Source organism: Choloepus didactylus, assembly GCF_015220235.1.
Source record: "Choloepus didactylus isolate mChoDid1 chromosome 11 unlocalized genomic scaffold, mChoDid1.pri SUPER_11_unloc1, whole genome shotgun sequence".
NCBI lineage: Eukaryota > Metazoa > Chordata > Mammalia > Pilosa > Megalonychidae > Choloepus > Choloepus didactylus.
The window spans coordinates 2000649-2069459 of NW_023637577.1; the positions used below are offsets into that span (position 1 = coordinate 2000649).

The 68811-nt window shown below is 41.7% G+C and overlaps 1 protein-coding gene and 1 pseudogene across 3 annotated transcripts; both read left to right on the forward strand.

Moving 5' to 3' along the window:
• Nucleotides 1–12279: 12279 nt before the first annotated feature.
• Nucleotides 12280–13145, forward strand: LOC119524390 (annotated as a pseudogene).
• Nucleotides 13146–15209: 2064 nt separating this feature from the next.
• THOC3 (THO complex 3) lies at nt 15210–56959 on the forward strand. 3 transcript variants are annotated; one of them, XM_037823148.1, is made up of 7 exons: nt 15210–15504; nt 16154–16310; nt 17705–17909; nt 30065–30226; nt 30345–30445; nt 32257–32453; nt 55690–56959. In XM_037823148.1, exons 1-6 carry the CDS (start codon nt 15238–15240, stop codon nt 32418–32420), a joined length of 1056 nt encoding a protein of 351 aa, XP_037679076.1. In that variant the 5' UTR covers nt 15210–15237; the 3' UTR covers nt 32421–32453; nt 55690–56959. The 3 variants fall into 3 exon arrangements, with proteins under 3 accessions (XP_037679076.1, XP_037679077.1, XP_037679075.1); XM_037823149.1 differs by lacking the exon at nt 55690–56959 and adding an exon at nt 33042–34549; XM_037823147.1 differs by lacking the exon at nt 55690–56959 and having other exon boundaries at nt 32257–32999.
• The last annotated feature ends 11852 nt before the right edge of the window (nt 56960–68811 follow it).

Below are 68811 nucleotides of genomic sequence, written 5' to 3' on the forward strand. Positions count from 1 at the left end.
CAGATCCACCCTGGGTTACCTTCATCTTCCTAAACTTGTATGTTTGAGTGATGGGTTTTGGTCAATTTTTCCCCCAAAAGGTACTGAAAAGCAATATTAGATATACAAAATGATGTTAACATTACATGGAAGAATTTTCCAGCCATAGGCAAATCTCCAGCAACCAGGAATAACAAGACTTTAGATAGTAGATAGTAGTGACACAACTATAGTAGTTGTCATTTAGAAACAGAGCTTGATGTTTTGTGAAGAGACACCACCAAGTGCTTGAAGACCTCAAGGTAGCACCTCAACCCTGATGGGTAAAACTGTTCATACTGAGGACAGGGTCCTACATACTGTCATGAAACACAGCTTGAGGCTGCCTCAAGCTCACCTTCCTCAAAGAGGGCAATGCTATGCCTGACAATATCCATGCAGATATTGGCTTTGTGCTCAAAGTTAAACCCCATATACACTTCTGGGGGGGGGGCATGGTGCAGAAGGGCACCAGTGTCCTAGGCTGTCAGAAAGGGCTGGGGCTTGGGTCTGGTGTGATGGGGGAGAGGTGGGTGTCACGATTAGGAATGATTCACTCTCCCTGTGCCAGTTTGAATGTATTATGACCCCCAAACACCATTATCTTTGATGTAATCTTGTGTGGGCAGACCTATCAGTGTTAATTAGATTGTAATTCTTTGAGTGTTTCCATTGAATGTGCCCCACCCAACTGTGGGTGATGACTCTGATGAGATAATTTCCATGGAGGCATGGCCCCACCCATTCAGGGTGGGCCTTGATCAGTGGCACCATATAAATGGGCTGACAAACAGGGGGAACTCAGTGCAGCTGTGAGTGACAGTTTGAAGAGGAGCCACAGCCAAGAGGGAGTCTTTGAAGAATGCACAGGAGCTACAGATGAGAGACAGTTTGAGGAAGGCTGTTGAAAGCAGACTTTTGCTCCAGAGAAGATAAGAGAGGAAAAACACTCCAAGAGCAACTAAGAGTGACAGTTTTGAGGAACTGCAGCCTAGAGAGGAACGTCCTGGGAGAAAGCCATTTTGAAACCAGAACTTTGGAGCAGATGCCAGCCATGTGCCTTCCCAGCTAACAGAGGTTTTCCGGACACCATTGGCCATCCTCCAGTGAAGGTACCCTATTCCTGATGTGTTACTGTGAAAGAAGGGAGCCGACTCTGTCCCTCTGTTCCTGCATGAAGTTCTTTATTGGCTTTTTAGCACAGGATTATATAGCATAAGCATTCTTTGGGCTCCGTAATATTTTTTCCCAGGCAACCGCGTTTGTTCTAATATCACAAGACTAGCATGTTTACAATCTTTGGGTGCAAGCTTGAGGACAATAGTAATCTCAGGGAACAATCTCTTCTGAACCAGGTGGGAAAGCAGGGGCATGGAAGGAGCCCAGCATCATTCTCTAATTTAACTGCCTGCCGTAAGGTGCACAATGCCTTGGCACCTGCCCCCAGGCCCACAATGCCTTGGTACCTGTCTTCAGGCACACAATGCTTTGGCCTTCTAACCTGGTGCTTGCCTTCAGGCATCCAATGCTTAGGGAGTGGCCTCCCTGACTAACTTGCCAAGCCAGGGAAACTTCTGTGCCTCCACATGTTACACTGGACACTTTATGGTCTTAAGGCTATAACTATGTAACCAAATAAACCCCCTTTTATAAAAGCCAATCCTTCTCTGGTGTTTTGCATTCTGGCAGCATTAGCAAACTAGAACACTCCTTTTCAGTCTTTTTCCTTGTTTCCCACTCACTCTACTAATGTTGCCCTCTCTCTCCTGCATCCACAGACACATTGTGGCTTCATTGTGAACAGTCCCACCATTGATTTCTGGGTCATCCTTTTGCCCTTAAATGAAATATTTCACCAGAAGTTAAATATAAAACAGATATTTGTTCCCAGATATATTACTACCACAGACACTTAAATTCCTTGAAGCAGCAATTACCTACCCTCTTTCTGAGTCTTGTCCCAGCCATCTCATTGCATACCACTACACCAAGCCCACTCAGCTCTGTGGCCACTGGACATTCAGGAATTTTTCTAAAATTCAAAACTGTCACCATTTTCTTTTTTTTAGGGTGGAAGGTAGGGAGAGCTGGGCCAAGGCAGGAGTCAATATGCATGTCTCTAGCTTTGAATACAGTTCCATCCCAGTTCAGGAAGGTGACCTGAATTCTACTTGAATCTGTATAGAGATTTCATGCTCTAGCTCTTCCTTCCCTTCTCTTTGTCATTATCCTGTTTGGGGAGTGGGGAAGGACACTGCTTTACCACCCCCACCTCCACAGAACCACAGTGTCCAGCACTCAGTAGCCAAGGTCATTACATACACACATTCATGCACCTCTCACACAGAACTGTTTGTTCTTTTTCTGGTGTTGAGGCATGGAGGGAAGGTAGGTAACCCATGGGTATGTTTTATTTTGGCAGGGAGTTGAACAAGTCCCCTCACAGCCTCCTTGACAGCTCCCCCATCTGCACATACAGAATTGGAACTTCAGAGTTCTGTAATGCTCTAGAATATGGGAAAAGCTAGAAGAACAGGATGTTCTAGTTTGCTAATGCTGCCAGAATGCAAAACACCAGAAATGGATTGGCTTTTATAAAGAAGATTTATTTGGTTACACAGTTACAGTCTTAAGGTATAAAGTGTCCAAGATAACACATCACCAATCAGGTGCCTTCACTGGAGGATGGCCAATGGTGTCTGGAAAACCTCTGTTAGCTGGGAAGACACGTGGCTGGCATCTGTTCCAGAGTTCTGGTTTCAAAATGGCTTTCTCCTAGGACGTTCCTCCCTAGGCTTCAGCTCCTCAAAAATGTCATTCTTAGTTCCTCTTTGGGTGTTTGTCCTCTCTTAGCTTCTCTGGAGCAAAAGTCCGCTTTCAAAGCTGTCTCCAAAATGTCTCTGTAAGCTGAAGAATGCACAGGAGCTGAGAGAGGAGCTTCAAAGTGTCCCTCTTGGCTGTGGCAAGCTCGCTCCTTCTGTCTGAGCTTATATAGAGCTCCAGTAAACTAATCAAGGCCCAGGCTGAATGGGCGGGGCCACACCTCCATGGAAACTATCCAATCAGAGTCGTCATCCACAGTTGGGTGGGTCACATCTCCATGGAAACACTCAAAGAATTACAATCTAACACTGATAGGTCTGCCCACACAAGATTACATCAAAGATAATGGTGTTTGGGGGGACATGACTGGCACAGATAGACTGCTCTGCATTTTCACTGCCCATCTCCTCAGCCTGCACCAAGAAGGGAAGGGCCTCTTAACTACAGGTGTCAGCTAGTCCCACCAAGAGATTCAGGGACACAGATTTCTTCCAACCCTTCTAACTCAGTGTCCAGCTTTTGCGATATGGGAGGCTACTTGTGTCTTACCATTCCTGGAGGTTAAATGGGGAGATTTCTGGCTCTATTAGACCTGTATAATCTCACCCACCCAATATTTGTTTAGAGTGCAAATTCTGAGGGGGTAGGACTGCTTGAGCTGGATCCTGATGTGATTTTGTTACATTCGAAGGCCACTGGAGACTTTTATGAGTGTTTTTTGTTTTTCTAATGACAGAATTAAGAAAAGATAATGATCTTTATATTAGGACATATAAGCAGGTACAAATGAAGCTGGGATAGTGGTAAGTGTGCAATGCCACTGTCATCCTCCTTCTACAACCCGGGACACAGTTTAGAAGCTTAAGTAGGCACTCCATAGGCACTGAAGCTAATCCCTTCTTTCCTCTAAGTCCAACCCACTGAAAACCTCTAAGCCTTGACCCCAAACATGGTGGAGACAGAAAACACCACACTCCTATTAGAAGGAACAAATATATTTGGAAAGAAAATATGCTCTACAGAGAATGTGCTAGTATTTTTAATAATGTTGTTTTCTCTACAGGGAATGAAATTTTTCTTTGAGAGAAATTTTCCTCTTAGGAGATGGAGGAGAAATTCTGGCTGAATGGAAGACACATACCCACTAAGACAGAGCCCAGGATACTGCAAGCTCAGGCTGTGGGACCTGGTACCCTTGATTCTGGCTGGTGGGGCCTGACTGGGGACACAGACTCCCTGGGAGACATGGAAGGAGTCTCTGTTCTTTGAATTCTACAGTTTTTCCAAGATGTCTGTCCTTTGCTTTTGCTTAGACCACCTGCTTAGAAAATTCAGCCTGCAGAGCCTGCTTGAAGGCTACAGATTGTCATGTTGTCAGTTTGCTCAAGGTAGGAAGGAGCCCTGTAATCACAGCAATGTCCAGCTCTGGGCTCTGCCTGGGCCTGGAGTTCCTTTTTGTTCTGACTTTCCTTCCATGCATGAAGCGCATGCCTTAGCCCCATCTCCTTTATGGATTCAGGCCCTTGACAGTCATGTACTCCTGAGTTCCAGTATCCCCACAACCCATAAAGCCACTTGTGGTTTAAGCAGGTCCTGGCTCTCTGCAGAGGCTGACATTGATATGACTTTTTCAGGCAACCCTTGTTGACATTTGCCTTTTGCTTGAACTGAAACCACTGCAACAAATGACTTATCCTTTTTCTGAATTTACTTTTGTGAGGAGCCTGTCCCTTCTGTTGCAGGAACTGAGGTGTCTTGCTTCCAAAGGTCTCAGCTAATTCACCATCCTGAGCAGGGTGGCTCTACCCTCTGGCTTGGGAGTCCCCAGTCCTGCCACCTTTCCAGATACTCTACTGATCAGAGTTCCTTAGGGCTCTCTTTCTCTTCATTTGAGTCTACATTTGTGCCATGACTCTTACCTGGGTACTGAAGCTTAGGGACCCCATGTAACCCCAGGGTGATCTTCTACCTTCCATGTGAATATAAAAGATATGAGAAGTGGCCTTGTCTCCAATTGAACATTCTGGGGATGGGGCTGTGAGCTCTTAGCAGCCAAACTATTTGAGTAGGGCAGCATTCAGTGCAAAGCTATGAGTTTGGCCCTGTGGCTCAGCCTTCAATTTGAGCTGTCTCACCAGCAAGATGGTCTTTAAGGGATGTTTTTCCTAGATCTTGGGCTACCAGCATTCTTGGTGGTAAGAGCCATTCCTTGGTTACTAGAGCTCCAGCCTACATAGCTCTCCGTTTAACTTTTGGAAGCTTCTAGGTTCAATGGCTCAGAAGGTCTTTTTCTATTTTTATTTTTTAAGTTTTTGTTGCTTGAGGACCAGTTTCTCTTCAGCCATAGCTGTCTCTCTGGATGGTTTAGCTCTTGAAGGAATTCGTAGCATCACGTCCCACAACCTTATTCTCCAATGCCTGGAGTCTCCTGGGGCATGACTCCCACTCACATCCCTTGGCGTATTTCCTGCCACTACTCAATCTGTAGTCAGCTTCAGGTACTCTTTAGGCCCCAGTTCAGCCACACTATGTCAGGATTTTTTTTTCTTTTTTCTTCAGATTTTGTTTATGATTCAGGATACAAAGGGCTATAAGATTCATTTGCTCTCTTCCCCAGTATAAGAGGCCTCCCTGAGGCCATGACCAATGTCAGGGGAAAATATTTCCTTGCCTCTGGTTTTCTCACCCACAGTTCTGAAGAGTCAGACAGATAACTACACAGGATGGGCCCAGAATTTCTTTCTGATTGGCTTTTCCTGCTGACTTCCTGGTTTCCTCCAGAGAGCTTGGGAATCTTGGCTATGGTGTCTGCCCTTTGAAACATGAGTTGTGAGGAGGGGAAGTAGACTGGCAGAGGCTCCTGGATTGGACCTCTCTCAATTTACACAGTATCTGAGAACCTGGAGAAGTAGGCTCCACCTCTGTTGTGCATGAAACTGCAAAAAATGGTCTTCTAGCACCTGTCAAGTGACTGGATCAATGAAGGAAAGCACCGAAGAGGTATTCAAGTGATGCTTCTGAACTACTGAGGGTGCCAAAATTCTGGTTTCCTAATGGGTGTGGGCATCCCAGGTTGGGGCAGAATAAAGTTGGCAGGAGGCAAAGTATGATGCACACCCATGGGGATTCTACCCTGGTTGATCTTGCCTAGCTGTATTCTGGGCATTTTCTAATTGCTTCTGGTGTTGGTTCTCCTTTGGGTTTCTTGGTAAGTCATTCTCTGGATGACTCCCAAGTCTCTTTTTCCTTTTTCACTAGAGTCAGTTTCCAAACAGTTCATTGGATAGCTTTCTGAGTCCCTTGAGAGATTATCTTTTGGACTTTTCCCCAGGCTACACTCTGGTCCCTTCATTAGGTTCTTCCACAGCTGAACTCTGCACATGGAAGCTTCCTGGTGCCTCAATCCAATCTTCCTTAAATACTTGCTGCTTTAGCCCTTAAAAACAGAGGGCTGTGAGAGTCAATGAGACAGGATTCTAGGGAAGAACAGGTTTGGGACCTTGGGGTAGGGTAGATCCTGGTTCTGGGAAAGTGGTGGGGATTCTTTAGCTTACATTAGATTTCAGGGACAAGGGGCATTAGATGTTACATCGAATGAGATAGCAGGAGAACTTAATGAGGAACAACTACCAAAGAGCTGGACTATAGCCCCAAGGAACTCTTTCTGCCTAGTGAGAAGATTCCAGAAAAGCTGGCTTCATTTTTGCAGCGCTTGGTTCTCCAAGGCCTTGGGAAATGGGAGCCCGTGATGACTGCCTAGCTGCTCCGGTTTGCCTCCAGCACTTCAGAATATTGTGGGGCTATGGTGTTCTGCTCATTATCAAGTAATTATAAGGTATTCCCAGAATTCAGTTCAGTTCTTAATTTTGCAAACAACGCTCTTTATTTTCTTTCCCCTTCCAACTTTGGAAATTCACTCTCTTTATGTCTTGTATCTCCAGATGCTCCTAGACATAAAAGGTAAGGAAAATGATGCCACTGGTCTCCACGTGACTGGAGACTGGGTCTCCCAAGAAAGAGATCGACGTGAAGGAAGTTCCCCGCTGGAGAACACAGTGTGAGGAGGTGAGGAGGCACAAGCCTTTGGAAGATGCCTCCCACCAGGGGACAGCGAGATGGGCAGGGGTGGTCCATGCTGGAGATTGTTAGAACTGTAGAGACCAACTAATGGGCACTATCCAAATTTGAGCTCTCTGAGACAGTGGTCAATAGTTGGAAATCAGTTAAGATGTAGTCTGGCAGTGGTAGAGCAGAGAGCTTTGGAAGTATAGGATGACAGGTAAATGAAACAGTGGGATCCAAGGGGTGGGTCAGGTTTGATGAAAGACTGATATCCTTAGAGAGTGTAGGGTCAGCTGAGGCCTTCTTTTTCTTTACTCTCTAGACACTGAAAGACAAGAAATGAATGAGAGGTCGGGCTCAATTCTCACTCTCCCTTTTCTAGGAGGAGCAGGCATTCATTATTCATGAATAATGTCTTTCTATATTCATGGAGCCCTGTACTTTTTCCCTGTAAATTAATTTTAAAGTGGTTAAAAATATTTTCTATTACCCCTTCTTGAGAAAGCTCAAATAAAGAAGCACTTTTGGTATGTGATCCTCAAATGACCTTTCGGCCTGTCATTTTCTGCTCAAGGAGGACACAGAATCTCTGACTTACAGGTGCAATTTCCTCCAGCCAGTGGGATTCTGGTCCCTGAGGACAGAGCTGGGTTTGGGGCATCTGTTCCCAGGCTTCCATAGGGTCAGCTTTGCTCTCCATTTCAGCCCTGACACAAAAACTTGGCCCAGAGACCCTCTTACGGGAAGGTGACTGATTATCAGGCATTAGAGGACCCAGTTATGCTGTAGGTATCCTGCTTTCTCTTAATTATTCAATTCAAGACCTTGGAATCTAGGGATTTCCCCCTGGAGCCCTCTACAACAGCCCTCTAGATTTGACTGTGAGCTTTGGATAAAAGCCCTAGTCGCCACTCTAACCCCTGTCCTGCAGCCCTGTTCCCCTAATAGGATGATATTCTAATGTTTCCTGGGAGTTCCCATCTGTGGTATCTCTCTCTGCAAATGACTTAGTGAAGTGGGAAGAGAAACGGGCGAAACAAGAATCTATCTGCTCTGGAGGCTAGCTAGGTCTAGGAATCCCCAACCTGATTTCTGTCCCCATTTTCCACAAATACTGATAAAAATGGATTCCCCTGGAGGGGATGGAGAAAAAGCAGGAGGATCCCCACATCATAAAAGATCTAGAAAATGTCCCAAGGAGTTGAGTTTGAGTTCAGCCACGGGGCACTAAAATTCCTCCAAAAAAGAGATACTTCTTCATCTGAAGCACACGTACTTGCCTCAGGCAATTTGGCTGAGAATGTAGCTTTAAGCCTAGAGTTCCAGGCCTAAATCATAGAGCACTGGGACAGTCACAAAGGGCTCTTGAGGCTGGGAAAGGGGACACAAAGAGGAAGGAGAACCCTCAGCTTCTCTTCGCACCCTCCAGTCTAGCAGGACCCGCCCTCCTGCATCCCTTCACCTTTCTCTGGGTCTGTCTTTTTTCCAATTCCAACCTTTCAGTGTATCTTTACATACATTTTAGTATAATTCTCTCTATATACCCCATATACCCAGAGCTAGGTTCAGCTTTAGCTCCTAAAGTTTCAGCTTGATCTTTCCAATTCCATAGCCTTGAAAATCTGGAGTTTTCCCAGGAATTATTTTTGATTCCCAGGGCTGTACACTCTCAGAATCTCCTCTGTTTTCAACTCTGGCTTCCTTACATAATCTGATTTTGCCTTACATCAAGGCAGATACAGAACTTCAGCCAGTCCCCATTTTCAGGTTTCCCCCCAAATATCCACTTTCACAAGAAAGCATTAATGAGCACTGTAGGCTCTGTTATAAAGATACTTTAAGGGTGACAAAAGGGAGAATGGTGCCCATGGCAAATCATTTAAAAACCTCTCAATTGTATTTCTTCCAAAGTCCCTTTGGGCTACTCTGGCCCTGAGGGCCCTCTAACCCCCTTCTCTATTTCCATGGTGGCTCACTCGACTGGTTCTTCCTCGCTCTGTCCTAGGTCTCCTCCCCTGCCAACATCTAAAATTATTCTTTCATTTTTATGCAGAACAGCTTAGCACTTGCATGTCCTTACCCTGCATCCCTGAACCCATTCTGATGTGGACAGTGGGCAAGGCCTTCAGTTTTGCATTTCCAAATTCTTCAGAGGGCATTTGGAGTTCTGCAGAGCAATATCTTTAGTTTGTTTTAAAGCATTCCTTTGGCTACTGTGATGGTTTGAAGCTGTTATGTACCCCAGAAAAGATCATGTTTTTTCAATCCATTCCTGAGGGTGTAGATCTGTTACGGGTGGGGCCCTTTGATTAGGTTATTTCAGTTGAGATGTGACCCCCCCCACCTTATTCAAGGTGGGTCTTAATTCTCCTACTGGAGTCCTTTATAAGAGGATAAAGTACACACAGAAAACAGGGAGAAAAATACAGACACTAAGAGAGACAGAAGCTAAAAGAGAGAAACATGCAGAAGCTCAGAGAGGAAGCCACTGCAGCCAGAAGTTGGATGCAGTTAAACCCATGAGAGAAGGACCTACTGGCCCTACTGAGGTTGTCATGTGCCTTGCTGTCTGACAGAGGAGCCCGAGTTTGCTGGTCACCAGTCTTCAGGGAGAAGGTATTGTCCTATTGATGCCTTGAATTGGACATTTTCACTGCCTAGGAACTGTAAGTTTGTAAGTTAATAAATCCTCATTGTAGAAGCCAAACCATTTCTGGTATATTGCATTTCATTAGCTTTAGCAAACCAAAACAGCTACTTCCTCTATAGTGGTTTCCTAACTTTTCCCTTTACACTTATTACAACTGAGGTTCTAACACTCTAACAAGTGTTTTACAGAATACTCAAAAAGGACATAAAGGAAATGAACAAAAGACTAGGACAACATACAAAAATACAGAAATACAAAGAATCACATTTCTAACATGGAGGTTTCAGATACTAAGAATCAATCTAAATTTTGGAGTCAGTTTGTATATAAAAGAATTTAATCTTGCCAAAAAAAAAAAAAGTTCTTGCCTTTGTCCTCAGCATCTGAGAGGTAATCTCTGAGCACTTGGTATATCATGCCTGAGAGCAGTGACTTTGTTTTTCTGGGGGCCTTGGGCTAACCAGATAGTATAATTTAGAGGGGAGGCTTTTAGCCACACCATAAATGTGATTTAGGGTGGAGCCTTGGAGCAGGCCAGATAGTAACAGTGTAAATTAGGGTGGGGATTTTGGGTCATACGGTACCAGTGAACCTCTGGAGGATCTGGAGACTGAGATAAGCCACACGGGCTGTCAGTCATGCCTCCATGATGCAGTCCCAATAACAACTCTAGACAGTGAGGCTCAGGTGAGCTTCCCTGGTTGGCAATACTCTGTGCATATTACCACACATGGATACAGGAGAGTAACACTGTTCTGATTCCATGGGGAGAGGACAACTAGCAGCTCCATATTTGTTACCTTCTTGGACTCTGCCCTATGTGCCTCTTCCTTTGGCTGATCTTAGTCTGTACTCTTTCCCTCTAATAAACTGTAACCGTGAGTATAACAGCTTTCAATGAGTTCTGTGAGTCTGTCTAGTAAATTGTCCAATCTGCAGGTGGTTTGAGGAATCTCCTGAACTTGCACTTGGTGTCTGGAGTGGGGGTGGCCTTGTGTAGACTGTGATCCTTCCAACTTGGTGGTCGCTCTAACTATCTCACAGTCACATCCAAGTTTGAGTCTTTGCTCGGTCACATACCAGCCATGTAACCTGGAGCAGGACATTTTACCTCTTTGTTCTTCAGTTTCCTTACCTGTGATGGGAAGATATAAATCCCCGGTGGATGTAGGAAACAATTATAACCTAGCATATGAAAGATTCCTGGTAAAGAAGGGTAAGGAGGAAAAACTAGACACCAAATAGACTCCTACCCCAGGATTTCAGTGACTTCATTGGTATCTTTGAAGTCTAAAAAGCTTTGTAATCTCTAAGGATTTTTGGTTGCAATTGAGTAGAGAAAGGAAAGAAAGGGACCTCATTTATTAAGGTCCTTCCAAGAGCCACATGCTTTTTATGTGGACTCATTTAGTTTTCAGGACCTTATGACCTTCTTTCTGAGATGTTAATAGAAGTGTAGATTGTTAGAACCTGTTCATAGGCATTTTGGCAATATCTAGCCAAATAAAGTGTGAATGTGTGCAATGAAGTTTGTATACACATATTCACTGCAATATTGGTCTAAAAGCAAATTAATGGATACTAAATGTCCATTAAGGGGTTCAGTTAAATAAACCATGATACATCTACATCACTGAAGGCTGCATCCAGTAAGAAGAATTTAGCAGCTCTGCATATACCAATAAGGAATGATTCCATATATCTAGCGAATGCAAGTTATGTAAGGAATGCTACCATTTTGGGGGGCAAAAGGGTATACACACATCTACCTACCTCTCCCAAGGTGCTTGCTTGCACTCATACTCTCTCTAGAAGGCCACCCAAGTAATTTAAAAATGCTTTCAGAAGGGGAATTGGGGGACAAGGGAGGGAGAAATCATTTGCAAGGTTTCTTAATAGAGGCAATTACATTACAGAATGTCTTCACATGTTTTGTAAAAGCTGCATTGTATGACATTTTTACTACAGCAACAGATGTCCAAAATGCAACAGAGTAGTGCTTTTTCCATTTGTTACTGTTCTGGTTTGCAAATGTTGCCATTTTGCAAAACACCAGAAATGGATTGGCTTTTATAAAAGGGGTTTATTTGGTTACAAAGTTACAGTCTTAAGGCCACAAAGTGTCCAAGATAAGGCATCAACAATAGGGTACCTTCGCTGGCGAAAGCCACTGGCATCCAGAAAACCTCTGTTAGCTCGGAAGGCACGTGGCTGGTGTCTTCTTGTTCCCAGGTTGCGTTTCAAAATGACTTTCTCCAAAATGTCAGTGTCAGCTTCCAAAGGCTGCCTTCAAAATATATCTTCTCAGCTGCTGGTCCACAAAAATGTCACTCTCAGTTGCTCTGAGGTCCTACTTCTTTATACAACTCCAGTGATACAATTAACATCCACTCTGAATGGGCAGGGTAACACCTCCACGGAAATTATCCAATCAAATGTTTCACTCACAGTTGATTGAGTCACATCTCCATGGAAACAATTAAAGGATTCCAATCTAATCAGCACTACTAATACGTCTGACCCCATAAGATTGCATCAAACAACATGGTGTTGGGGGACATAATGTGTCCAAACCAGCACAGTTACCAAGTGCATGTTACCTTTTAAAAAACAAAAGATTTGGATGGAGTTGGGCAGAACTCCTGCGCCATCCTGCCACCTCACCTCGCCTGGGCTCAGGGTATGGAAGGGGGTTCTCCCAGGCAGAGGCTGAGGGAGCTGCAGCAATGCCAGCCCCACCTATCCTCTCCCCTCCAGCCCTGACTCCAGCTGCTCAGGCTCCTGTAGCCAGAGCACAGCCTGGGTCTCTTGAGAGGTGCTTGGAGAACAAAGATGAGGAGCAGAAGAGGAAGAGATGGGCCACATTTAGCTGGGGCTGGAGGGTTGCTGGCCCCACTGGGAGGATGGGGAGGAGCTCTTGATTAATCTCTCTGAGCTGCCTCCATACATCTTGTATTCCTTTTGCAAAGGTTTCTTTTAATAGAGGCAATTACATTACAGAATGTCTTCATATGTAAAAGCTGCATTGTATGACATTTTTACTATAGCAACAGATGTCCAAAATGCAGCAAAGTAGTACATCAAACACAACCTCTTTTTAACATAGGGTTGGACAGTTACAAGACATAGCTACAAAGTAGTGATCCATCCAGAGGAAAGAGGTAAAAAAACAAATGCATGATTTCTGTAAAGTCTAGAACTACCTAAATCTGCTGCTCTACAATCAGTGCCTCCAAGCAAAGGAAGATCTAAGGAAATCCTGGAATCAGTGTTTTGGATTTCACCTGAACTTGATATCGTCTTTATTACTGGAGTTCGTTGGTGCTAATGAATGCATAGGACCGTTTAAACCATTAGAAAAGAAGCTTGTCCGAGTTTCAGGAGAAGCAACTATTCAGCATGTAAAGAAATCCCTCAGAAAAAAAATGAGTCTTGATCCAGCTTGTCAAATAGATATCACCTGTGGTGATTACTTGTTGGCGCAGTATCAAACTCTGAGGGAAATCTGACATGTGATAGGTGATGGAGCAAGGCAGGATGGTCTGCTTGTTCTCATTACGGTCTTGTGGTTTCTTTTCTGAAAATAACTTGAAGATTCTAGGAGTATTATAAGGAGGGAAACAAAGCAAGTAGGTCTCTGAAGGACTGCATCTCATCAAAGATTTCCATGAAATATTTCATTGATAACACTTTGTGCTGTTTGAATCATAACTTATCAATTTTCAGCACCAAGAACTAGAGTGCTGAACCATAAGTACAACTTGGAATGAGGGAATCCATCTATTTTACAAAAGACTGTATATAAAAAGCATCCATAGCTCAGGGGAACAATTCCAAAACATTGAATTAAAAAAAATTCCTTGTTCTTTCAAATACTCTGACACTGATTTTGCTTCCTCATCTCTGAGGCAGACGAGTTACCACTTTCTTCGTCATTGAGCTATGTTCCTTTCAAGTTGGTGGTTGAGGTTTTCAGGGATGCCATCAGTTGATCACTCATCCTTTTAGAAAAGAACTATGCTTTTGGACTGAAGATAAAAAGCCAGTCTTTGTTAAACTAATATGTGCTCCCAGACAAAGACCAAAACCCATCATATTGTCAATAAAGTGGTAAAATGTACATAGCATGGAATTTTCCATTTTATCCATGTTTTACTGTACAAGTCACTGCTATTAATTGCATTCACAGTGTTATACAACTATCACCACTATATATTTCCAGAATTTTACATCATCCCAATCAGAAACTCTGTACCCATTGACCAGTAGCTCCCTGCCTTTCACTCTCCCCAGGCCATAATGAAGTTGTATTTTCAAAATACAAGTTTCACTATTAAAGAGATATTATTCAATTCTAAAAAGGATGAATTAACATCATTCTGTGTGAAGAATGTAGGGTTTGTGGCCTGTACCATAAGCCTTCAGTGTAATAAGATTATCTTACTATATCTTAAAACAAAGGATGCTTCCTTCTTATTCTTTGAAGGTTTCATTAACATTCATTTTATTTGAGTCCATAGTGTAGTCGTTGATACCTTATAATGATGCTGATTCTGAAAATAATAAATTTTATTTGAAAAATTTATTGAATTTGAGAAGTTTACAGAATACTTTTTCATTGTTTCCTTGTTAAGTCAGTTAAATATTATTTTCCCATTATTTAGCCAGTGGTATAAAGGATAAGGGTGTTTGTGAGCTCACTCACATGAAAAGACTTCAGTTTTAAGCATTATATTGCTTAAATTTAATATTGTGATGCTTTCTAAAAGAAATATTTTGTAGACCCTATTTCACAGCCAAATTTCCAACTCTGTTTAGAAAGGATTACAAAATTGGACAAGGATTGACAATTGTTTTGTCAAGAATTTGAGTCAGTATATCTCTTTTAACATTTAAATAAAAATTTACTTTAACCTAAAATTTTTGTTTTTAAACTTTTTAGAGATAATTACAGATTCATGAAAGATTTGTTTTTAAACAAATTTCCAGCTGCTTCCTCACCACCAGAAACTTCCACCACCCATAGTGCTTCTCAAGGGCCTTGATGGATGCTGGCAGCTCACCACCTTGGTCCAGGAAGAAGCTGCTGAACTTGTGATCTAAGGGAAGCACATGAGCAATGGGAAACAATTGAAGGGGGTGGGGGCCACGGGTGAACATTTACTTTTCACGTCTACATCCTTCATAATCATATACAAGTAGTATCTTTCAAAACAAAGGATTTGCTTTTAATCAAATCGCCAAGTCCCTGCTCAATACTTCTCTTTTCCTTTCATATACCGCTAAGCTCCTTTTATAGAGACAAGCTCGCTGATTCCTCTCCAACCAAAAAATTGTGGTTTTTAGTTTAAAACCAAAAAGTGAAAATGGGGAATGACTCTAAAGTTTAGAGGGATAGGGGTGGTTCCCTTCATCGATTAAATAAGGATACAGATATAATTACCAGGGGGTAGGTAAGGGGGCAATTAAACAGCCTCGGAAGATTGTAAAGCAAACATAAGTAAGAACTACTATTTGAAAGGGCAAAGGCGCGCGCGCTCTGCCTGTCGGGATTTGCAGTCTCTTACGGGTCGCACCATAATGCGGCGGCGCAGAGGCGTACTGTCTTCGGGGCGCATGCGCGCGGCGGCGGCGGCGGCGGCGGCAGCGGGGGCAGAGACGTTGTAGTAGTCTAGGAGCTCGGCATGGCGGTCCCTGCGGCAGCCATGGGCCCCTCGGCGCTGAGCCAGAGCGGTCCCGGCTCAATGGCTCCCTGGTGCTCAGTGACCAGCGGCCCGTCGCGCTATGTGCTCGGGATGCAGGAGCTGTTCCGGGGCCACAGCAAGACGCGCGAGTTCCCAGCGCACAGCGCCAAGGTGCACTCAGTGGCCTGGAGCTGCGACGGGCGCCGCCTGGCCTCGGGGTCCTTTGACAAGACGGCCAGTGTCTTTTTGCTGGAGAAGGACCGGTTGGTGAGCTGCCAGGGCCCGGCCCAGGCGAGGGAGAGGGACTGTGGTGAGAAGGGAGGTGTGGCGGTGAGGAAAGGGGGTGAAAGGGAAGGTGGGCTTGAGGAGGCGCGAGGGAAAGGAGGTGGTGTGGAGAGAGTGTGCTAGTGAAGAAGGAGTGTGGTGATGAGTGCGCGAGTGGAGATGAAGAGGGAGGTGAGGACGTGGTGAGGAGGAGAGGACTGGGGTGAAGTGGGGGTGTGGTGAGGAGTGGCTAGGGGCTGCTGTGGTAAGGTGGGAGGGGGTCCTCTGTGGTGCTGAGGCTGGCCCCTTGAAAGTGATAGGGCGTCCTATGGGGATGAGCAGTTGGGCCAGGGGCTTTAATGGTGGAATAAGGATGGAAAGCACGGAAGAGAGAGGAAGGCTCAGAGCCTTGATGTATAACCCATCCTCAACAAAGTTCGGAGTAATTGAGGAGGGAAGGGGGGATATTGGGAAGAGTTTTGAAGAAAAGACTTGAAGGAGTGGACTGTTTTTTGATTATCCAGATCTTATTTGGTTGCTAGATGGCATGATTAAGGTTAAGGTTAATAAGATAACCTTGGATAAGGTTAAGAAGTTACATGTGGAGGCAGGTACATCTGTGTGAAGTGACTTCTGAATTCTGTTCTTTCAGGTCAAAGAAAACAATTATCGGGGACATGGGGATAGTGTGGACCAGCTTTGTTGGCATCCAAGTAATCCTGACCTCTTTGTCACTGCGTCTGGAGATAAAACCATTCGCATTTGGGATGTGAGGACTACAAAATGCATTGCCACTGTGAACACTAAAGGTGACTATTGAGGGAGGGCAGTTGGAAGATAAGCTATTTTTAACCATTCAACAAGTATTTACTGAACATCTCCTTGGTGCCTGGCCCTGTGCCAGATGTGGGACATCCTGAGCTGAATAAGACAGTCTCCAGCTCTAAGGACCTCATGGCTTGTGCAAAGAGAGACCTATGTGTAGAAAAACTAACATAATATAACATGATTCTTCCTATAATGGAAATATCTATAAGGTGGTTACTTAGAATAGAAATGCTTAAGTCTGCCTGGGGAAGATGGGAAAGGCCTCACAGAATCTGAGCAGACTCTTAGAGTAGCTGAAGGAATTTAGTGGTCAGGGTGCAGAGGGTGAGGAAGTTGCGGGGCGGGGTGCATGAGGGAAGCAGTTCTAGAAGGGAACAGCATGTGCAAAGGCATGGAAAATTTGGGAAACTGCTGATAGTACAGAATGGCTGAAACTTGGATTGTTGTGGTGATCCAGGAGAAAGTGATCAAGAAGTTGTGTAGCACATTTAGGCTCTGTTCTTCACCAGGAATGTCCAGTCAGTGAACCTTGAGGCCTTTTACTGTATGTCATTGACTCTTTAAGATGTCAATGATTATAAAATGCACAAATATTTTATATACTACTAAAGAAAGAAAATAAAATTTCCAGGTAACAATGATACACCAAAAATTCTAGAATGCACCCTGTTGTATTTTAAAATGTATCATAGATATTAAAATTTGAACAAATAGGCACCATAGAATTTATGAAGTCAATTAGATTTTTAATTGATATGTTCAGTGTGAATCACTGGACTTTGTTAGTAAGACTTACACCAGAAAGTAAAATGGTTTATTCTTTCCTGAAAGTATACCACTGGTGGTACATGAATGATTTAGGTGGTACATGAAATAACATTAAGGTTAAGCATGTATTGTAATGTCTGTTAAAAGAAAATAACTATTTCATGGAATTTATTGCTAAAGATGAAGCTAAATTTAAGTTAAAAAAATTCTATTGTCTATTTAAAAAAATAGTAAAGAAAAGTATAGCTATTAAATGGATAAGATAAAAATTATGAAGGTGGCATGTGAATGACAAGTTTGGGAAAAGCTGGTATGAGAACGAATAAGGGGTTTTGAGGTCAAACCTGGGTTTAGGTCTTGGCTTTATCATTTAATGCTCTGACACTATGGCTAATTTCTCTATATCTTCCATCTGTTCATTTGTAAAATGGATATAGTAAAGAATATATTAGTAAGGACCAAATGAGGAAATTCCTTTCCTCTGACTAGGACGTCAATAAATGAGCCTCTCAAGGACAGCTCTGGTCTTCTTTCTAGGATAGCAAAGTAACCTTCTGGAGGATTATGGACAGACAGGTTATCATGCTGCTTATATCTGGCTTCCCAGGAGAGAATATTAATATCTGCTGGAGTCCTGATGGACAGACCATTGCTGTAGGCAACAAGGATGATGTGGTGACCTTCATAGATGCCAAGACACACCGTTCTAAAGCAGAGGAGCAGTTCAAGTTTGAGGTCAACGAAATCTCCTGGAACAATGACAATAACATGTTCTTTCTGACAAATGGCAATGGTTGTATCAACATCCTCAGGTGAGGGGATTCTAGCTGAGGGAGCTGTCATGCCTTTTATTTTTATTTTTTGTTTGAGAGAGAAGTAGAGGGTTTACAGAAAAATAATGCATAAAATACAGGGTTCCTTTATACCACCCTATTATTAATGCCTTGCATTAGTTTGGTACATTTTTTTTTATTCAGTTTTATAGAGATATTTTCACATACCATGCAGTCATACAAAGTGTACATTCAGTTGTTCACAGTACCATTATATAGTTGTGTGTTCATCACCAAAATTAGTTTTTGAACATTTTCATTATCACACACACAAAAATAGTAAGAATAAAAATTAAAATGAAAAAGAACAATTAAAGTAAAAAAGAATGCTGGGTGCCCTTTTCTTCTCCCCCCGTTTTTCTACTCATCCGTCCATATACTGGACAAAGGGGAGTGTGGTTCACATGGCTTTCCCAATCACACTGTCACCCCTCATAAGCCACATTTTATACAATTATCTTCAAGATTCAGGGCTTAGTTGTAGTTTGATAGTTTCAGGTATTTACTGCTAGCTATTCCAATTCATTAGAACCTAAAAAGGGTTGTCTATATTGTGCATAAGAGTGCCCACCAGAGTGACCTCTCGGCTTCCTTTGGAATCTCTCTGCCACTGAAGCTTATTTCATTTCCTTTCACATCCCCCTTTTGGTCAAGAAGATGTTCTCCATCCCACGATGCCAGGTCTAGATTCCTCCCCGAGAGTCATATTCTACGTTGCCAGGGAGATTTACTCCCCTCGGTGTCAAATCCCATGTAGGGCGGAGGGCAGTGATTTCACTTGGCTTAGCTAGAGAGAGAGGGCCACATCTGAGTGACAAAGAGGCACTCAGGAGGAGACTCTCAGGCACAACTATAGGCGGGTTTGGCCTCTCCTTTGCAGCAACAGTCTTCCCAAGGGCAAGTCCTGTTGTAGAGGGCTCAGCCCATCAAACCACCAGTCCCCTATGTCTGAGCACATCAGCAACCATCGAGGTGGGGAAGCCCAACACCCCTGCATTCTCCACCAGCTCCTCGGGGGGCTCTGCATATTTTTTTCATTTCTTTTTTTAATTAACTTTTTAACAAAATTAACTATTAACTATATAAAAAAAATTTTTTTTAAAAGTACAATAAAAAAACATTTCAAACAAACCATAACAAGGGAGTAAGAAAAAGACAATAACCTAAAATAACTACTTTACTTCCAACATGTTCCTACTCTACCCCAAGAAAATAACCTAATATAGCAACATTTCTGTGAACTTGTGCCTACCATACCCACCAGAAATTAACAAACCATAGTCATTCCTGGGCATTCCCAGAACGTTAAATTTAATTTTGGTACATTTTTAAAGACGGACAAAACCGCATTTTTATAATTGTAATATTAGCTATAGTCCATGTTTTACCTTAGGGTTCATTGTTAGTGTTTTGTAGTCCCATTTTTTTTTTTTTTTTAATTTTTATTCTAGTAACATACAATCTAAGATTTCCCCTTTTAACCACTTTCAAATATATAATTCATAGCTGTTAATTATGTTCACATTGTTATGCTTCCATCACCACCATCCATTACCAAAACTTTTCCATCATCCCAAATACAAACTCTGTACAATTTAAGCATTAAATCCCTATTCCCTTCCTTGCCCCTGTCGCTGGTAACCTGTATTCTAGATTCTAACTCTGTGAGTTTGCTTATTCTGATTCCTATCAGTGAGATTGTACAATATTTATCCTTTTGTGTCTGGCTTATTTCACTCAACATGTTGTCTTCAAGTTCATCAATGTTGTAGGTTAGAGGGAGGTCAGAGACTTATTCTATGTACTTCCTATTGGAAGCATTTCTCTTTCTATATTGTAATTGCACATTTACTTGTCTCTATCTCCCATTAGACTCTAAGTTCCGTGGGGGAAAGGACTGTATTTAACTTGTTTAGTGTTGAATCCCTAGCACCTAGCCCAGTACCTCCTACACATAGTAGGTTCTCAGTAAATACTTCCTCTCTGAATGAATGAAATTGTGGAATTGAAATTCAGTTCTGTCCTATCCTATTTCTGCTATCCAAGATGAGCAATGCAAGGAAGAGTGAAATAGAATCTGTGATAGGAAGGCTGGGAGTTTGCTATGTAAAGTCCAGGGAAAGGAACATATAATATTGACTGTGGGATTGAAAGAGGCCGCTTCTGAGCTTGATCTTGAAACATGAGTAGAATTTTAAATTAGTAAAACAGGCATGAATGAGTATGAGTTGTTTTGAGAGTAGTTAGTAGGTTAGAGTTGCTGAGGAGTGGTAACAGATGAGTTATATCGGAGAGAGGGTATGATAATGGGAAGATAAAGCTGGAATATAATTTGGAACCATGAATTCTATGCTTAGCAACTTGGATTTTATTCTGTGGGCAGTGGGATCCCATGAAAATTTTCTTTTAATCTTTTTATTGTAAAATGAAACAGATGCAGGAAACCACACAAAACAAATATATAGCTTAAGTGAACTATTACATGTTTAACACCCATGTAACCCCACCCAGGTCAAGAAATAGTACTTTGCCAGCCACCTGAGAAGTCTATTCATGTGCTCTGTCTAAATCACAGCTCCTTCTCCTCATAAGTGACTACTGTCTTGATTATCATGGTGATCATTTTCTTGAATTACTTTATAGTTTAATCTCCTAGATGTATATTCCTAGATACTCTAGTCTTACCCATTTTTAAAAAATATTTATTTTGAGTCTGTTAAATTAAGTCCCCTTCCATCCCCTTTTTTCCCCTTATAACTCATCTCTTGAAAAACTAGGTTTATCATCCTATGAAGATTTCTCCCAGTCTGGATTTGCTCATTCCATATGCTTAATACTTTTATAAAGAGACACTTCCTCTCATCACTATTGGGTTACCTGGTAATAATACCCAGTAATATAATAAATATATAGTTCCTAATATATAATTTAGGAAAGGCAGGAAAATGCTTGATTCTTTCCCTTTGTCACCTCTTTTTAAGTTAATGAATTACTTCCCTATCCAAAGATCACCACTTAGTTTTTTTTTTTTTTTAAGAATCATTATGAACTCACATTTAAACATTTGTAATGCTTCAATCTACTGTAACTGTTATCTGTTGTAATTCACATCTACTGTAATTATTATCCTTATTGAAGCTCAAATATCCAATCTGGGCCCAACGGGAGCCTCTTCAAGTTAATTCCTTTTTTGACGTAATCCTAGTAGTTTTCTTTTTCATGTTTTCTGGTGTGACAAGCTGTTCCAGATTCATCTTGTGCATTTCCTGTCCCAGACCTTTAGTCAGGACAGTTTTCTCAGAAGCCCTGTATTCTTTTATTGGGAAATAATATTGGAGCTAGGAATGTCCATTGCTGCTGTTTGGTCATTGTTTCAAGGCCTTTCAATGGACAGACCTGTGAAATATGTGTATTTATTTTTAGAGATAAAATACCTTATGAATTCATACTGTTGACTTTCAGTTAAAATTCTTGACTACAGGGATTTGCTTCACTTCTTCTATATTACAAATATGTCTCCTTCCTCCCAAACTGGGTATCTGGTTCTCAAGGATGCAAAGGATTACAGAATTAGAATATCCTATTGTTACTCATTACCTTTATCCTACATTACGCCTACAAATAACTATCTTAATAACTATACTACTACCACCACCAACAACATGACTACTTAAAACAGTAAAAAAAAAATTTCTTGCGTATGCTTTTCCCATCCTTTCCCTATTTTAAAAGGTAGTCAATACTATATAATGACAGTATATAGCTGTTGGATATTTACTTTCCCTTTTAGCCATACACAGTTTCTACAAGAAACTATATATATAATGCCCACCACCTATTGCTGACAGGGCGACGCAGGAATGAGACACGGACACAAAGCTAAGAATTAAGGGAGCAGGGGGCCCACTTGCATCTCGTGCTAAGTGGACCACAATGCAGCCTTGCTCCAGCTATTTATTTCAGAAGATCAGGTGTATATGCTAAAGGTGCTCAGGTGGGGGAGAGCCCACCAGATACCTATATTTACATCAGGTGTATCCAATCTAGGTTTACATCCGGTGAATACAATCTAGGTTTAAGACAATGGTAGTCACAAGACACACATCTTTACAGGGCGGGCCTGCATGGCATTCTATGCAGGCCTGCGGCTGGGCATTCTAAGCCACCACCCTAGATATGCCTCAGGCAACATGGAAGACTCAGTTTCCCACAACCACCAGCCCTTATGTTCATGATTCTCTAGTCATTTTGGTTGTCAAAGCACATTCCCTAGTTAAGATTCCTCAAGAAGGGTTCATGGCAACAATTTTCCCTGAGTTCCTACTTATTACTAACAATTAAAAACTTACTACTTATTATATTGTGTTTATTATTTGTGCCCTGTATTTTTGGAAGTCAGTTTTGTTGGATTTAAAAATCCTCGACTCACATTTGCTTCTAGTGTACCTTGAATATGTTAATCCATTTTCTTTTTTTTTTTAATTTTTTTAATTCATTTTTTTAAGATATATTCACATACCATGCAGTCATACAAAACAAATCGTACATTCGATTGTTCACCGTACTGTTACATAGTTGTGCATTCATCACCAAAATCAATCCCTGACACCTTCATTACCACACACACAAAAATAACAAGAATAATAATTAAAGTGAAAAAGAGCAATTAAAGTAAAAAAGAACACTGGTTGCCTTTGTTTGTTTTCCTTCCCCCATATTTCTACTTATCCGTCCATAAACTAGACAAAGGGGTGTGTGGTTCATATGGCTTTCCCAATCACATTGTCACCCCTCATAAGCTACATTTTTATACAATCGTCTTCAAGATTCATGGGTTCTGGGCTGTAGTTTGATAGTTTCAGGTATCCACCGCCAGCTACCCCAATTCATTAGAACCTAAAAAGGGTTGTCTGTATTGTGTGTAAGAGTGCCCACCAGAGTGACCTCTTGGCTCCTTTTGGAATCTCTCTGCCACTGAAGCTTGTTTCATTTCTTTTCACTTCCCCCTTTTGGTCAAGAAGATGTTCTCCATCCCACGAAGCCGGGTCTACATTCCTCCCTGGTAGTCATATTCCACGTTGCCAGGGAGATTCACTCCCCCGGGTGTCTGATCCTACGTATGGGGGAGGGCAGTGATTTCACCTGCCAAGTTGTCTTAGCTAGAGAGAGAGGGCCACATTTGAGCAACAAAGAGACATTCGGGAGAAGGCTCTTAGGCACAATTATAGGGAGGCCTAGCCTCTCCTTTACAGCAAGAGTCTTCCCAAGGGCAAGTCCTGTGTAGAGGGCTCAACCCATCAAACCACCAGTCCCCTATGTCTGTGGGCACATTAGCAACCATCGAGGTGGGGCAGCCCAATACCCCTGCATTCTCCACCAGCTCCTCAAGGGGGCTCTGCATATTTTTTCCTTGTCTTTTTTTTTTAATTAACTTTTTTTTTTAAATCAACTGTATAAAAAAATAAAAAATTTAAAAAAACATACAGTAAAAGAACATTTCAAACAGACCATAACAAGGGAGTAAGAAAGAGACAACTTACCTAAGATAACTACTTTACTTCCAACATGTTCCTACTCTACCCCAAGAGAGTAACCTAATATAGCAACATTTCTGTGAACTTGTTCCTACTATACCCATCAGAAATGAACAGGCCATAGTCATTCCTGGTCATTCCCCAAACGTTCAGTTTACCCATGATAGCTTATCTGTTTGTATTGGATTATTGTTCCCCCTTCCTTAATTGCTCTCTATCACTAGTTCCCCTACATTCTACATTATAAACCATTTGTTTTACATTTTTCAATGTTCATGTTAGTGGTAGCATATAATATTTCTCTTTTTGTGCCAGGCTTATTTCACTCAGCATTATGTCTTCAAGGTTCATCCATGTTGTCATATGTTTCACGACATTGTTCCTTGTTACTGCTGCGTAGTATTCCATCGTGTGTATATAGCACATTTTATTTATCCACTCATCTGTTGAAGGACATTTGGGTTGTTTCCAACTCTTGGCAATTGTGAATAATGCTGCTATGAACATTGGCATGCAGATATCCGTTCGTGTCACTGCTTCCAGATCTTCCGGATATATACCGAGAAGTGGAATCGCTGGATTGAAGGGTAACTCTATATCTAGTTTTCTAAGGAACTGCCAGACTGATTTCCAGAGTGGCTGAACCATTATACAGTCCCACCAACAATGAATAAGAGTTCCAATTTCTCCACATCCCCTCCAGCATTTGTGGTTTCCTGTTTGTTTAATGGCAGCCATTCTAATCAGTGTGAGATGGTATCTCATTGTGGTCTTAGTTTGCGTCTCTCTAATAGCTAGTGAAGCTGAAAATTTTTTCATGTGTTTCTTGGCCATTTGTATTTCCTCTTCAGAGAGGTGTCTTTTCATGTCTTTTGCCCATTTTATAATTGGGCTGTCTGTACTCTTGTCATTGAGTTGTAGGATTTCTTTATATATGGAAGATATCAGTCTTTTGTCAGATACATGGTTTCTAAAAATTTTTTCCCATTGGGTTGGCTGCCTCTTTACCTTTTTGAGAAATTCCTTTGAGGTACAGAAACTACTAAGCTTGAGGAGTTCCCATTTATTTTTTCTTTTGTTGCTTCTGCTTTGGATATAAAGTCTAGGAACTTGCCACCTAATACAAGGTCTTGATGTTTTCCTACATTATCTTCTAGGAGTTTTATGTTACTTTCTTTTATATTGAGATCTTTGGTCCATTTTGAGTTAATTTTTGTGTAGGGGGTGAGGTAGGGGTCCTCTTTCATTCTTTTGGATATGGATATCCACCTCTCCCAGCCCCATTTGTTGAAAAGACCATTATGACTCAGTTCAGCGACTTTGAGGGCCTTATCAAAGGTCAGTCGGCCATAGATCTGAGGGTCTATCTCTGAATTCTCAATTCGATTCCATTGATCTATATGTTTATCTTTGTGCCAGTACCATGCTGTTTTGACAACTGTGGCTTTATAATAAGCTTCAAAGTCCGGGAGTGTAAGTCCTCCCACTTCATTCTTCTTTTTTGGAGTGTCTTTAGCAATTCGAGTCATCTTCCCTTTCCAAATAAATTTGATTACTAGCTTTTCCAAGTCTGCAAAGTAGGTTTTTGAAATTTTGATTGGAATTGCATTGAATCTACAGATGAGTTTGGGTAGAATTGACATCTTAATGACATTTAGCCTTCCTATCCATGAACATGGAATATTTTCCCATCTTTTAAGGCCCCCCTCTGTTTCTTTTAGTAGAGTTATGTAGTTTTCTTTGTATAGGTCTTTTACATCTTTGGTTAAGTTTATTCCTAGGTACTTGATTTTTTTAGTTGCTATTGAAAATGGTATCTTTTCTTGAGTTTCTCTTCAGATTGTTCATTTCTAGCATATAGAAACATTACTGACTTATGTGCATTAATCTTATATCCCGCTACTTTGCTAAGTTTATTAGCTCTATTAGCTGTATTGTCAATTTCTCAGAGTTTTCCAGATATAAGATCATATCATCTGCAAACAATGACAGTTTATTTCTTCCTTTCTAATTTGGATGGCTTTTATTTCTTTGTCTTGCCGGATTGCCCTGGCTAGCACTTCCAGCACAATGTTGAATAACAGCGGTGACAGCGGGCATCCTTGTCTTGTTCCTGATCTTAGAGAGAAGGCTTTCAGTCTCTCACCATTGAGTACTATGCTGGCTGTGGGTTTTTCATATATGCTGTTTATCATATTGAGGAAGTTTCCTTCAGTTCCTACCTTTTGAAGTGTTTTTATCAAAAAGGGATGCTGGATTTTGTTGAATGCTTTTTCAGCATCTATTGAGGTGATCCTTTGATTTTTCTCTTTTGTTTTATTAATGTGTTGTAATACATTGATTGATTTTCTTATGTTGAACTATCCTTGCATGCCTGGAATGAACCCAACTTGGTCATGATGAATGATTTTTTTAATGTATCTTTGCATTTGATTTGCAGGTATTTTGTTGAGAATTTTTGCATCTATATTCATGAGGGAGATTGGCCTGTAGTTTCCCTTTTTTGTAGCATCTTTGCCTGGTTTGGTATTAGATTGATGTTAGCTTCATAAAATGAGTTAGGTAGTGTTCCGTTTTCTTCAGTGTTTTGAAAGAGTTTAGGTAAGATTGGTGTCAGTTCTTTTTGGAAAGTTTGGTAGAATTCCCCTGTGAAGCCATCTGGCCCTGGGCATTTATTTGTGGGAAGCTTTTTGATGACTGATTGGATCTCTTTGCTTGTGATGGGTTGGTTGAGGTCTTCTATTTCTTCTCCGGTCAGTCTAGGTTGTTCATATGTTTCCAGGAAATTGTCCATTTCCTTTACATTATCCAGTTTGTTGGCATACAGTTGTTCATAGTATCCTCTTATAATTTTTTAAATTTCTTTGGGCTCTGCAGTTATGTCACCTTTCTCATTCATTATTTTGTTTATTGGGTCTTCTCTCTTTTTGATTTTGTCAGTCTAGCTAGGGACTTGTCAATCTTGTTGATCTTCTGAAAGAACCAACCTTTGGTGTTATTTATCCTCTCTATTGTTTCTTTGTTCTCTATTCATTTATTTCTGCTTTAATCCTTGTTATTTCCTTTTTTCTACTTACTTCAGGGTTGGTTTGTTGTTCATTTTCTAGCTTCTTCAGTTGATCCATTAGTTCTTTGATTTTGGCTCTTCCTTTTTAATATATGCATTTAGTGCCATAAATTTCTCCCTCAGTACCGCTTTTGCTGTATCCCATAGGTTTTGGTATGTTGTGTTCTCATTTTCATTTGTCTCTATATATTTAGCAATTTTTCTTGCTATTTCTTCTTCAATCCACTGATTGTTTAGGAGTGTGTTGTTTAACCTCCAGGTATTTGTGAGTTTTCTAAGTCTCTGATGGTTATTGACTTCTAATTGTATTCCATTGTGGTCAGAGAATGTGCTTTGAATAATTTCAATTTTTTTAAATTTCTTGAGGCTTGTTTTATGTCCCAGCATATGGTCTATTCTGGAGAAAGTTCCGTGAGCACTAGAGAAGAATGTGTATCCTGGTGATTTGGGATGTAATGTTCTATACATGTCTTTTAAATCCAATTCATTTATCAGATTGTTTAGATTTTCAGCTTCTTTACTGGTTTTTTGTCTGGTTGATCTATCTATAGTAGAGAATGATGTGTTGAAGTCTCCCACAATTATTGTGGAAACATCAATTGCTTCCTTTAGTTTTGCCAGTGTTTGACTCATGTATTTTGTGGCACCTTGATTGGGTGCATAAATATTTATGATTATTTCTTGTTGAATTGCCCCTTTTATTAGTATGTAGTGGCCTTCTTTGTCTCTCATAATATCCTTGCATTTAAAGTCTATTTTATCTCAGATTAATATTGCTACACCTGCTTTCTTTTGGCTGTAGCTTGCATGAAATTTTTTTTTCCATCCTTTTACTTTCAATTTCTTTGTGTCCCTGTGTCTGAATCTCTTACATGCAACATATTGATGGTTAGTTTTTTTTTATGCATTCTGCAAATCTATATCTTTTAATTGGGGAGTTTAATCCATTTACATTCAGCGTTACAACCGTGAAGGCATTTGTTGAATCAGCCATCTTATCCTTTGGTTTATGTTTGTCGTAGATATTTTTTTCCTCTCTCTATTAATATCCTTTAACATACCCATACTGAGTCTCTTTAGTACTGAACCTTTCTCTGTGTCTCTCTCTCCTTTCTTTGTTTCTCTGTCGGTAGGGCTCCTTTAGTGTCTCAAGTAGGGCAGGTCTCTTGTTAGCAAATTCTCTCAGCATTTGTTTGTGAAAAATTTAAGTGCTCCCTCAAATTTGAAGGAGAGCTTTGCTGGATAAAGAATTCTTGGTTGGCAATTTTTCTCTCTCAGAATTTTAAATATGTCATGCCACTGCCTTCTCGCCTCCATGGTGCCTGCTGAGTAGTCACTACTTAGTCTTATGCTGTTCCCTTTGTATGTGGTGAATTGCTTTTCTCTTGCTGCTTTCAGAACTTGCTCCTTCTCTTCCATATTTGACAGTGTGATCAGAATATGTCTTGGATTGGGTTTATTTGGATTTATTCTATTTGGAGTTTGCTGGGCATTTATGGTTTGTGTATTTATGGTGTTTAGAAGATTTGGGAAGTTTTCCCCAACAATTTCTTTGAATACTCTTTCTAGACCTTTATCCTTTTCTTCCCCTTCTGGAACACCAATGAGTCTTATGTTTGGACGTTTTATATTATCTGTAGAATCCCTGAGGTCCATTTTGATTTTTTCGATTTTTTTCTCCATTCTTTCTTTTGTTCTTTCATTTTCCATTCTGTCATCTTCCAGGTTACTGATTTGTTGTTCATCTTCCTCTAGTCTTGTACTGTGAGTATCCAGAATCTTTTTAATTTGGTCAGGTTTCTTTAATTTCCAGAAGATTGTCTAGTTTTTTTATTTACTCTTGCACATTCTTTATGTTCTTCTAGGGTCTTCTTGATGTCCTTTATATCCTGTGCCATGCTCTTCTTCATGTCGTTTATGTCCTGTGCCATGGTCTCATTGTTCATCTTTAGTTCTTTGATTAATTGCTCCAAGTACTGTGTCTCCTCTGATCTTTTGATTTGGGTGCTTGGGCCTGGGTTATCCATATCATCTGTTTTTTTCATATGCTTTAAAATTTTCTGTTGTTTTTGGCCTCTTGGCATTTGTTTAACTTGATAGGGTTCTTTTGGAATTTGTAGACCATTTAAAATCCTTGTCTCTAATTTGTAAGATCTACAGCTTCGTGGAGTACTCTTTCTCCCAGCAGGTGGTGTCCGCGAGCCACCTATTCCCCTTAAGCCAGTTCTCCCCCACTTTGTGTTTGTGGTGAGTGGGGGTGTGCGTCTTGTGGGGTCCAATTGGTGTATCAAGCTTGCGTGTGTAGTTGGTGTTGCCCGCCCTGTATATGGGGTGTGTGTCTGGGCGGTCAGGGAGGGGTGGTGGCTCTAACAATCAAATCTCCCTGGTGTTCCTGGAGATTTAAAGCTGCTGCAATAGTCTGATCCTTCAGTTCAGTCCTGCCACAGTTTGTCTCTGCCACTGACCTTGGTGTTGGCGTATGGCCCCTGAGACTTGTGAGTAGATCCCTCTCCCAGGCGGTACACCCCCAGGTCCTCTGTTGAGGGGTGACTGTGCTATGTCACAGGTGAGTGCCATCCCCCCAGGGCAGTTCTGGGCTGCAGGGCTGTGTAGGGAGGCTCCCAGTCTGCTGAAAGAATGGCTGAATGGGGCATGTTAATTCACACTGCTCCACCTTCCCAACTCTGGGACAACCAGCTGAGGGTGCAGGGAAGGCTAATTTTCACACCCGATTTTGTGGTATGTGCGTGTGTTATTGGAAGCACTTCCCATCTCATTGGGTTGTCTGGGACAGCTGTGGGCTCTGGGGCCGGTGACAGACAGGAGTGTTCCCTGCCCACCGGGATGATGGCTGTGAGAGAACACTCCCCTTTTCTTGGGAAGTTGTGGTGTTTGGTGAATTTTCTCAGCCACTGGACTTTTTGCCTTGTGTCTCAGAGCTCTCTTAGTTCTTCTGTTGTCTTGCCTTGCCCAAATTGCAAGTCTTTGAGTCTTTCTGTATTGGGAGATTTCTCTGAACTCAGCAGTTCCACATGTTCATTAGTGTTGTATGAAGTATGTCCAAAGTCAAATTGCTCTGCAGTGTCTGGTCCACGTAGTTCCTGCTTTCTACCTACTGCCCTGGAGGAGTAACTAAAATGTACACCTCACCACTCTGCCATCTTGCCCCGCCTCCACCAATCCATTTTCTTGTGACGTAAAGTGTTATTGTCAAATAGTCTGATGATAACCTAATTTTCTTTTCCTTATAAGACATTTGCCCCTTTTGCCTGGATACCCAAAGTTCTTTCTTTCAAGTCCAGTAATTTTACTAGTATATATCTTGGAGTTGGTTAATCTAGGTTCATATTTTCAAGTATGTGGTATACCCTTTCCATATGTTGCTTGAAATCTTTTTTAAAGAAAGCTTTCTTGAATTATAGTTTTTGGTATTCTGTTGTCCCACTGTGGTTTTCTTCTTCACAGTCTCTTCTATCTTCATAGTGCCACAGTCTTCTTCCTGCAGGCTGATTGCTGTCTGTCTTGTTTGTCAGTTACCCGGAGCTGAAACCTGTGCAGTCCATCAACGCCCATCCTTCCAATTGCATCTGTATCAAGTTTGACCCCATGGGGAAGTACTTCGCCACAGGAAGTGCAGATGCTTTGGTCAGCCTTTGGGATGTGGATGAGTTGGTATGTGTGCGGTGCTTTTCCAGGTGAGCAAACCTGCCAGCACTTTCCTTGTTGGATAAATTAATTTTGTTTCCTCTTAGGTGAAATTGTGTCCTTCTCTTATTGGGGGATTCTAATGTCTCTGCCCTCCCTGTGTTGTAGGCTGGATTGGCCTGTGAGGACCCTCAGTTTTAGCCATGATGGGAAAATGCTGGCCTCAGCATCAGAAGATCATTTCATTGACATTGCTGAAGTAGAGACTGGTAACTAAAGCCCTAGCTACGTTAATGAGAATCTTATGTTTTTCATTCTTGGCCATTAGGACTTTCTTCACTGTCATGTGTTTTCATCTCTGTGCATTATCATGACTTTGTCTCCTTAAATTTGTGTTATAACTGTAACAGTCAGGGAATGAGGCAACAGAGTTAGTAAAGAAAGAGGAAAGTCTGAAGGGAAGTTATTTAGGAGTATATTTTACATTTCATTAACTTTTAATCCTTCCTTTATAATGCAAAATTTTAAATACAGAAAAGTAGGAAAAAGGGAACAGTCTCCTGAGGTCCCACTATCTAACGATCACCTGTTTTTTTAACATCGAACATATTTCTTTCTATCTTTTGCCTATATGTAAATTAAAAAATATATATATATTTATGTTTTTTATTTAGGGAATTAATCAGAGTAGATGTGCTTTGCAAAGCACAATACAAAATAGAAAAATGGCAGTAGAGTATTCATTTTACAAAAAAATTTCCTCAGATTTATTCTTAGTAGTTTATTGTTTTTGGAAATAAGTCCTCTTAGTAAAAGAATCCAAACTGTGTAGAAAACTTCAAAGAATAAAGAAAAAATGCTTGAAAGTGCACTGTTTAAAGAATGCCACTGTTACAAATAACATTGTGGTGAGCACCGTCCCTCATATGGACATGCAGACATGCGGATCCTTTATGTAATCCTGTGTTTGTGTGAAGCAGGGGTTCTCTCCTGCTGCCCTGTGACCTGCAGGCCTCACCTAGCAGCACACTACAGCCTCTTCTCATGCGATGGCCCCCCGAGCTCTCTGTCATTTTAAATGGGGTTTAGTATTCTGTTGAACGTTAAAGAATATACATAACTATTCCCAACTACTAAGCAGCTTCTAATCTTTCCACCACTATGAATAGTGTTCTGATAAGTATTCCTGTGTACTTATTTTTACTCATGTGATCATCGTTTTTGGATAAACCCTTGAAGAGGGATTGCTGGATTCAGAGGGTTCAGATTTTGTGGAAGACCACATCACCTTGCAGAAAGGTTATCTCAGTGTACGCTCTTAGCAGCAGTGCATGAACATGTATGTTTTTCCCATGCCATCTTTGTGCAAGTTTCTTTTAATTATCTGTCTCACCTGAAACATGTAAAATGTGATTTAATTCACATGCGTTCTTGCAGGAATATATCGAGTACAGCTGTGTCGTTTTTTCCAACTAGTTCAGCAAAACAATTTTAATGTGTTTCTTTGTTTTGTTTTCTGTATAACTTAGGTTAAAAATTCAGAGCAAGATCATCAAAGTAATACAAATTACAGTGTTTACAGCATTGTTTTATGTGTAAATGGGGAACAGTAAAATTTCATCATGAGGGAGATAAATAAGTTGTGATATATCTGTAATACATTCGTGCCAAAAGAAAGAGATAGCTTTCTTGATGCTGAAGTTTTAGTAAGTAAGAGCTGCAAGGTATATTACTGAATGAGCAAAACAAGTAGCAGGTCAGTGTACATGATACATTCCCAGTTAGGTAGAGACTAAAGCTAAATTGGTAGAGAAACTTCTGGAAGATGTACCTTAGACTCAGCAAAAGTAGTTGCTATTACATAGCGTACAGTTGTCCTGCCTGTGTTTGGATTCCTGCTCTGCCACTACTGGCTTTTGACCCTCTCTGGCTCAGCATCCTTCTCTGTAAAATGTGGGGAATGATTGTACCTATCTCATAGGATTATTAAGCGGATTAAATGAATTAATGTAGGTAAGTACTTAATAAATGTGGACTCTTATTAATGTATTGATTGGTTTCTCTGCATTGATTTCTGTAGGAGACAAGCTGTGGGAGGTGCAGTGTGAGTCCCCGACCTTCACCGTGGCTTGGCACCCCAAACGGCCACTGCTGGCGTTTGCCTGTGATGACAAAGATGGCAAATATGACAGTAGTCGGGAAGCAGGAACTGTGAAGCTATTTGGGCTTCCTAATGATTCCTAATAGGAGACCCTGGCAGAGGCCTTCGTTTGTGTGGTTAGTTGTATATTAGTCTGTTCTCTTGGAGTTAGTGGGCACCTGAAGTATTTGTAAATTGGTATAAATTTTAAGTCTTTTCTCAGGCTGCTCATTCCAGTTCCTTTCCTGTTTGTTATGTTGGGAGCCTGGTCCCAGTCCTTCCCCATCCCCACCCCTCCAATTTCGGACTAGCCCCTGTAACCTCAGGTTCTATTGCCCTGAGTTATTCAAGAACCTCCTGAAATTCTACTCCAGTCTCTGAGAGTGGTTGCTCTCTCATCTCATTTAGTACTTCTAACTAACCACTTTAGGAGTTGTTGGTCTGCCAGTAGTCCCCACTGCCTGAGGTTTCCTGGCTCCATGAGGGCTCTAGATTGTGACAGAAGCATGCCTTGGTCTCTGGGGAACTCCTGCCTTCTGCGTGTGATGGGTTTTGTTGGGTTTGCTGTTGCTTTGACATTACCAAGTTTGGAGGGGTGGGTAAGGGAGGGTGGGGATGGTGGTAGAGTTATTTTATAATTAAAGAAGAGTCATGTATATAATTTTGAGAATTGAGCGTTTAATAAAACCAATCTAATTCTAGAACTTTTAAATTTTTTATTACAGGGAGATGTTGCAGTCTTGCATTTTTAAAAAACCCCAGAAATAGCTTAAAGATTACTATAATTCTGTCGTTTAATGTCCTAATGAAGAACTCTGTCAAATGCAGGGACAAAGCATGAAGTGCATGGGTTATAGCAATCCTTCTAAGTTGTGTTAAATATCTATGTATGTATACTTTCTTCATTCCACAAAAGATTTGAAGTGGCTTATGACAAGCACTGAGTGAAAAAAATATATAAATGAGAAATGCAAAATCAGAGTAAGGTAAATATAAATTAGAATAGAAAGTTAAGACAGGGGAAAAGAAATAGAATATACAAAGAATGAAGGCCTACTTGAATGACTGAACTAAAAATTGGCTCTTAGCTCCCTGGTGGCAAAGTGAAGAGGGAGCTGAATCAGTTCTCTTATTCTTAGTTTTCAAAAGAAAAACATGCCAGCTTCTTAGGGAAAGCAAAGCTTTTTTTTTGTTTCTTTATTCAAGAAATTGTGGGTTTACAGAACAATCATGCATAAAATATAGAATTCCCATACACCACAGCTATTAACAACTTGTATTGATGTGGAACATTTGGTGCAATTAATGATAGCACATTTTTATAATTGTTCTATTAACCATAGTCAATGGTTTAGAAAGCAAAGCTTTTGTTACCTCTTACCTCAAAAAGAAATGGCCTATATAGGGGATTGTTACATATAAATAATATATTGATTTGTATTGTATTTTAATGTAATCTGGCATAAAAAAGGTAAACAAAATAGAAATATGCCCAAGTAAGTGATGTTTATAGAAAATTTTGGGAAAAGCAGGTAAGTAAAAAGAAAACAATACTGCTAACACCAAGAAATACCCACTATTAGCATTTTGATATGTATCTTCCCAAGAGTTTTCTGTGCTCATGTTTATGTATAAAAATATATGTTTACCTTCATAAACTCTGGAGAAGAAGACAAAGCAATATGGTAAGATACATCATGCACGTTGCTCAGCCCAGTTTTGGTCAGTATTGTAAATAAATTATAATAGATATTTTTAGCTCTTGGGCATTCTCTTTGAGTCTGGTACTGTAAAAAGCATTTTCTATCAGCTGCCTCTCAGTTTTTGTGACAGACCTCTGACATTGGGTATTAACCTCTATTTTATGACCTCAAGGAGTTTAAGTAATTCATTGTTACTCTCTAAGTAACAACATTTAGATCCAGGTTTACTTCAAGACCCATCTGGCTTTTATTAACAATGGGTTACTTGGACTGTACAAATATTGCCATTCCCATTTTACAGATGAGTAAGCCCTTGGTCTGAGATGTTGACTGTTGCTCCAGATTAGTGAGTGGTTAATGGAGCCAGGTCTTCACGCTCAGTAGTGTTTTCTCCAGCCCCAAGAACAGCCTCTGCTTCCTGCCTTCCCTGAAGAATGGTTTTTTTCAATTATAAATCAACTTACCACTTCATTATCTCAGCTGCTCAGTGTTCATAACACTGAGAATAAACTTGGACATGTGCTTTCTTGCTTTTGCATTTATCTGTTCTTTGTATGGTTGCTGCTGTGTTTCTCTATATACTACCTTAGCACTGGAACCAGCTGCCAAGGATTTAGTTTACGTCTTAGTGTTTGAACTGTTCCCTTCTCTTCCATCTATGTGGATTTTTTTCTCCTCTGAATTTGTGTAAAGTAGCAGTCCATGCCACCTATTACTTCAAGAGATTTATTTTAATTTGTGGAATACTTATAGCAACAGGAACACACAATGAGAAAAGAGCTCTAGCTTGTGGCAGCCTCAGTTGACAAGGTCTTGCTGATACCATCTTCTCTGTGCCTTGGCTTCAGAGTCCTGGAGGGACACAGAGGTTGAGTCCCAGCTGGCAAAATGATAGTGTCCTAGACCTGGGGTTCTGTGTTTGAGTGAATTTTCTAGTTTCTCTAGAGCTAGAAGGATGTCATTCAGAGTCACACTTGACTGTTCATTAACTGGTCAGACCAGGCATGACATACAGTTGCTACTCAAAACCCTGGCAAGCCAGAAGGGGTTGGTGAGGTCAGCTGTGGACTAGACTTCAGTTGGCAGGCAGAGTCTGGAATTTGCTGTGCCAATGCCCCATTGCCATGTTCACTACCTATAAAAGCCAGGCTGGAAAATAGGTAAAGATTATGATAATGTCTTGCTGAGATCCTGGTTATCTCTGTGGCCTGAGCTCCAGGGCAGGGTGGACATGTTTATCTTGCCAGAGGTTAAGCGTGTGTGAGAGATATGTATGTATCTTGTGAATTATTCCCCCTACCCTAACTTGTGTGGGGATAGGACTGTACACCTGGGCTCTGGGCAGTGGGCCCACTGTGGGGGATTAGGAAGCTAGAGCAGGGGCTCATCACCAGAGGCAGTTAGATCTAAGGACCCAGAGACAGTTAGCTCCAGGGAAGCAGCTTAGCCAAAGGGTAAGGGGAATCAAGAAAAAGCCAAATCCTGGGGGAACCCAGAGCAATGGGTGTATGTATGTGTGTGTTACGAGCTGGCTGGGGAGTGATGTGGGGGTGGCTCAGTTTAGAGAAGCCAGGAATGGTGTAGACACGCCTTTAAGCCCTTTCCTGTTTTAAAGCTGTATTCTACCTGTTAAAGTCCCTAAGGGCTTTAGTCACAAAGGGATCATGAAATGTGTGCCCTCTTTGGAGGAAAAAACCTCAGAATTAAAAGATTAGCCTTATTTTTCATGTGGGGTGTAGAAATTGTATATATAGAAGTGCTTTGCAAACTCAGAAATGCCTATATGTAACGTCTTTTCTCTCCAACACTAATGCTGTAGAAGTAACACTGGTTTCCTACCGGGACTGAACTTGATTTGAATACTGGCTCCTGCAGTGATTTATCTGAACCCACTTACCTCATCCATAAAGTGAGGATAATTAATTGCCTTCTCCTCTGGTTGTTGGAGAATTAAAGGAGGAAAGTATTTGTCTAGCACACCACCTGGCACACGGGAGATGCTTAATAAATCCCTTTTCCTTGTGGTGGAGCAGCTTCTAATGAGAACACAGGAGCTGTCATCAGTCCATTAGCTTTGTCGGCTAGAAATGTCATAGCTGAGGGAGCCATGTTAATCATTCCAGGGGTAGGTGCTGTGAAGGGGGGAGACTTACCAATCACACCCTAGGCATGGTGGGAGCTTCAGAGGAGAAGAATTATATATGCTTTCTGCTTGCAGTCTGTTTGGCACATGATGATGATGGATATATGTGGATGTGAGCAAGTGGAGCATAACTCAAAACTGTACGCCACTGGGTGAAATAAGAATAGGAGGAGGCTAAAGCTCTTCTTAGGTGCAGTTGCTAGGAAAGGATTGGTTGGAGAGTAGGTGGACTGGTGCAATAAAGTTGATACAAATATAGGGCAGAGATTATTTGAAGATATCTGAGAAGGGGGTGCTGGAGTGTTGAGCAAAGCCAAGGGGGTGGCAGTGTCCTGGGATGTGGAGAAAGTGGTTAGGTAGAATGTGAGACAGGGTTGGAGAGAAAAGGGTGGGGGAGGAGTGTCGACTTGGGACAATTTCAGTTTGGACTGGTTGGTGGTGTGGCCTGGTGTGTAGGGAGGAGATGAATAGACCTGGATTCAAATCCTTGTTCTGCCACCACTAACTTGGAGACTTTGGGCAAATTACTCTACCTCCTTGAGCCTCAGTTTTCTTACCTTTAAAATGTTCATAATAGTAGTACAACTTTGTAAGGGTTAGTCGATGTATAAAATGCCTGGCACTTTGTGAATGTTCAAGAAACAGCAACTGTGACTGTTATATCGGTGCTAACATCCTATTGGAAAAAGCCCCTATCTTAAGGGGCTTTCACTGTCTCCTGGGATCATCACATTTTAAACAAAAGGGAAGGGTTGTAAAGAAGATAGTTTTAGCTGTTTAAAAAAGGGGTGGGATGGGGTTTGGAGAAAATGAATAACACTTTCAAAATATTTTATTTTGAAATAATTTCAAACTTAAAGGTTAGTTGCAAGAAGTAATACCAACCCCATCCAGAATTCCAACATAACCTCATCCAGGTACCCAAATCCACCAACTTTTAACGTTTTGCCACATTTGCTGTTATCATTTTATCTGTCCATCCATTTGACTATCTTTCTATCTTTATTTTCTAAACACTTGAGAGTAGATTGTATATATTTCATGTTCTTTGAACACTTAATACCTCCGTGTACATTTCCTAAGAACAAAAATATCCACTTATGTAAATACCTTAAGTTAGAGTTGTCAAGTTCAAGAAATTTAACATTGATATAAAGTTTACAGTCTGCATTCCAGTATATTCCTTTTGGGCATTTTCTCCTGTAATACATGGTACCGCCTTTAGTTGTTACTGTCTCTAAACTTGTGGAAACATATACAGCATGAACTTTCCTATCTTAGACACTCCACAATTAGTGGAATTAATCACACAATGTTGGGCTGTCCTCACCACCATCCATTACGAGAACTTTCCCATCACCCCAAACAGAAACCCTGTACCCATTACTATTAACTTCCCCTTTTCCTCGTCCCCATCCTGGTAACCTGTATTTTACTTCCTGTCTCTGAATTTGCGTATTCTAGCTATTTCACATATGTGGAATCATATCTGTCCCTTTCTATCTGATAATTATTTCACTCAACCTGATGTCTTCAGGGGTCACCCATGTAGTAACATGTTATCAGAACTTCATTGCTTCTTATGGCCAAAAAAATACTCCACTGTGTCTATATGCACATCTTCATTGGAAAAATGTCTATTCAAGTCCTTCGCTCATTTTGTAGTGAATTAATATTTACTTTTTATATAGCTAAATGATTGCTAATTTACTAGCAGTTTACATTTTTGAAATTGTTGCGCAGATGGAGCCATAAGCTGTTGAACCTCGAGATATCCAGCATCTCAGTTTTTTACCCCTTCTGAGAAGCAGGCCAGGTGTGAAAACACGCCGCTCATTCAGTGGTGTCCTAGTAACAGAGTCACTGGTTACCACTTGTCCCCAGTTGGAATATTGTCAAGTTCTTGTCGAGTTCCTCTCTGGTAATTACTCTTGGAGCTTTCTGTATTGGAAGGGCCACCATGGGTTTGCTAAGAAAGAGGCTTACCAAACTCAACGTTGTTTCCTGACATCTTCTTGAGAATGTTGCTAGAATACATGTCAGGGAAGGGAACATATACAGCAAGGAATGTGTCAGCACATCTCAGGATATCCTTGAGGACTAAAGGAAGTCTGAGCTGGGCACAGGCTGATTTGTACCTAGTCATCAGCTGTACCCAGAGTGTGCATTAAAGTCAACTGGCAAAAAAGTTTCTCTTCTGAAACGAGACATTGTTGTAGAGTTCAGGTTGAAGATTATCAAGCCTATGATTATTGAACATTTATGACAGACTGTCTTCTCCAAAATGATGGCTGTGGTGCTCCACAAAACACATAGCAGCTAGGAATCTCTTGGACTAATCAAACATTGTCTGAGCTCCCTCTGACACTGTTCAAGGGAGAGAGGGATAAATCAGATCCATTTTACAGATGAAAACTGAGATTCAGTGAGGTTAAGTCCATGGTTAAAAATGTCAATACATTAGTTTGAAGCCCATGTTCCTTCCACAGTATTAACGCTTTGTACTTGAGTCTAAAATCTCAACTATTTAAGTTCAGTCTAGTCTAGATGTGGCTTACTAACACAGCTGTAAAGGTTTAGGAGTCTCAGGAGTTGATTTAACAGTTAACACTGGGATTTGTCTGATGCTTTGTGGAAAAGATGTTATGGTGGGCAGAAACCAGAGAAAAGGGAATACTACATTAAGAGAAAGAAGAGTCATCCGACCACTCTCTCAGCACCTACTTGGTATCAGGCCTGAGTTGTGTAGCTCTGTCTGCTACCCCAGGAACCCACAGCTGAGTGTGGAGATGGTTACAATACAGTGTGATGGTGGTTTCATAAAAGAGCAATAATGCATTTCGTGTTTAAAACACTTCAGTGGCTTCCCATTGAATTTTCCCCAGACTTAATCTTCCCCAGGCTGTGTCCTCTTCAGCATATAGGACTTAATTTAGAAGGTCCTCTCTTTGAGAGGTCTTCTCTAACCTCTAATGTAACCTCTCTTGGCCCCTTTGCTACCCAGTTTTATTTTATTCAGCTTTTTTGTTAGCATCAGAAGCTGTTTGTTTGCTTTTTTTGTGAACTTTTCCTCAACTAAACTGCCACTGTCTTGGGGACCTTGTGTGACATGCTCATTGCTCTATCCCCAATCTTTAATACGATGCCTGGTACCACCAAGCAGGTGCTCAATAAATATTTGTCAAGTAAATGAATGCATGATGAAAGGAGTTCATTTTGAGCAAAATGCCAATCAGACTGTTAATAGTTGCCCTTGCAGTGGGTAGAATGGAGGAGGGAAAAGCAGGGTAGGAGAGGGGTAAGAAAAGTAATTTACTAAATCCAGGGAATAAAAGACAAGCTCTCATTTAACCTTCACAGTGACCTAGAGAGGTAGGTGTTTTAGTCTCCAATTCACAGAATAGGAAACATACTTAAATTCATTCCCTTGCTCAAACCATACAGTTATGAGATGGAAAAGCAGGATCCAAACCTCTGTGTTTGGCTCCAAAGCCCATGTCCTTTCTCACAGACAGTTTCTCGACCCTGTCTGTATGCTAGAGTCACTGATGTTCGGGTCCCACTCCAACCAAACTCCTGAGGGATCCAACACTCCTGCTGCTTCCTCAGTCTGTGGGAAGGACAGTGGTGGCATAGAAGTGGCACAGGGGTGCTTAGGAGTGTGAGGAAGGTGGCTTCTCAAGGAGGTGTTGGAGTTGGTCCTTGATGGGAGGGTAGGAATGTGCCAGGCAGCCCTTGGAGGAGGGCATGTGGGCAGAGGGGCTGCCCTAGGCAAAGGCACGGAGACATGAACCACCCTAGCCTGGTGTGGCTGACAAGGAGCCAGGGCCGTGGAGGTGGTTGATGGGCTTTCCTTTAATGGTCCTTGCATCCACAAGTGGTGACCCAAGCTTCTGGACTCTTCTACCTTGTCTGTCATGGTCCTACTCATCTCTTTTCTGGGTGTGATCACCTCAGGACCTCCCAGGGCTTTGACCTCTCCCAGTTTGTGTCCCACTGTAATTAGGGTCACAGAGAAGGAGGTCAAGACTGGGATTTGCCCATAGGGGCATTTTGAATGGAAGCAGCTGGACCTCAGTCTGGTTGCTCCATTTAAGAGCTGAACTTGTATGGGGAAGCTTACCCTTGTTTGGAAGTCAGAGCTTGCAGGCGTGAGGCCCTGGCCCAGCTCTGTAACCAGTTGGGCCCTATTTGGCTGGGAAGCACTTGGGCTGAGGTATCATCTTGGCTTTGCTGCTTGCTGGCTGCATGAACGTGGACACGTCTTGTAATCTTTCTGAGCTTCAGAGTGATGGGATTTCCCCATAGTGAGGAATCCGTGTCATCAGGCGTGTCAGTTCCTAGTGGAGAGCTCTCACACACACAGGGTGCTCAGTCAGAGTGAGGTTCCCTCTCCCTGCAAGCCAGCTTCTCATGGATTTGGGGAGGGGTGATGAGAGTGAAGCTAGAGAAGTAGATTGGGGCCACTGTGAGGGCTTGGCTGCCATGCTAAGGGGTTAGACCAAAGGCCTGGCAGTAGGGTTTTAAGTGTGTTAAGCAGTGATGAGTTGTGCTCTAGGAAGATAGAACCTGGACAACATGGAGAGGTGATGTTTCAGACAGTTCATGGAACGGTATGCTATAGTGCAGAGCTCTCAAGCTGGGGTGCATCTGAAACCTGTGAAGGGCCTGTTAAAACACAGTGAGCTCTGTCTTATTCACATTGAGGTATCCCTGGGGTTGCTCATGCTGCTGGTGATGTGGTTGGGGGACCTGGGCGTGGTCCAGGGTGCTGCTGAGTTTACATTTTAGCTCTTCCACTTGTAGTTAGCTGTATGGCTTTGGGCAGTTCTTTTATCTCTCTGAGCCTCAGTTTCCGCATCTGTAAAATGGGGATACTACTCATTTCCCAGGGATGTAAGATGTCAATGAGATAATGTGTAAGGATTTAGCACAATGCCTGGAAGACAGTATTCAGTAGGAGGTTGTTTCATTTTTATCAGTGAGGAGGCTGTTGTGGAAGTCCAAGAACCAGTTGAAGGAAGGACAGTACTAGGCCATTGGCTGAGGGATAGGGAGGAGAGGATCTGGTTTCTCCCCCAACTCAAAGCCCTCTGATCTTCCCTCCTTGAAGACTCCCTTAATTAAAATCTGCCTGCTGATCCCTGTTTGGCCACTGGAGGGCAGTGGAGCCAAGGCCACAGGTGGAATGCTGCACTCCTGGTTAAGTTGGGGCTGCTTTGTGCATCCAGCCTTCCTTCCCCTGTTCTGAAGCCTGACTGCGTATTTGCGTTGGACTGCACCCTCCCTCCTTGCTCTGTGTCCTTGCTGATGCTTTTGGAAAACACTTCGCATTGCAGAGCACCACTGAGTTTCTGCTTGTCGTGTGGCCCAGGATTAGTCGTGGCTGAAGCTTCCTGGTTTGGGCAGCTGTGTTTATTTCTCAAGGGCTCAAGGGGCTGCGAACATGGGGCCCTGCGGGTGCAGCTCTACAGAGCTGTGGGTGAACCACAGTTGCTCTTCTGCTGGTTCAAAACATGGGACCTGTTCGGTCTTGCATTCCTCCCCTGCTTCCCAGCCTTTGTCTGCACCCATCCTGTGGGTGGAGGAATAAAGGGAATTCCAAATCCTTAATCCGTTTTGTAGTCTGGTGGGAAGCAGGGCTTTCTAGGGGCCTGAAAAACGGTGCTGGTTGAATCATTTCAAAGAAGTGCGGGTGCTTTTGCAAGGTCATAGAATGTGGTGAGGGAAAGAAGAAATAATGAACGGAGCCAACGACAGCCACCTCCATTTAGTGACTGTGTGCTGTGCCCAGGTGCTGTGCTAAGTGATTTTCACATAGTGGTTCTTTTAACACTAACATCCTTATGAGGTGTTAACTGATCCCGAGGAAACTGAGACAGTAATATGCATAGGATGGTGCTGTTAGGAATTAAGACCAGTCTGTCTGACTCCAAATCTGAGGTCTTTCCTTCAAAAATAATGGGCATGGTTGATTCCACTTTTAACCAGGCTCTTTCCAGAAGTGGGGTCAGGAGATTTGGAAGGAGAAGGCTATCATTAGGTACACATAGCACAGTGTACCAGTCAAGAGACTGGGTGTGAAGCCAGGTTGCCTGGGTTCAAGTTCTGGCCCTGCCATTTACCATCTCTGTGACCTTGGGCAAATTATTTGACCTCTGAGCCTCAGTTTCTTCATCTATAAAATGGGGATACCTCTGTGGTTTACTCTAAGAGTTGAATTAGTAAATGTAAAGTGCTTATATCAGTGTCTGGCACAAAGTAATAAACCTTTAAATGTTAGCTATTATTATGATTATCATGACTATTTTTAGTCATTACAATAAATAAAATGTTAAATAAGATGTAAAATTTACATCTGTGTTTTCAGTGCTAGGCATATACTAGGCGTTGGTGAATGTTTATTGAATGAAATGATCCCTTGGATTCAGAAAATATTTTCTAAGCTGTGGAGGATGGCAGGTGCTGAATCCATTTCAGACCCTGTTCTCAGGACTTCTCAGTCTGGAAGGCAGTCAGGCAAGGACACTATTGTACAAGGAAGAGGATGGGCAGAGAGGAGCAGAACCTTCCTTAGAGTCCCTATGTGGCTGAGAGCACTATTAGAGTGGGGTGGGGGCTGTGGACCCATTTCAGAGGAGGTGGCCTCTGAATTAGTCCTTGAAAGATGCCTGAGGGAGGAGAGGAGGGTGGACTGGGCCAGGGGGATCCTTGAGTTGATCAGCATGTTTATGCAACAAATATTCATGAAGCTTGGTTGGAGCCAGGCATTGAGATTGGTGGTGACTTGGATATAGTCCCTGCCCTCAAGTGACTGGGGTCTAGTGGGGCAATGGCCAAGGAAACGAGTGAGGATAGTTCAGTGTGATGAGGGGGTAGTGTTGCCTTGGAGCCTTCTAGGTACAGGTGGGAGGCACTCCACTCGGGCTGGCTTGAGCAGAGAGGAAACTCATCAGCTCCTGCCCCTGGAGTCTATTCAGGTACTACTAGATCAGGGTGACAAGAGACATCCTTAGGAAACCATCTCTCTCCATCTCTTGTCCATGCTTTTTCTTTGTGTTAGCTTCACCCTCTGGCAGACTGTCCCTTTGTGGTGTCACAGGCCCCTCCCAGAGGCTCCAGTTTATATTTTACCAGCTCAAGGATCCCACCAGAAGAAAACTTTCTCAATAGTTTCCTCTAGCATTGTGAGATTGAGTCTCACTGGATATTTTTGGTCACATGCCTGTCTCTGAAGGTTCACTGTGGCCAGGGCATCATCTGCCTACCCCAGCAGAGGGCCGGGGGGAGACAGAGTATCAGTCCCTCCTGAATCACGTGGACTGAGGTGACCTGAGTGGGGTGGGTGGTTTGAGTCCCTAAAGAAAATTCAGATGCTATCATCAGAGACCAGCAGAACAGATGTTTAGGCAAAATCATAGATGTCTACTACAGCTACCATGTGGGAACAGAATAACCAGTTAAAAGTCCTGGCTTGGGACTGCAGTTCCTGGTGATGGAATCACCTTTTCACCATTTCCAAATTGTGGGACTATGGCTCGGTCAATTCACCATAAGTTTGAGCCTTGATTTCCCCATCTACAAAATGGGAGTGATGAGTGTATCCATCTCCAGCATCAGTGACTTGAATCAAATGTGAAAATGCATTGCAAAGTGAACAGGCAAACTCCAGCAGATGTCACTGCATTTTATTGTGGCATGATCTATAAAGTCTTTGGATTCTTATCTGACCAGTTTCAGTGCAGATGTCCCCAGGGAGGCACCTGGGCTTAGCAGAAAGAGCCAGACTCCCTGGGTTCACATCCTAAATCTGCCACTTAATGCCTACAGTTCTCCTCCATGAAGTGAATATCTCCATTCCTGCCTCACAGTGTGGTTGTGAGAGGTGATGAGGTGATATATAGAAAGTTCTGGCACATATCAGTCTGTAACTAATGATAGATGTTGTTCTTGGTACAGTTATTACTCCAGAGCAAACCAGGAGTCCAGGTGCAACTCTAATAGGACAAACCACGTGGGCTGTGAACAAACAGCCATCCTGCTGGATAAAAGGTGCATTTGGCTGGCAGCCCTGGGAAGGCTTTGTGTAGCCCCAACATGAATTGGGTACAGCCTCGCTGAGGTTAATGTTTCACTATTAATTACCCCGCAGGCTCTACTATCAGCCTGTCTTTCATTTCTGCTACAATGCTTTCAGCCCGACAGTTTTAACAGAATGTTATCTGGAGTGTGTTAACTCTTCTCCCCCATTGCTGGCAGAGATCTGGGACCAGCTCTACAGAAGGACAACTTGTAAGTAAATACACATTTGCTTAAATGTAGCCTCTCCTCCCATTCCATAGCCTTATCTTAGTTTTGGGCAGCTTCAAATCAGGGAGCCAAAGAGTGTTTAGAAAAGATCTTTGGAATCATTTAATCCAGCCTACACATTTTATAGAAGAGTAAATTAAATTAAGGGAGTCTACCGAGAGAGCTAGTAATCCAGTCTTCTGACTCATAGTTCAATACTGTCTCCTCAGTAACCCAGTGCTTCAATCATTCATTCACTGCTTCAACGACATATTGCACATCTACCTACTCTATTCCATACCTTTTCTGGGCACTGTGAAAACAGAGATGAATAAGAAACAATCTCTGCCCTTGAAGTTCTCATGATTTCTCCATCTATTCATTCATCCATCCTCCCATCCATCTCTTTGCTCTCCATCTGTCTATCTGGCTTTTCACTTCTCTGCATCTGTCTATCCATCCATCCATCCATTTGTATGTCTATGTTTCTACCCATTTCAGCTGTCTGTCCATCATCCATCCATCTCTTTATTGTATCCTCTGCTTATCTCACCAAACATCCGTCCATCCATCTACCCACCCACCTATCATCTGTCTTTTCATCAGTCTAGTTCTCTCTTCCCATCAATGCCTTAATGTGTCCATATATCTCTCCATCCATCCATCCAGCCATCACTGTGTCTGTATAGCCCCAAATACTGTTCTGGTGCTAGGAATTTGGTTAAGTAAAAAACAGTCTTTGCTCTTAATACTTTCACATTTAATAAGGGAGGACATACAGAAAGCCATCTCTAAAGTGTGTATAAAGGGCTCTGCTTGTATACAGAGAATACAGGGAAGAACCTTCTAGGCTGATGGAACAGGGGCAAAGGCATGAGGAAGCCTGGAGGATTTGGTAGGGGAAGGATTTCTATTTCATTTGATGACTCCATCATCAAGAGAGTTCATCGAAAGCCATTTTGAAGGGACCTTGAATGCCAGACCTGGAGCTAGAATGTCAACTGTGGGTGTTGGAAAACTGCTGCAGGGTTTTCAGCAGGAATGACATAGATCAGTGAGTGATTTACAAAGATCAGTCTAGGGAGTGGATTAGAGAGAAAGAGACTAGACACATGAGGAGTGTTTAAATCCTGTTCTAATAGATCTAGTGAGGGTTGACATTGTGGCCTGAATGAAGGTATTGACAGTGGAGATAGGTACTAGGGGGCAGGTTTGAGTGACATGTGGAGGAAGATGTAACAGGACTTGAATGGTGAACTATCATATGTGGATCCTGATGAAGAGGGAAGAGTTAGAGAAGACTCTGAGATGTCTGACTGGGTGACATGTGACAATGCCACTCATACAGAAGGAAGAATGTGTGTGTGTGTGTGAAGTAAGGTGTTCAGTTTTAGACATGTTGCTTTTGAGGTGTCCATGAGATAGCTGGGGGGACACCTAGGATGCAGATATTTATAAAGATCTGGAGCTTGTCAGAGATGGGGCCAGGAGAATGTTTATGTGTGAAGAGTAGATTGAACACAGAGCAGCAGACAAAAAAAGTGGAATGGAGGCTGGGGCCTAGACATATTGGAAGGAACAGGAGTTCTAGACTGTAGCAGCTGTCCCAGAGAGGGAGAAGAGGGAGTCTTAGAACAATGTGGATTTTGATAATTGTAAGATGTTAAATTAGGAGAAGCTGGATGATGGGCTTTTGGAAGCTATCTGTGCTGTCTTTGCAACTGTCTTAGTTTTCCAGGCTGCTATGACAAATACCACACTATGGCTGGCTTAACCAATGGGAATTTATTGTCTCACAGTTTTGGAGGCTAGACGGCTTGCTTCCTCCTGGAGTCGGTAGTGTTCTGGCTGGTGGGCAGTCCTTGGGTTCCTTGGCTTTGCCATCACATGAAGATATCTTCTCCTTTCTCTTCCAGATTCCATGGACTTCCAGTTTTTTCTCCAGGTGGCTTTCTTTTTGTAAAGACTCCAGTAATAGGATTAAGGCTCAACCTCATCCAGTTGGGCCCCACTTTAACTAAAAACAACTTTGAAAGATCCTGTTTACAATGGGTGCAGTAGGGCATCCTTTATACTTTATGAAAAATCCACATATGTGTAGATCTATTTCTTGACCCTCTTTTCTGTTCCATTGATCTGTGTGGCTATTTTGATGCCAATGCCACACTGTCTTGATTAATGTAGCTTTATAATAATTCTTCAAATCTTAGTCATCCAACTATGATCTTTTGCAGTTTTTTTTGCTTGTTTGTTTTTTGAGTATATGTGTGGCTATTCTAGTTCCTCGTATTTCCATATTAATTTTGGAATTAGTTTGCCAATTTGTACAAAAAAAAACTTCCTGTTATTTTGATTGGGATTGTGTTGAACATACAGATCAATTTGGGGAGAATTGACATAGTAATAACATTGAGTATTCTGACCAAATAACAAGGTATATGTCTCCATTTATTTAAGTCTTTTAAAATTTCTTTCAGCAATGGTTTACAGTTTTTAGTGTATAGGTCTTGTACATCTTTTGTCAGATTTTCCCATGTTTCACATTTTAAATGGTATTTTAAATGGCATTTTAAAAGTTTTTAATTTGTGAAGGTTTTTTGTATGTGGAAATACAATTGCTTTAGTGTATCGATCTTGTATCCTGCAAGCTTGCTACTAGTTTTTTGGTAGGTTCTCTTAGATTTTCCACATAGATGAATAAAGACAGTTTACTTCTTCCTTTAGAAATCAGATGCCTTTTATGTCTTTTTATTGCTTTATTGTACTGACTACAACATCCAGGACAAAGTTTAATAGATTTGGTGAGAGCAGATGTCCTCCTCCTTTTCCTGGTATTAGGAGAAAAGCATTCAGTTTTTCACTATTAAGTGTGATGTTAGCTGTATGTTTTTTTACGTATGCCTTTTATCAAGTTAAGTAAATTCCTTTCCATTCCTGGACTGCTGAGAAGTTTTATCAGAAATGGATGTTTGTTTTTTAAAAATGATTTTTGTGTCTTTTATTAGGTGTGTAAAAATGTTTCGATTTTTATATCCTTTGATGAATTGACTCTTTATCATTATGAACTTACCTTATCTTTGATGATATTCTTGTTCTGAAGTCTACTTTTTCTGATGCTACTATAGCTATTCCAGCCTTCTTTTGATTCATTTTAACATGGGATATCATTTTCCATTCTTTTTATTTTAACCTATTTGTGTCTTTATATTTAAAGTCTGTTTCTTGTAAACAGCATACAGTTGTCTTTTTTTTTTTTTTTTTTTTTTTTTTTTTTTTTTTTTTAATGCAGTCTGTCTATGTCCTTGCCTTTTAATTGGGATGTTTAGACCACTTACATTTTTTAATGTAATTTTATTGAGATATATTCACAAACCATATCATCCATTCAAAGTATACAATCAGTGGTTCACAGGATCATCACATAGTTGTGCATTCATCACCATAATCAGTTTTAGAACATTTGCATTACTCCAGAAAAAGATAAAAAGAAGAAAGAAAACTCCATCCCTTACCCCTTATCCCTCCCCTTCCCCCACCCATTGATTCCGAGTATTGCACTCTACCCAATTTTAAGACTAACAAAAGGGTAGTAGACCACTTATATTTAATGTGATTATTTATGTGATAATTATTAAGTCTAACATCTTGCGATTTGTTTTCTATTAGTCACATATGTTATTTGTTCCTCTTTCTGGATTACTTTTCTGGATAAATTTTTTGGATTAATTAATTTTTTATTATTCCAGTTTATTTCCTTTGTTGGCTTATTGTGTATAAATTTGTTATGTTATTTTGATGGTTGCTCTAGGGTTTATAGTTTTAACTTACCACAGTCTTCTTCAAGTACTATTACACTACTCCACTTTTAGTATAAGAACCTTACAATAGTATATTTCCATTTCTTCTCTGAACTTTATGTTATTGTTGTCATGCATTTGACTTATACATAGACCATAAACCTCACAAAACATTGTTATTTTTGTTTAAATAATTAATTATATATTAAAGATATTCGAGTAATAAGAAAAACAGTAAATTTATTTATCCATGTAGTTGCCATTTCCAGGGTTCTTCATCCTTTTGTGTAGAACAGTATTTCCATCTAGTATCATTTTTCTTTTGCCTAAAGGATTTCCTTTAACATTTGCCTATTTAGTTTTTTTTAAGGCATGGTCAAATAAGCCCCTGTTCATGTTATTCAAATAATTTGGTTTTCTTTTTCTTTTGTGAAACAAACTGAGTAGAACCAAGGAGGAATCAAAGAAAACCTCATATATTCTTTTTAAATAGATTCTTTGAATTCAAAGTGATGTTCAGTGGGTGATAAATTCTTTCAGTTGTTTGTCTGAAAATCTCTTTTTTTTTTTTTTGCCTTAATTTTTAAAAGATATTTTTGCTGGGTATAGGATTTGAGGTTTACTTTTTTTTCCTTTTAGTACTTTAAATATGTTGCTCCATTGTCTTTCTTCCTGCTTGCATTGTTTCTGATGAGAAATCTGCCTCATTCTTATCCTTGTTCCTTTGTATTTGACATTCTTTTTTTCTGTGACTGCTTTAAGATCTTCTCTTTATTATTGGTTGGTTATTAAGATGTGCCCTGGTGTTGTTTGCTTGATATTTCTTGTTATTGGCATTTGTTGAACTTCTTGGATCTGTGGGCTTATAGTTTTTATTAAATTTAGAAAATTTCAGACATTAATTCTTTTTTCTTTCCCTTTCTTTTTTCTTTTGCCCACTAGAATCTAAGCTCCATGAGAGCAGGGACTTTGTCTTTTTCCGTGCTGCATCTGCAGTGCCATGAACAGGGTCTAGCATGTAGTGTAGGGATTGGTAAGTATTTGTTGAATGAACAATTGAATGTTGGTTGTTCTTTTCAGCACTTGGACCAGACATTATTTCTTCTGTCCAGCACCCTCATCTTCAGGAGCTCCAAATGTATATTAGGCTATTTGAAATAGTCCCCTAGTTTACTGACACTTTTTAAAAAAAGTCTTTGTTTCCTCTGTGTGTAATTTTGAACAGTTTCTATTGTTCTGTCTTTAAGTTCATTACTTTTTCTTCTGCAGTGACTAATATACTGTTAATCCTATCCAGTATATGTTTCATTTCAGACATCGTAGTTTTGATCTCTAAAAGTTCAATTAGAATCTTTAAAAAACTTATATATCTTCCATGTGTCTACTTAACTTTTTGAAAATGTGGAGTAAGGTCATAGTAACTCTTTTATTGTCTGTCTTTGCTAGTTTTAACATCTGCTTTGATTCCAGGTCAGTTTTTGCTCCATTTTTCTCCTCATTACCGTTCTATTTTCTGCTTCTTTTCATGCCTGTTAATCTCTTATTGGATACCAGACATTGTGAATTTTACCTTGTTGTTTGTGGCTATTTTAGTGTTCTGAAAAATATCCTTGAGATTTGCTTTGGAAAGAGGTTAAATTGCTTAAAAACAATTTGAGTTTTTGAAGTCTTGCTTTCAAGATTTGTTGTGTGAGACCAGAGCTGTGTTCAGTATAGGGCTAATAACTGCTCACTGCAAAGACAAGACCCTGGGAGTATTCAACCCAATGTCCTATGAAACGTGAAGCTTTACAGTCTAGCTGGTAGGAACAGGCGCTGTTCCTGGTCCCGTGTGATTACCAGAAACTGTCCCCTCTACTCCTCTGAGATGATTCTTTCCCTGGCCTCAGGTGGTTTCCTCACAGGCACTGCTCAGTACTCTGTTGGATGATCAAGAGGGCACCCTCCAGACATTTCTAGAGTTCTCCTTCTGTGTAGCTCTCTCCCCTGCAGTATCTGTCCTGCCTACTCTGAACACCTTAAGTCTCTCCAGATGCTAACTCTGTCTGCCATCCTCTGCCTCAGTTTCACTCACTGTCTCACAGCCTGGATTCTTTCTCCAGGGAGTAAGGAGAAGCAATCGTAGGGCTCGCTCTGTTTTCTGTCTTGTAGAGATCATTATTCTTTGTTGCCTAGTATCCAGTGTCTTGAAAACTGTTGTTTCACACTTTTCTCCTGGATTTGTTTTTTTTCTGGTGGCAGGGTGAATATGTTCCATGTTGGTCAATGTATTCCCTGTTTATTATATCTTTTTTTTTCCTTCAAAATCTACATTAGAAGAAACCTTCCTCTGCAACAACAAACTAAGAACTTGATAAAGTGTTTCTATCATCTGTGATTGCTCTGCTTCTGTGAGGAGGGTAGCGTGTCATGCCCATTGTGCAGATAAGGGAACAGAGCCTCAGAGAGGTGAAGAGACTTGTCCAAGGCGTCACAGTCATAAGAGGCAGAGCCAGGAATGAGCCCACATCCCTGCTACACCATGCTGCCCTTGTGTTCACGGGAGGGGAAACAGAGACACATGAAGGAAGGGTTGGTATACATTTTAAAAAGTGTTTCTGTGGGAGGGAGAATGGGCTCAGAGAGTAATAGTCCCAAGGTCACAGTGCTAATGAGAGGGGGAGGTTGGACAGGATCATGGGTCTCTGTGAATGGTCTTTCCCCATCCTAACCCACTTCAGAGAAGGGGAGGGTATCTAATACATCCTATTAGGCAAAAAGTTGGGCTTTTTGCCAGAGCTGTGGAGTTGGGGATGTGAAACTTGGCCTGGCTTTATGGCAGTTGTGGTGGGGCACTGGCTAGAGGGAGCAGGGTTGGGGATGGATGGAGAGTACCCACTGCTCAGCAGCAAGGGGTGTGTGGAACGGTGGGGAGAAGGTAGGGAGCACCAGAAGGCAGAGGGTGGGTTTGTGGGAGCTGTGGGTGGAAGGTGTGGCACCAGCAGCAGGGGCGTAGCTTCAGATGGTTCCCACTGTCTCCTGGCTTGTCTTGACTGTCACAGCTCCTTCCCCTCCCTGAGTGAGAAAGGTGAGAAAATAAAACAATGAAGCCGTGAACAGATGAGGTGTTAGGGAGCCAGCTTGCTAGGGTGGGCAGCACAGATGACGGGTGGGCAGGGAGGTAGTGGGAGGTGAATGCACAGATCTGAGCACTGAGATGCTGGAGTGGTGGGAGCTCAGCCTGGGGTGCAGATCTGTGAGTGGTGGTGCTGGTGCGTGTCAGCCCCCCTACCCCCCAGGGACAGGTGATCCCTGGGAAGGAGGTGTGTGGTCTTTTCCTGGACCATGGGGAAAGCTCTGAAATGTTACTGGAGCATTTATTTTGAACAAGATTTCCTTTAGACTAGGGTTTTTAGTGTGGAATGGAATTGCACATAAAAGCTACCATTTATTAAGTGCCTTCAATATGGTCAGAACCCATTTCTATAGCATCAGCTCACTGCATTATCACAATTACCCTGTGAGGTGGGTACCATTATTAACTTCAGTTTACAGTGAGGAGTCTGGGTCTCAGGGAGGTGATGACTTGCTCAAGCACCCTCTGCTTTTTTTTTTTTTTTTTTTTTTTTAATGAGAGAGATGTTCGTGAGGAGCCAGAGCCTACTGAGGTAGAACTTACCAGGAATTTTTTTTTTTGTTATTAATCATTGATAGATTTTCTTTGATATAGGACTATTCAGATGATCTGTTTATCTTTGTGTGAGTATTGATAGATTGTGTCTTCCAAGGAATTGGTTCATTTCATCTGAGTTGTTAAATTTGTGGGCATAGATTACTGATGCCCTTTGCATTTTTTCTTTTGGTGTTTGATTTCAGTAGTTTCTATTGCTATATCTTCAAGTTCACTAATCTTTTCTTCTGCAACATCTTATCTACTGTTAATCTCATCCTGTGTATTTTTCATCCCTAGACGTTTGATGTGGGTCTTCTTTATATCTTCCCTGTCTCAACTTAACTTTTTTATCATTTGGAGTAGTTAGTATAACTTGTTTAATGTCCTCCTTCTTTGCTAATTCTAACATGTCAGTTATTGGTCAGTTTTGAGTTACTGATTATCCTCATTATGATTTGTGTTTCCCTGCCTCTTTGAATCTTTGATTGGATGCCAGATGTTGTGAATTTTACCTTGTTGGGTGCTGGATATTTTTGCATTCCTATAAATCTTCTTCGTCTTTGCCCTAGAATGCAGTTAAGTTACTTGGAAGGAGTTTGATTTTTGGGAATCTTGCTTTTATTATTAGTTAGGAAGGTCTAGAACAATGCTTAGTCAGGGATTAGTTATTCCCCATGACTAAAGCAAGACCCCTGTGAATACTCTACCCAATGCTCCAGGAATTTTCAGGCTTTCCAGTCTGGCTTGTGAAAACAAATACTGTTACCTCTACTCCTTTCGGATGGTTCTTTCTACAGCCTTAGGTATTTCCTTACATGCATGTACTCATCAAGTATTCTGATGTGTCCTTGAGAGGGACCCTCTGCAAATCTCTGGGGTTCTCTCTTGGGGCAGCTCTCTCCTCTCTGGTTCTCTGTTCTAGGAACCCAGGCTGCCTTGGTCTGTCTTGACTGTCAGCTCTATTTCCTCAATTCAGGGAACCTGCTAGGTTCTGCCTCAGTTCCCCTCCCTGGGCTGCAGCCTGAAACTCTTTCAGTACAGTGAACTGGGGCAATTCATAGGGCTTATCTCATTTGTTTCTCATCTCTCAGGAATCATTGTCTTTTATTGTTTGATGTCCAGTGCCTTGAAAACTGTTGTCTCATGTATTTTTAATGGTTTTGGGTTGTTTTTGGTGGGAAGATGAATACTCCATCTTGGCTAGAAGCAGAAGTTCTCTAAGTTTTCATAACAGAAATGTTTAATGATAGAAAAATATTTGAAAGAATGATACAGTGTTTACTAGTATACCCACCACCTAGATTCAATAATTGTTGATATTTTGGTTATGTGTTTGTATGACTGCATATATACATATTTATTTGATGAACCACTTGTAACTAAACTGTAGACATCAGGACACTTCATCCCTAAAACATTAGGATGCAATTCCTAAAATAAAGGAGATCCACCTTTATCATACCTGAGAATATTAAATTATTCCTCATTATCTGCTGCATAACAAATTACTTCAAAATGTAGCAGCTTAAAACAACCTGCATTCCTTATCTCACAATTCCTAAGTGTTAGGGATCTGTGCACAGCTTAGATGAATGGTTCTGGCTCAGGGTCCTTGCATGAGGTTGTATGATGTCTGTCAGCTGATGCTGCAGTTACCTCAAGACTCACCTAATCCTAAAGGATCCACTTCCGAGATCATTCACACGGCTGATGCCTGCAGGCCTTAGGTTCTCACTGCACTGTCCTCTCCATAGGCTCCCTGAGTGTTTCCTGGCATGGCAGGTGGCTTTGCCCAGAGCAAGGGAGTGCCCAAGATGGAAGCTGTAGTCTTTCATAAATGAATCACATTGCTTCTGCTGCATGGTATTGGACACATAAACCAACCCTGGTACAGTGAAGGGGAGGGAACAAATAAGGGTGTGCAGGTTGGGAACACCACAGCCCATCTGGGAGGCTGGTTACCAAAGCATCTAATATCCAGTCCATACTCACATTTTCCAAATAGCCTAAATATTTGTGTGTGTGTGTGTGTGTGTGCGTGTGCGTGTGTGTGTGTGTGGTTATTAAACCAAGATCCAATGCATTTGGTTGTTTTATCTATTTAGTCTCTTTTAATCTAGAACATTGACTTTTTTAAGAGACCAGGCCAGTTAACTATCTTTTAGAATATCCCACAGTCTAGGTTTATTGATCATTTTGTCACTTGACTTATTCCTCTATCCCCTGTGTTTCCTATGGTCTATAAGTTGGGTCAAAAAGCTGATTAGATTCAAGTTAAACATCCTGGCAAGTAGACTTCAAAGGTGACGTTGTGTACTTCACTTGAAGGCACATAATGTCAGAAAGTCCTACAATTAGTGATTGTGATGGTTAGGTTCCTGTGTCAACTTGGCCAAGTGATGGTGCCAGTTGTCATGTCTTGCAAGCACTGGCCTAACCATTTCTGCAAGGACAGTTCATGGCTGGTTAATAAACCTGAAGGATGGTTTATTAAATCACCAGTCAGTTGATTTCATCTATGGTTGATTATATCCATGATCAACTAGGGAGTTTCTTCCGCAATGAGAGAAGCCAATCATTTGGATTTAATAGAGTCAGTTGAAGACTTTTAAGGGAGAAGAGAGAATTTTCATCTCTTTTTCGGCCAGCCAGCCTCTCCTGGGGAGTTCATTGAGGACCTTCATCAGAGATGCCAGCTCACGGCCTGCCCTATGGAATTTGGACTCATACATCCTGCCCTATGGTATTTGGACTCATGCATCCCCACAGTTGCATGAGATGCTTTAATAAAATCTGATATTTACAAATATCTCCTGCTGGTTCTGTTTCCCTAGAGAACCCTGACTAACACAGTGATGTTAAGTTTGATAATTTGTTTCCAACTGCTTCTTAAACGGACTTTCAACCAGTCCACCTGTTTTAAACCCCACCTTCACATCCCTTTTAGAGGTACTTGTTGTCTTCAATTCCTGATCCTTTCTATAGATTTCTGGTGCTAACTGGTGAGCTTCTGTGCTGTTCTCACTGCTGGTATAGGTTTCAGCATCCTTATTATCCATCCAGTTTCTTTCCAACTTCCCTAATTTTGTTGTTGTTATCTCCTCTCCTGTTCTCTTAGTTATTGTGAGTTAATGCCTTTTAAATCCTTCCACTTTCATTTTAGGTGTATTTTGGAGGGAGCAAAGGAATATATGCACGTGTTCAATAAACCATGTTGGACCAGAAGTTCATCTTTGCTTCAGCTTAGGTTTTTGTCACTTGTGACTAGAGTTCTAATTAATTATTTCCCTTTGCAGATTAAGAATCTGAGACCCAGAGAGGGTAGTTTATGTGCCCAAAGACACACAGCTGGTAGATGGGGTGATGTCAGGATTGGATCTCATGTCTGCCTGATTCTGAAGCTTGTGTTCTTCCACATACCCTCCACTCCCACTTCCTACTGCTTCAAGCACTTAGAATTTTGGGTATATCAAACATTAATCAAATTCTGAGGAACTGAAACCTGGTGAGCAAACATTTACATGCAAGTCTGACAAAAATCAGAAGTCAATATATTTTGTCCAGCCCTTTCCACTGACTGGATGCTGGTGTCTGCATCTGCGGCAGAAATAATGAAGCATCTTAGATAGTATCCAGAGATTCAATCTGGGAGGGGCATTGATTGATCTGTTGGCTTCCTTTTTTCATAACAGAAGTATTACTGTTGTGTTAGTCAAAATTAACACTGGCTTCTGTAACAAACACCTCAAATATATGTATTAATTAAATTTTTTTTTTGTTCAAAATTAGCATTTCTCCTTCAATTGGTGATTCAGGACTCAGGTTCCTGCCATTTTGTGGTTCTACCATCCTCAAAGCTTGACTTCCAAGACGCTGTGCTGCATCACACCACAGAAGAGGAAGAACATAGAAAAGGGTTGGGGAAGGTTCTTACAGGCAGTCTGGAAGTGATGTGCATCACTTCTGCCCACCTTCCTTTGGTCAGAACTGTCTCTGGGACACTCATAACTGCAAGGAAGGCTGAGAAATGTATGGGCTTATCCATACAATGAGTTTGAAGAATAGCTCCAGTCCAAAGTGTAGGGGCCTCACTGAACCTTTCTATGCATTTCTCTTGTCTTGGACATAAACATGTGGCCCCAGGGAATTCCTCCACTTAAACAGATACAAATGTCCCCTCTTCCTTAGAAAACAGTTTCCTCACTGTCCTGGGCATTGCGCTGTATGACCTACAGCCAGCAATCCCCTGCCCCAGGCAGCATGACTTGACTGCTTTCCCCACAGGCACATGCAGGGCAAGCCCCAGGATGGAGAGTTAGTTCCTTAGGCCACCCGCTGACAGATTGGGCCAGATATATGTGCTCCCAGTCTGTGCACAAGGGTTACTCTGCTTCTTCCAGAATTGGTACCAGGGACCCCCATCAGGTGCACAGGATGGCTCTGTGCCAAGTGAGTGAGGGGCGAGGAGGGGCCAGCCAGGGTTCCAGGGGATCCTACTGCTTTTAAGTAGCACCATTATTGCCCTATTATTGCAGTCCTTTAACTGTTTTCTAGAACTTTGAGAAAGATGTTTCTGTCAGTTCTTGCTGATTGTTCAAAGCTTCTGTTGGGGGACAGAGCCCTGAAGCATCTCATTCCGTCATGTTGATTGGGGCCAGGGCATCTTGAGTTTGAAAATAATTCTAACCTGAAGTGCATGTGTATGAGCACAGTGTCTCCAGCATTTTCATATAGCCACTTTGTGTGTATGCATAAGTATATGTTTAATTCTCTTAATACCCTCTGAGGTAGGTATTATCATCATCCCCATTATACAAGTGAGAAAAACCGAGACCCTTATTCAAGGTCATGGAGTTGGTCCATCTGAGTAACTTCTTTAGGGATCATTTTCAAATATCACTACATGGCTTCATTAAAAAACTCGCAGACTTGGAACAGCTACCAGTAAATACCTGAAACTATCAAATTATCACCCAAAACCCTTGAATCTTGAAGACTATTGTATAAAAATGTAGCTTATGAGGGGTGACAATGTGATTGGGAAAACTACGTGGATCACACTCCCTTTTGTCCAGTGTATGGATGGATGAGTAGAAAAATGGGGGCAAAAAAAAAAAAAAAAAAGCACCCAGTGTTCTTTTTTTTACTTTAATTGTTCTTTTTCACTTTAATTTTTATTCTTATTACTTTTGTGTTTGTGGTAATGAAAATGTTCAAAAATTAATTTTGGTGATGGATGCACAACTATATATGGTAGTACTGTGAGCAATTGATTGTATGCTTTGTATGACTACATGGTATGTGCATATATCTCAATAAAATTGAATTAAAAAAAACAAAAAACTGATGACTCTCATTTCTATAAATTTTGTGGAGTGGCTCTCCTTCTTGGGTTAGGGTGGCATCTTCCAGATTCATTTACTAAGATCTACAAAGGATTAGTGCATAACCCTGTATTTTAGGTTCCAGTTTAGAGATGAGGAAATTGGTGAGGTGAAGTCACATAATCAGTACATGGCCGAGTCCGTATTCAAAATCAGGTGGGTTCGACTCAGGTCGAACTACTGTACCACTGTACCAGAATGTAGTGGCAGTGAATGGTGCTTTAAATAAATGGAAGCCATTTATTTTATAAGAATAAATGGAAAATTCAGGTTATGTTAAAAATTAAATTAATAAATCAATCTAAATTTTAAATTTAGGTTTTAATCTGTCTTCAATTAACAGAAATTTATCATTGACTCTCATTTCTGCCTGTTACTAACTTTGTGGCCTTGGATGAGTTTCTTTGTCTCTTGAAGCCTCATTTTTTTTCATCTAAGGTATGGGGGTGGCAATAGCTAATCCACAGGGGTTTCTTATGGGCTAAAGGAGATGGCACGTGACAGCAGGCTTTACATAGATCTCTCAGAATGCAAAACACGGGACCTAACCTACACACCTGAGTCGAGTCTGGGCTGGGGTTGGAAACAAATGCCACATAAGTGAGTGAAACAGCCAGACGGGAACAGTGGGGACAAAGGGGGCTGGAGGACACATGACACGGGCCATTTGAAAGGGGCAGGGTGCACTCTTAGATCGGTCCCTGCAGACTGTTTCCAAACATGGGAACCTGAGATCAGGGTGTAGCTCTAATTTTTCAAAGAGCTGAAAGCCTCAATTTGTTTCTGACAGTTCCCAATGTTTAAATGTCGGCATCTAATTTTTAAAAAATCCTGTGACCAAACAAGAAACTCTTGATTGCGGGTGAAAGGTGGTTTGGTAACGGGGCTCTTACAGTGTGCCTGACTCTGTCTTGGGGGGTGGAAAGTGGGGAAGGGGGAACAATGGCAAGTCAGCCTGGCCTCCCTGGGAGGCTGCAACCAGCAGTGAGACAAGCCGCCTATTTAAGAAATTGATTCTATAATAGGATTTGGTGTAATGGGATTTTCCCTGCATTATCCTTGAACTCCTTAGGCCTGGATCTGCAGAGTGCTTTTTGTAGCTGAAATTGAAATAGTAAAACAATTTATGGCACATGGAGGAGATGTCTTGGGAAATGTTTCTAGGACTTTACCGTTTCATGAGGGCTTTCGCAATCTCATTTTATCCATTCTGTTAAATAAGGGCAATCCCATTTTTCTGGTGTGGTGACCAAGGCTCAGAAATAAGGGTCTGATAGTCACATGGCTGGGACGAGGGAGTGGCAAGCCTTGGACCCACCTTGTGAATCTGTTTCCCACCTTGCCACACAGTTGCTCAGTCAGGGAAGAAAGTGGGGACTGATGATATTTGAACACTGTTCATACCTCATCCCAGTGGATCTCCCAGTCAACTTGTAAGGCAACCTTATCATCCCCATTCTAGAGCAGAAACTGAGGCTCAGAGGGATGGCATGACTCGTCCAAAGACACACATCCAAGAAGCTCATGAAAGGTTCCAAAGAGTGTCCACAAGATCCCTGAAGTCATCTGCAAACTGTTTCATGTTTGCATTTTTTGTCTATTTCTTAGGGTAGAGGGCCTGAAGCTTTCAACAGATTTTCAAAGTGGTCAGTGAGTCCCAGTGGTAAAGAACCACTGATTTCAGCCGAGTTCTTTCTGACTCCAAGGCCCCTCCACTGGATCCTGGTTAAGGAAACATTCTTTAGATTCAGACTCATCTAAGATCTGGTCTGTGTCCAGGCTTTTCCCCACACTAGCTGAGAGGCCTCAGTCTCCTCTTCTGTAAAATTGGGACTCAGTGATTCCCCAAATATTTTATCGAGCCATCTCTCTGACTCAGACACAGTTCTGGGCATTGAGGGTACAGCAGTGAACAAAACAATGTCCCTGCTCATGTCGACCTTATATTCTAGTGAGGGGATACAGACAATAAATAAATTGATACATGTCAGACGGCGGTAAATGTTGTGGAGAAAAATGAAGCAGGGTAAGGGGGACAGGGTCTGGTGCAGGGGTGGGACTAGATAGGGAAGTGTCTCTGATGACTGGGGACCGAATGAAGGGAGAGAGTCATGTGGCTCTCAGAGGAAGAGTCTTTCAAAGGCAAGGATGCAATAGATGACTCAACAAATGTTGGGTACGGTGAAGAACTCCCTGTCGTCCCCACAATAAAGTCTGAAATCCTTGAGTTGGCATTCAAGGCTTTGCTCAGTCTGACCCTATGTTATTTTCTGACCCTCATCTGGGTTACTAACTCACCCCCAGTGGGTCTGCTTAAGTCTTTTAAAAATTATTTTATTATTATTTTTTTTAGCCTTAGCCACCAGGCCAATTCATTTAACACTCACTCACTCACCAGTCCCTGTTCTGTGGTGGGCATGTACGGAACAGAATAGCTCACTATCCAATGGAGAACAATAAAGACAGAAGTACCCTGATTTAGACATGTTCTTAATCCATGTCCCTGTGGGTGTGAGCCCATGGTAAGTAGGACCTCTTGAAGATGTTATTTTTACTAAAGGTGTGGCCCAAATGAGGCAGGGTGAGCTTTAATCTGGATTACTGGGGTCCTTACAAAGAGAAAGCCACAGGAAAGAGCCAGAAGAGGGGAGGCAGTGAGAACCTGGAGGAGAAAGGAGAGGACATCGGCATGTGATAGGAAAGCCGTGGAACCCCAAAGATCGCCAGCAGCCAGAATCAGAACGGTACAGTCTATGGAAAGAAAGCAAGCCTTGCTTGTATTTTGATGTTTGACTTCTGGCCTCTGGAACTGTGAGCCAATAAATGCTTGTTTAAGCTGGAACCAGGTTGTGGTTATTTGTGACAGTAGCCCAGACAAACTAAGACAACATCTAATTCCAACTGAGTCTGATAAATGCCATGATATAGGGCTACCAAGGGGCTCTAGGAGCACAGAGGAGAGGGTAACTGGTTCTACCCAAGGAAAAGGGGGAGATCTGCACAAGGCTTCAGTGGAGTTATTTGCATAGGGTCTTGAAGAGTGAGTAGGAGTGTGCCATTTGGATAAAAAGGAGAGAAGGGGTAGAATATTCCAAGAAGCACTAACTGCAGGCAGTATCCTAGCCAGGGAGTCATTGCATTTTAACAGTTAAATATGCTTTGCTATTTTATACCTATGCTGTGGTATAAACAGAAGTAACAAAAAGCTAGCTACAGGGCCCAGGAGGTAAATGAATCCAGCTTGCTGGGGGATGAATCCAGGGCCTTGGAGGTAAATGAATCCAGTAGGGACTGGGGGATCTTGACAGTATGTGTCCTACTTAAAGAGGGCAGTTGATTGTGGCTTTGCAGGAGTGTAGTCCCACTGTTGACAGAACAACTTATTTTTTTGATTGAACTATGTTTATGTACAGCAAAATTCCCCCTTCTTAATGTGTGGTTCAGTGATTTTTGACAAAAGTATACAGTTGTGTAACCACCATCATAATCAAGATTTAGAAAACTTCCATCACCCTCAAAATTTTTCCATGCCCCTTTGCAGTCAACACTTTCCCCCACCCTTAGCCTCTGGCAGCTGATCTGTTTTCTGTTCCAATAGTTTTGCCTTTGCAGAATCATAATCTGTAGACTTTCAATCTGGCTTCTTTCACTTAGCATAATGAGTGCATTTAAGTTACATTCATGTGTATGAGTCATTCACTTCTTTGATTGCTGGGTAATACTCTATTGAATGGATGTATCATGGTTTGTTTATCCATTCCCCAGTTGAGGGACATTAGCATTGTTTTTCAGGTTTTGGTGGTTACACATAAAGCTGCTATAAACATTTTTGTGCAGGGTTTTGTTTGAATATGGTTTTCATTTCACTTGGGTAAACATCTAGGAGTGGGATCACTGGGTCATATGATAAATGCATGTTTAACTTTGTAAGTAACCACCAAATTGTTTTCCCAAGTGGCTAGTTATACCATTTTGCCTTCCTACCAGCAATGTGTGAGAGTTCCAGTTGCTCCATATCTTTGTCAGCACTTGGTATTGTCAGTATTTTTTTTTAAAAGACCATTCTAATAAGTGTATAGTGGTATCTCATTATAGTTTTAATTTGCATTCCCTAATGACTACTTATGTTGAGCATCTTTTTATGTGCTTATTGCTATTTGTATATCTTTTTGGTGAAGTGTCTATTCAAATCTTTTGCCCATTTAAACATTTTTTGTTTTCTTATTGAGTTTTGAGGGTTCTTTTTTTTTTTTAAATAGCTTTAGTGAGATATAATTCGCTTATCATATAATTCATTCAAGTGTACAATATTTTTAGTATATTCATATATTAACATTTTTAGAATATTCATAAAGTTGTGCAATTATCATCAGAGCCAATTTTAAAGTATATTCATCACCTCAAAAAGAAATTTAGTACTGTTTAGATATCACCCCTCAACTCTCCATTCTACCCAATACAGTCCTAAGCTACCACTAAGCTACTTTTTGTTTCTGTGGATTTGCCTATTCTGGACATTTCATATAAGTGGAATCATATAATATGTGGTCTTTTGTGACTTGAGTGTTCTTTAATCTAGTCTGCATACAATTTTTTTTCAATCAGATACATGATTTGCAAATATGGTCTCCCAGTCTGTGGCTTGTCTTTTCATTGTCTTAACAGTATCTTTTGAAGAGCAGGGATTCTTAATTTTGATGAAGTACCATTTATCAACTTTTTCTTTGTGGTCTTTCCTTTAGTGTTGTATCTAAGAAATCTTTGCCTAACCCATCATGGTCACAGAGAATTTCTCCTGTTTTCTTTCGATAATATTTTTTTCTACAGAGAGGCCAGAAATCTGTTTTTCATGTGAAAATTCCAATTTGCAAGTGTTTTAAAAATAAAACACGTCTATGGGCTAGAAAAGGGCTGTGAGCTTTCAGTTTTCTTACATTATTTTATATCACATGCAATTGGCTCATATTTGGTAATTTTTGGTTTATGAAAGCAGCAGTTTCATATGTTTCAACCTAATGCTCTTTGCAGATTGTTAAAGTATAGGCAATCAATTGAGTTACAAGTATCTTCTGTTTGATACCGAATCGTACCTTACACTATTCCCCCACCACCTTCTGGTCAAGTCCCATGAGTTTCCTAAGCCATCCCTAACCAAGGCCTAATGAGGTGACGCATTTTGCTTGAGGGCACACAGCAGGGCTCCACTGAGATGCATGGATTATAAATTTAGCTCAAGGGTCACCTGGCCCTGTGCTCGCCAAATCTGCCGCCTCCACCAACATTTTTCTTTTGCTTGATATTTTAAATATATGTTTAACCATTTAAACATTGTAACACATGCAGCAAGAACCTTCAGATAGGTTGCATACTAAATTTTAACATTTTGGAGATGGCCAGGACAGTCTCTTATGTCATCTCTTAACTCTGTTGTGTGCAGGCTTGACGCTAAAGTCTCTGGCTTTGTAATTAAAGAGAATATTGGAATTGCAAGGCAAGCTTTTAAATATGGCTAGCATTTCCAACTCCAAGTCCGTGTGACCTGGGATTTTGTTATTTGTTTGCGTCTTTAAAAAGGAGAGGGCTTACACTCTGGTATAAGCAACATTAGAGTTTTGAAGCGTGCAGTCCATCTCTTCATATTTTCAAGACATAATTTTACATCTGCATTTTTTTTTTTACATCTGCATTTTAAAAAAGATAGAACTTTAAAGTCAGTGTTGAGGTTGAAACATGACTGTGTCTCTCATCTGTGATATCTACTTTTTCTATTCTTTTTGATCCATCAAACAATCTCATTGTCCTTAATGATCAACCTTATAATAAGTAAATATTATAGAGTTTGTGGCAGAAGTACCAAGTCTTGTGTCATTTTCCTTTTTCTAGAAGAGAAGATTACATTTCCCAGTGTCCCTTGTATTTGAATTGAGGTGGGTGACTGGTGCTGAGGGCCACTAAGAAGTGGGTGGACGTGGTATATGGCTTTCTTCCCTTGTGCAAAAGCCAGGGCTTTATCGTGGCAGAATCACAACATGGCGGGAGGCTGTGTCTCCGCGTCAATGGTCGGGGGAGGTGGAGATCTGCCAAGAAAAGCCTCCAGAACCACACTGAACTGTTACATGAGGAGGAAATGAAATTCTGTGTTAAACCTCTGACACGTTGGGGTTTATTTGTTACTACTGTAAATCCTGGTCTATCCTGACTAATACAGAATTAAATGCATAAAACAAAATTTCTAATAAACATATATCTTACCTGTTCTATATTAGGTTCTATTTATTATTTATTGAAAAGTAAAAAAGTTCTGCTGCTGTAAAAGACTTCAAAATCAGCGACTGAGTCTAATATCCTAATCTTGCAGGTGGCAAACTCAAGGGCCAGAGAGAAGTGACTTGTCCAGGGTTACACGGCTGAGGTGGGGCTAGAATCCAGGGTACGGACATCTGTAGGTTTAGCCTGCCCTTCTTTTGGTAACAACAGTTGAATTATCCCCCATCATACTCAGGCCTTGTGCTTCATGTGGGACAGCCTCATCCCCCACCTCTTTCCTTCAGGCCTCAAAGATAAGCTCAATGATGGACATGTGACCTAGTCTGGACCAATCAGAGCTAATTCCTGGGCTTTTGCTGGAGCTACTAGAAAACAGTTACCTCCATGAGTTGTTGAACCAATAGGATATAAGTTTTGAGCTGCTGACTGTAGTCTTAGTACATCTAGGGAAGAACCTGGTCAAGAATTAAGCTCACACAGGGGAAAGCAGAGCTGCAAGATGGAGAGAGATGATGCTTGATGATGTCCTTTGAGCACCTGGATCCAGCCATGCCTGAAGCCTGAACTTTTAGTCACATAGGCTATAAATGTCCTTTTTTGTTTATGCCAGTTTAGATTGATTTTCTATCACTTGCACCTGAAAGTACCCTGACTTACACTTACTGTTCTGTGCTTTTTTCACTAAGGGACAGGAAATAGTGCATTTTTCTATTTAATATGGAAATAGAGGTACATGAAGTCTCACAGGACTGAAGGCTTGATGACCTCCCTTTTGTCTTGGGAATGCCTAAGAACACTTCCTTACTTCCAGACCCAACCCTGGTGCATACATACTCGATCCCAAGTTTCATCAGGGAGTATCAAATGCCATATCTACCACAGAGCAGGTGCTAAAACATTATTGAAATAAAACAAGAGAAAACACCCCCAACAGGAATATGTACAAAGTACATGAAGAGGCAGTCCACAGAGAAAAGAAACACAAAGGACAAACATCCAAAAGATGTTCAAACTCACTAATAATTAAGAAACGCAATTAAAAATAAGGTACCATTTTCACCCAGGGTTTTCCTAATACCCAGTGGTAGGAAGGTGTAATGGTTTGGAGGCTTTATGGACTCCAGAAAAGCATGTTCCTAAATTTATTCCATTCCTGTGGGTGTAGACCTATTGTGAGACATTTTGATTAGGTTAATTCAATTGAGATGTGACCCCCATCATTCAAGGTGTGTCTTAATCCTCTTACTAGAGTCCTTTGTATGAGAATAACACACAGAGAGGAAGCCCCACCCCCACCCCCAGAGAAGCAAAGAGAGACAGAAGCTAAGAGAAAGAGACACACAGAAAACAGAGAGAAAGCCACCGGGAAGCCAGAATCTGAAAGCAATGAAATCCAGGAGAGGACCAGCAGACACTGGCTGTGCTTGTTTGAATGTATCACGTCCCCCAGAAAAAGCCATATGCAATCTTGTGGGGGCAGACATATTAGTGGAGATTAAGTTGGAATGTTTGGATTAGGTTGTTTGCATGGAAATGTGCCCCACCCAACTGTAGGTGATAACTCTGATGAGATATTTCCATGGAGGCGTGGCCCCACCCATTCAGGGTAGGCCTTGATCAGTGGAGCCATATAAATGGGCTGACAAACAGAAGAAATGCAGTGCAGCTGTGAGTGATGTTTTAAAGAGGAGCTACAGCCAAGAGGGACACTGAAGAAAGCACAGGAGCTGCAGATGAGAGACAGCTGGAAAATGGCCGTTGAAAGCAGACTCTTGCTCCGTAGAAGCTGAGAGAGGACAAATATCCCAAGTGCAACTAAGAGTGACATTTTTGAGGAACTGCAGCCTAGAGAGGAATGTCCTGGGAGAAAGCCATTTTGAAACCAGACGCCAGAGCAGATGCCAGCCATGTGCCTTCCCAGCTAACAGAGGTTTTCCGGACACCATTGGCCATCCTCCAGTGAAGGTACCCGATTGCTGATGTGTTACCTTGGACACTTTATGGCCTTAAGACTGCAACTATGTAACCAAATAAACCCCCTTCAGAAAAGTCAATCCATTTCTGGTGTTTTTGCAAAATGACAGCATTAGCAAACCAGGACACCATATCGTTAGGGAAGAACAGGATGTGTGATGTGGCGCTATTTGTGTTGAACCAAAAACTAGGTCTGACCAGAGTTAAGATGAAGATAAACTGGGAAGCACGATTAGGGTGTCAGGGGATTTTCATTTTCAGCTTATTAATTCTTCTTTATAATTTGATTTTTTTTAAAATTATGAACACATAATTACCTTACAATTTTATTCATTTGAATACCTAATAGTAATTGCATGGTGAAAAAACGCGAAAGGCACAAAGGGGAGGGGTACAATTCCCTAGTCCTCCTCTTCATCTGACAGAAAATGAGTTTATTCCTGGCATGTGTATATTTTACTTGGAAGGAGGGGGCGGAGGAGAAATGAGTGAGACAGGGTGGAGGGCACTGGCAGCTGCTGCTCTGTGGCCAGGTGTGGGTGGGCGGCCCCTCTTGGGGTCTCTACCTGTCCTTGGCTTTTTGGTAACAGCCTTCTGTGCCCCCATGAGGCTCTGGCAAAGACCCTTGGGGATGCCCTGCCCTCGGCTGCTCGGCTGTGGTTTTTCCTGGTCAGTCTCCTGCACCCCAGATTCCCAGAGAGTGAGGTGCCCGACTCCCCTGGGGCTGGCCCCCTTCCTGCCAGCTCCCCTCCGGCCAAGTCTGCCTGGCAGATGCCAAAACTCGCATTAGAAGAGACAAGTCTGTCAGCAAATATTTATCCCTGCTCAGCTGCGGGCTAAGTGGAGGCCGCAGGTGTGTGCTGAATCCTGTTTACCCAGCGCTGAGCAGGACCATGCAGCCTGTTTGCTGAGTTTCCTTCCTGACCTGGCTCAGATGCCCAGGAGGGAGCTGGAGGCACGGGGGGATATGTCACTTGGGAGTGGAGAGGTGCCTCCCTGGCAGCCAACCCTGCAAAGGCCTCCAGACTCCTGAGCTGCCCACAAGGTCCTGCGAGTTTGGCCCTTCCTCTCCTGGCAGCTCTGGCTCAGATGCTTGGCAACCTTCTGCTCTGCTGTTCACTGTGGGGTGGGTGGCCCTTCCCCACCTCTTCCCTGGCTGACTCCAACTCATTCTTGGATCTGGGCTTAACTGCCACCCCATTAGGGCCTCCCTTCCCACCCCCTTCTCCAGAGCAGCTAGGTGCCCTGTTAGTTGTTGCCATGGTCCCCACGGTTTGTGGCAATTATTTCCTTATTTATTCATGCTTACCTGGTTAATGTTTGTCTTCTCTGCTACACTCAGGAAGGGTGGAGACCGGGGTGATTTTGTTCACCACTGTTTTCCCTGCAACTCTCCCAGGGCCTGGCACACACTCACCAAATACTTAGGAAGCGATGGTCTGAGTGAAGGCCAGGCAGCTTTGCACGGCCACAGGTAGAGAGGGGTGACAGGTTGGGAGGGGGTTGAGAATATGGTAGGGAGTGGGAGACTGGAGGCTGAAAAGTTATATGCCCCCACCCCCCCATTGACCCCCATTCCGAAAGGCCTTGAATGTCTTGCCAAGGAGTTTGGATTTTATCCAGTCATCAATGAGAAACTGTTGGAAGGTAAAAGACATACAAATAATACAGCACATGAGAAAATGATAAACCAGATCCTTCAAGTTCAACAGTATAAATTCTGAAGTCCTTATAATGGCCAACAAGGCCTGGCATATCCTGCTCTCCCCACTGTAGCTCCTTCCTATCACTCTCCTTCACTCACCCCCAAACACACCGGCCTCCTTGCTATGTCTTGAACAGCTCAGGTATACTCAGCCTCAGGGCCTTTGCATGTGTTGATACGGATAAGTCTTCGATATCATGGCTTATCTCCTTTGTTTAAATCTTGGCCTCCAGTGTCACCTAACCAGAGAGGCCTTCCATGACACCCTAAATGAAAGAGCCTTGCTTATATATGTCCTTATCCTGCTTCATCTTCCCCACTTAGCTGTCAGTGCTTACACCAATCACCTGACAGAATGTATTTGTTTATTTGTCTACAGTCTGTCTCTCCCACTGGGCTGTCAGCTCTAAGCAGGCAGAAAGGCCACCAACTCTCTTATACATTGCTGTATCCTCTGAGCCTAGAGCATGCACCTCTAGGCTCCACGAATGCTTGGTGTATGAATAAACGAATGGGTGAATGTGCCATTAGGCCAAGCCCTCCAGGATTTGTAATGATGCTCATAAAAGCTTGTGTGGGCCCAGCGCTTTCCTGTTTCCAAAGCCCGCACACAGCCATTTGCTCCTTTGATCTGCACAGCAGCCGGATGGGGAGCATAGGACAAGGATTGTTATCTGTCTGAAAACATGATTATCTACAGCACAAAAGAATCATGATTACATGGACAGAAACCAGAGTGCATTGCTCATGGGATGATGATGTCAACAAATCAATTTTTAAAATCTGATGTGCAGGCATTGTGGCAGAGGAAAAAGCCTGCATTTTGAGGCAGGTCTTCCTTTGGATCCCAGCTTGGCTATTCGACTTGCCCCGTGACCTGGGACAAATCAAGTCCCTTCTTAGAACCTGACTACCAGTGCTGTAAGATGGAGCTACTATCCCCTCAAATAGTATTCTGGTTTGCTAAAGCTGCTGTTATGCAAAATACCAGAAATGGATTGGCTTTTATAAAGGGGATTTATTAGGTTACAAGTTTACAGTTCTAAGGCCATAAAAGTGTCCAAACTAAGGCATCAACAAGAGGATACCTTCACTGAAGAAAGGCCAATGGCATCCAGAACACCTCTGTCAGCTGGGAAGGAATGTGGCTGGCGTCTGCTGGTCCTTTGCTCCCAGGTTGCTTTGCTTTCAGCTTCTGATTCCAGCGGCCTTCTCTTTAAGCATCTGTGGGTTCTCACTTAGCTTCTCTGGGGCAAACTCTGGGCTTCATCTCTTAGCTTAGCAACTCCAAACGTCTGGTTTCAATGGCTGTCTCCAAAATGTCTCTGGGCATTTTCTCTCTAAGCATCTCTCTCTGTGTTGGCTCTTGTGGGTCCTCCTTGCTTCTCTCAGGGGCAAACTGTGGATTACATATCTTTGTTTCTCTCTAAAATGTCTCTCTCAGCTTCTCTGAGCTCCTTCTCTCCGTGAGCTCTCTTAAAGGACTCCACTGAACTAATCACTGGGTAGGTGGGGGTCACACCTCCATGGAAACAACTTAATCAGAAGGTCCCACCTTTATCAAAAGACTAATAAGTCTGC

What these genes read in the sequence shown, in the direction of transcription:
- THOC3 (XM_037823148.1), top strand. Translation starts at nt 15,238, where the DNA reads ATGGCGGTCCCTGCGGCAGCCATGGGCCCCTCGGCGCTGAGCCAGAGC. An exon ending in TGCTGGAGAAGGACCGGTTG is followed by an intron (nt 15,505 to 16,153) that starts GTGAGCTGCCAG and finishes CTGTTCTTTCAG; the next exon opens with GTCAAAGAAAACAATTATCG. An exon ending in GGTTGTATCAACATCCTCAG is followed by an intron (nt 17,910 to 30,064) that starts GTGAGGGGATTC and finishes CTTGTTTGTCAG; the next exon opens with TTACCCGGAGCTGAAACCTG.